This window comes from Heterodontus francisci, unplaced genomic scaffold, assembly GCF_036365525.1.
Source record: "Heterodontus francisci isolate sHetFra1 unplaced genomic scaffold, sHetFra1.hap1 HAP1_SCAFFOLD_61, whole genome shotgun sequence".
In the NCBI taxonomy this organism is placed as follows: Eukaryota; Metazoa; Chordata; class Chondrichthyes; order Heterodontiformes; family Heterodontidae; genus Heterodontus; species Heterodontus francisci.
In genome coordinates this window covers 325,960-398,048 of record NW_027141441.1, presented here as the reverse complement: position 1 = coordinate 398,048, position 72,089 = coordinate 325,960, and the positions used below count along the sequence as shown (strand labels likewise).

The 72,089-nt window shown below is 45.3% G+C and overlaps 3 non-coding genes across 3 annotated transcripts; 1 reads left to right on the top strand and 2 right to left on the bottom strand.

Moving 5' to 3' along the window:
* Nucleotides 1-16,778: 16,778 nt before the first annotated feature.
* On the bottom strand, nt 16,779-16,867 carry trnar-ucg (transfer RNA arginine (anticodon UCG)). Its single transcript is given in 2 exon segments — nt 16,779-16,814; nt 16,831-16,867. It is a non-coding gene; the product is annotated as a tRNA-Arg (tRNA).
* A 5,970-nt stretch (nt 16,868-22,837) lies between these two features.
* Nucleotides 22,838-22,911, bottom strand: trnat-agu (transfer RNA threonine (anticodon AGU)). Its single transcript has one exon. It is a non-coding gene; the product is annotated as a tRNA-Thr (tRNA).
* Nucleotides 22,912-50,942: 28,031 nt separating this feature from the next.
* trnat-ugu (transfer RNA threonine (anticodon UGU)) lies at nt 50,943-51,016 on the top strand. The gene has a single exon. It is a non-coding gene; the product is annotated as a tRNA-Thr (tRNA).
* Nucleotides 51,017-72,089: the final 21,073 nt, after the last annotated feature.

Here is a 72,089-nt window from a genome sequence, read left to right as displayed (position 1 = left end):
TTACACTCTGTCCAAACAGCACTTTCTAATTAGTAATTATTCATAAATTACACTTACTAAAACATGAGTAACCTGACCAATTACAAGGTAGCTATTTGAGGGTTTTTAAACAAAGAGCTTTTTTCCCTCTCCTGATTTCAGGTCCCACTCTGGACACTTGCTTTTGATTCCAGGACACTGAGGACAGGGTGCTGCCGAATATCCAGGCCGTGTTGCTGCCCAAGAAAACCAGCGCTCCGGGCACCAACACCAAGTCAATCTGCCAGGATTTTATCAAATACCCAAAGGCTCTTTTCAGATCCACCCACAGTATCTGAAAGGGCTGATTACTGTCTGAAGTCTGCTGTACCCACACCTCTGTCTATCCCTCTTCATCTAGAACAACCAGCGTCATCTTCCATTCCTTTCACCATCGTGTGTTTAACTCGCTTCTCCTTATAGACAGTCAGATATCAATGTAATAATGAAATGATCTGTGTCAGTGCTGGCCATTTCCCTGTCCTGATTTCAGACCCCACTCTGGACACTTGTTTCCCATTCCAGGACCTTCTTGTATTAATATTCAGCACCACCTGTCAGTCAGAAACTTGTCTCAATGAACCGATCCTTTTACTGAACTTCCAACTGCTGCTGTCTATTTCTCGAGGGAAAGAGCTGCTCACTGTATAAGGATGTGAGGGGAATGTAACCCGGCTGCTGGTGAGAAGGTCCCGTCTTCTCAATCAAAAGCCTTTTATTTTACTGTCGTGATTCCCAGATTCCCAGCTGGTCTGTTGAGGATTTTGTTTTCACAGAAATATCTTGTTAAATACAAATCTGATTCCAACATGTCAATAACAGGAAAGAATGGGAATCTTTTAAAAGGATGAAGCAACTATTTCAGTGGCTTCTCACTGTCCCCCTGAAGCCTGTGTGAAGGGGAATTACCAATAGTCTGTAATTTATTACTTCCACACCGAGTTTGAGTTATTTGTCGCGTGAAAATTGCTGAACGGAATCTTTTACTGTCAGTTACGGATGAGAAGTTGCCAAAAATTGGCAAAATAAAGCTGTTCATAAAATAGCACCAGAAATTTGAGTCGGTAAAAGCAAAATTGTGTTTTAAAAGTTTATTTAAACCGCTACGGGAAAATAGATTTTTATTTACTTTTCCAGTCGAACACTTATTTTCCATGGTGAAATTGGCGGCTTTCACAAATTCAAATATTCTGCCAGGTTGACAGGTTCAACCAATGATTTTTTGTATTTTGTGCTTCGAGGTTCTCTAATTGAATCGCTCATACGAGCTCATGGCTGTGTGCCCTAATGGATGAGGCGTCTGACTTTGGTATATTCTATGATGTTAGGATAAGATTGCAGGCTCGAGTCCTGCCACAGTCATTTTGACCCAAAGGGATTGTGCAGGGCTTTGGGGATCGAGTCGGGGACTGAACAGATTGGAAACCCGACATGGACTTAATGGGGCGAATGGCCTCCTCATGTGCTGTCACTGACTTTATGAGAAGAGGGTGACCAATCAGAAGTGGGCTGGGGTTACAGCGGGCTCAAACTGCAGGAATTCCAGGTCCCTGAATGACTGAGCTGAAACTGATCAGTTTCACTGCAGGAAACACCGTCTCGGGGGAAATAACATCAAAAATAATTCCATTTGACTAATAATTCAATTATAAAACAATGGGCAGATGTGAAGGTGTGATGTTACTTTTCACTGTGAGGGGAGAATCCGCCATCTGGGTAAATCAGCAACTTTATAACATCGTCTGTACGTTTGGAAAAGAAACGATGAAAACTCTCCCCATAACCCTGGTGCGGTGGAAAGGCTCAATTCAGAGATTGGAATATAACGAGAGCACAACATAAATCATTAACTGTTATTTCCGGCATAAAACACACCCCAGCTCCCGTTCCCAGGTCACTGCTGTCCCGATGAGGCGGTGGGTGACTCTGAGAAGAGACTTTGTTTTGTGTTTCTGCAGGAAAACCACAAAGGTCCTCCCAGGCATTGAAACTCATCTGCCCAGAATCTCCATACCAGATTGAAACAGAAAACACAAAGACTGTGAGAAAGTTCCAGAGAGTTACTGAGCATTAAAACCAATGAAATAAACCAATTCTAGAGAGATGTTGGTGCAGCTTTTTCAGAGAGATTGTGGGTGGCTCTTAAAAGAGCCGTTGTGTTTCGAGTGTTTTCACTACATGGTGGAGTTTTATTTGGAGTTGATGTACTTGGTCACACACTTTGTCCCTTCTCACATTCCGAGCGCTTTGTTGGGTGGAAATATTTATTCAGGCAGTTTCAACAGCTCAGAGCCGACATTGAGTCAGAAACCAGAAATGGGAGTACGGAACACAGACAAGGAATTTACGCTGGACCTTTAGAAATCTCACTGGTTATAGGCCTCAGTTAGAGCGTTGTGTCTAATTCCATGCTCCACACTTTAGCAGGAATGTCAAGGCCTTAGAGAGGGTGCAGAGGAGATTTACTGGAATGGTATCAGAAATGCAGGAATTCAGCTAATGTGGAAAGAATAGGGGTCTGGGGTGTGTGAAGCTGGGGTCCTTCCTCTTAGAGCAGAATGGCAGTTAATAGTTGTGTTCAACATTGTGAAGAGTTTTTATAAGAATAAAGAAGTTTGACTGCAATTAGACAGAGCCTTGGTGAGATCACACATTATGGGCAGCACAGTGGTGCAGTGGTTAGCACCGCAGCCTCACAGCTCCAGCAACCCGGGTTCAATTCTGGGTACTGCTTGTGTGGAGTTTGCAAGTTCTCCCTGTGTCTGTGTGGGTTTTCTCCAGGTGCTCTGGTTTCCTCCCACAAGCCAAAAGACTTGTTGATAGGTAAATTGGCCATGATAAATTGTCCCCAGTATAGGTAGGTGGGAGGGAAATATAGGGTCGGTGGGGATGTGGTAGGAATATGGGATTAGTGTAGGATTAGTATAAATGGGTGGTTGTTGGTTGGCATAGACTCGGTGGGCCGAAGGGCCTTTTTCAGTGCTGTATCTCTCTGTGACTCTAGAGATGTGGATGCCCAATCATTGGGTATATCCAAGAGAGAGATTGATAGGTTTTTGGATACTAAGGGAATCAAGGGATCTGTGCCAGTGTGGTAAGATGGAGTTGATGTAGGAGATCAGCTGTGATCTTATTGAATGGCAGTGCTATTTCGATGGGCCGAATGACCTACTCCTATTTTTTATGTAAAGTTCCATTCCTCTCAGGGAATATTTTATTTTCAAAAAGAGAAATACTGCACACACTGGAAATCTGAATAATAACAGAAGATTCTGGAAACACTCAGCAGTTCCAGCAGTATCTGTGGAGAGAGGAAGGGAGGAGCAATGTTTCAGGTCTATAGAAGGGTCACAGAACTGGACCATTAACCCGAGCTTCTCTTTTCCACAGTTGTTTCCGGACTGGCTGAGTGTTTTCAGTATTTTAGGCTTTTTCTTTCTGTATTTCATCCATTTCCCATTTGACTATTTGCTGTGAAACTTTCAGCGTTGTGCTCAATTCTTTGTGTCGTTGTGTTATCTTTATTTGAAGTAATGTAAATAGTAACCTGAAATGAATTTGCCAAATGGTTGGGCAAATTGTTAAAACCAGTTTTTGAGCAAGTTCTCCACATGCACAGTAAAGGATTTCTTCACATTTGCGAAGACCATACAGGACTTGCATATCGATAGCAATGCCGTGCCCATGTGTCATTTGACATTGCTAGCCTATTCACCAATGTACCACTTCAGGAAGCCATAGATATTTGCACTGCAGTGCTATATCATGGCGATATAGACCCGTCACCATTGTGTGAATCAGTATTCATTGAACTTATGAACTCGGCAACTTGCACAGTTGAGTTCAGTTTTACTGACACCATGTATCACTGGTGTTGCCATGGGATCCCCTTTAGGACCAGCTCTCACAAACATCTTTGTTGGATTCCATGACAAACCTGTTTTTAAGGGAATGACGCCTAACCTCCTACCTCTTGCATATTTCCAATATGTAGATGATACGTTTGCGATATTTGAATCCGCAGCTGCATGAAATAATTTCCTTGCACGTCTTCATGGGCTCCATCCTGCACTCAAATTCACCTTTGGAATGGAGCAGTCAAATGAGTTCCCTTTCCTTGATGTACTAGTTGAGAAATCTGCTAAGGGGTTTTCTACCACGGTCTACCGCAAACCTACCTTCACTGGTCAATACACGCGTTGGGATTATTACAGTTCCACGCGCTATAAGATTGGTCTTATCGACAACCTCATAAATAGGGCTGAGCCATTTGCTCACCATGCAAGCTTGATGCTGAAATAGGGCGAATCAAAGACATCCTGCATTACAATGGCTACACTGATCAGATCATTTCTCACTGTATATCACACAAACTTATAAACGGGCTGAAGGACGTCATTTTGAGCCCTGAAAAGTGTCCAGTCTCCCTCAAATTACCCTGGAAGGGTAATATATCCCCAGTATTTGAGTAACAGGTGAAGCGAGCTGTTTCCTGCTGTTACTATGCAGGAGCAACAAGTGTGGTGTTCACCACTAACAGGATGCTGCTGTCAAGCAAAAGAGACGTCCTGCCTATCACACAAATAAGTAACGTGATATATGAATTTCAATACCAGTGTGATGCTAGGTTTCTAGACCGTACATCCCAAAACTGGCGGATTGTATCAAATAACATGTCCCTTCCGCTGTTCGCAATGGGCCCTACCCAACCAACCCGTGCTTGCAAAACTCAAAACACAGTATCCAACATGAGATGTGATTCCACAATAGGAGAACATTTGCTAAATAATTCTCAGTGTGCTAAGAATTACACTGACAACCGATTTAAGACTGTCAGTCGGGCTCGCAGTGTGGTGCATTGGTGTGTACTGTAAGCTACATATATTAATACACAGGGCCCTGTTCTTTGCAGACAGAAAGAACATGCACACATATTGTGCCTGTTTCAGCTAAACAAAATAAGTGACAGCCATTCACTGGCTCATTCCACAGGGCAATGCCTTGACCAATCAGAGTCAAGCTGCCTGGTTTAAATTTCAAACAAAGCTGGGCAGTTATCTGTCAGTCACCATAAACTGATGCATTCTGAATGGCAATGCCTCGACCAATCAGAGTTCACTTGCCAACCAATCAGCACTCTCTTCTCATACAGAAGAAAGTTGTTGTTTTCCCTTAAATTGGTATTCTTGCGGATTGCCCTGCTGAGTGCAAGACGAAAACAACTGGCTACCAAAGTTTGGACAGCATGTCACTATTTTCACGAAATGATTACTTTTATTTTCAATATAAAAATATAAAGCAATATGAGTGTAACATTTACAGACAAATTCTATTACCTCACATTGCCTGATTCTTTCACACTGACAGACTATGTGAACTACTGTCCCGATTTTGCAGTTCTCACTTCCAGTTAGCAAATGTCAGCAATCTGTGATACAGTGCAGTTTACAGACCAGACCGTCAATCACAACATGCAATAATTGTTCAGCTTCTGTTGGACTGGTGGGATTTAGAAATACTAGGAACTGAGATGAGCTGTTATTGCATTTAATTATTTGTTTCATGGGATGTGGACGTCGCCAGCCAGGCCAGCATTTATTGTCCATCCCTAATTGCCCATGAGAAGGTGGTGGTTTTCTTCCTTCTTGAACCACTGCAGTCCATGTGGGGTAGGTACACCCACAGTGCTATTAGGAAGGGAGTTCCAGGATTTTTACCCACGACAGTGAAGGAATAGCGATATAGTTCCATGTCAGGATGATGTGTAGCTTGGAGGAGAACTTTCAGGTGGTGGTATTCCCATGCATCTGCTGCCCTTGTCCTTCTAGGCAGTAGAGGATGCAGGTTTGGAAGGTGCTGCCTGAGTAGCCTTGGTGCATTGTTGCAGTGCATCTTGTAGATGGTGCACACTGCTGCCACGGTACGTCAGTGGTGGAGGGTGTGAATGTTGTGGACGGGGTGCCAATCAAGCGTGTTGCTTTGTCCTGGATGGTGTCGAGCTTCTTGAATGTTGTTGGAGCTGCACCCATCCGGGCAAGTGGATAGTATTCCATCACACTCCAGACTTGTGCCTTGTAAATGGTGGACAGGCTTGGGGAGTCAGGAGGTGAGTTACTCACCGCATGCTTCCTACCCTCTGACCAGCTCATGTAGTCACAATATTTATAAGGCTACTCCAGTTCAGTTTCTGGTCAATGGGAACTCCCAGGAAGTTGATAGTGGGGGATTCAGCGATCGTAATGCCATTGAATGTCAATGGGAGATCGTTGGATTCTCTCTTGTTCGAGATGGTCATTGCCTGGCACTTGTGTGGCGCGAATGTTACTCGCCACTTATCAGCCCAAGCCTGGATATTGTCCAGGTCTTGCTGCATTTCTACATGGACCTCTTCAGTATCTGAGGAGTCGCGAATGGTGCTAAATTTTGCAATCATCAGTGAACATCCCCACTTCTGACCTTATGATTGAAGGAAGGTCACTGATGAAGTAGTGAAGAAGGTTGGGCCGAGGATACTACCCTGAGGAACTCCAGCAGTAATGTCCTGGAGCTGAGATGATTGACCTTCAACAATCACAACCATTTTCCTTTGTGCCAGGTACGATTCCAACCAGTGGAGAGTTTTCCTCTTGATTCACCCATTGACTCCAGTTTTGCTCTGGCTCCTTGATGCCATACTCAGTCAAATGCTACCTTGATGTCAAGGGCAGACACTCTCACCTCACCTCTTGAGTTCAGCTCTTTTGTCCTTGTTTGAACCAAGACTGTAATGAGGTCAGGAGCTGAATGGCCCTGGCAGAACCAAACTGAGCGTCACTGAACAGGTTATTGCAAAGCAAGTGCCCCGTCGATGACATCTTCCATCACTATACTGATGATTGAGAGGAGACTGATGAGGCAGCAATTGGCTGGTTTGGAATTGTCCTGCTATTTGTGTACAGGACATACCTGGGCAATTTTCCACATTGCCGGGTAGATGCCAGTATTGTAGCTGTACTGGAACAGCTTGGCTCGGGGCGCGCCAAGTTCTGGAGCACAGGTCTTCAGTACTATTGCCGGAATATTGTCAGGGCCTGTAGCCTTTGCTGTATCCAGAGCCTTCAGTCGTTTCTTGATATCACGTTGAGTGAATCGAATTGGCTGAAGACTGGCATCTGTGATGCTGGGGACTTCAGGAGGAGGCCGAGATGGATCATCAACCCGGCACTTCTGGCTGAAGATTGTTTCAAATTCTTCATCCTTGTCTTTTGCACTGATGTGCTGGGCTCCCCCATCATTGAGGTTGGGGATATTTGTGGAGCCACCTCCTCCTGTTGGTTGTTTAATTGTCCACCACCATTCATCACTGGATGTGGCAGGGTGTAGATCTGATCCGTTGGTTGTGGGATCACTTAGCCCTGTCTATTACATGCTGCTTCTGCTGTTTGGCATGAAAGTAGTCCTGGGCTGTAGCTTCATCAGGCTGACGCCTCATTTCAAGGTATGCCTGGTGCTGCTCCTGGCATGCCCTCCTGCACTCTTCATTGAATTAGGGTTGATCCCCCAGCTTGTTGGTAATGTTAGAGTGGGGGAATATGCTGGGCCATGAGGTTATAGAATGTGGTTGACTGCAATTCTGCTGCTGCTAATGGTCCACAGCACCTCATGGATGCCCAGTTATACATTGCTAGATCTGTTCAAAATCTATCCTATTTAGCACAGTGGTAGTGGCACACAACACGATAGAGGGTATCCTCAATGTGAAGACGGGACATCATCTCCACAAGGACTGTGCAGTGGTCACTCCTACCAATACTGTCATGGACAGATGCATCTGCGGCAGGCAGATTGGTGACGATGAGGTCAAGTATATTTTTCCCTCTTGTTAGTTCCCTCACCACCTACCGCAGACCCAATCGAGCAGCGATGTCCGTTAGGACTCGGCCAGCATGGTCAGTAGTGGTGCTACCGAGCCACTCATGGTGATAGACATTGAAATCCCCCAGCCAGACTACATTCTGTCCCTTGCCACCCTCAGTGCTCCCTCCAAGTGGTGTTCATCAGTCTCTCGCTGTCTCTTATAATAAAAACAAGAAATGCTGGAACCACTCAGCAGGTCTGGCAGCATCTGTGGAAAGAGAAACAGAGTTAACGTTTCGGGTTTACGATGAAGGGTCACCGACCCGAAACGTTAACTCTTCGTTCCGATGAAGGGTCACAGACCCGAAACGTTAACTCTGCTTCTCTTTCCACAGATGCTGCCAGACCTGCTGAGTGGTTCCAGCATTTATTGTTTTTATTTCAGATTTCCAGCATCCGCAGTATTTTGCTTTTATCTCGCTTTTTCTTGCTCGTTTGCTCAGTACCATTCTCTGTCTGTTCATTTCTGGATCCTGATAATCTCTTCCTGGTTTTCTGTGTGTCTTTCTCTGTCTGTTCCTTTCTGAGTCCTGATAATCTCTTCCTGGTTTTCTGTGTGTCTTTCTCTCTCTGTTCCTTTCTGAGTCCTGATAATATTTTCCTGGTTTTCTGTGTGTCTTTCTTTGTCTGTTCCTTTCTGGGTCCTGATAAACTCTTCCTGGTTTTCTGTGTGTCTTTCTCTGCCTGCCTCATTGTCGGTGCTGTTACTCAGTGTCCTTGTGTTGTTGTGCAGTGAGGGTGAGTCCGTCAGCACGTGTGTTGCTGAGTCCGGGATTCTTAAGAAATCCGACAACAATCCTATTTTTATAAAAACATTGGGGAAATGAACATATTTCACTAACGGGCAGCTAAAATTTAAAAGAGTAGTTAGCAGAGTGGCACAGCGGAAGCGTGGTGGGCCCATAACCCAGAGATTGATAGATCGAACCCATTCTCTCCTATTTATGTTCGATTGCAACACAAACAGTTCACTTTCAAAACATCAAGTGTTTCCCCATAATAACAAGATGCGCTGGATTGCAATCAGCTTTTTCCTTCGAGTGAACGCATCAATCAGTAACAAATCACTTTTGCTCACACGAACACAAGCTGCAAACACGGACCAGCCGAGTCTTTCCCACTTTGTCAACCCCCTTCCTGCAGAGCCTCCTCTCCACCACCAGATGGTGATGTTGGCCACAATAAAACCAGGACAAATGGTCACAGTGAGGAGACGGTCAGTAACAGAAAATAAAACAATAACAGGGAAAACCTTTACACAACAACAGGGTACATCTTTACACAACAGAAAACATATTTACACAACAGGAAATACAGTTACACAACAGGGAGAACACAATCATACAAATGCCTTGTTTCTCCTCCTCAGTTTCGTTGTCTGTCTCTTTCTCTCCGTTCCTCACTTTTGCTTCCTCACAGTCTATTAGTTTTCTGTGTGTTTTTCTCTCTGTCCCGTTGTCGATGGTGTCACTCAACGTCATTGTAACATTGTGTACCAGACTGAGCCTCCCAACACCTGTGTTATAGAACATAGAACATAGGACAGTACAGCACAGTACAGGCCCTTCGGCCCACAATGTTGTGCCGAACCATTAACCTACTCTGAGATCAAAACTACCTACATACCCTTCATTCTACTATCATCCATGTACCTATCCAAGAGACGCTTAAATGTCCCTAATGTATCTGCTTCTACTACCACCACTGGCAGTGCATTCCACGCACCCACCACTCTCTGTGTAAAGAACCGACCTCTGACATCTCCCCGAAACCTTCCTCCATCACCTTAAAATTATGCCCCCTGGTGATAGCCCTTTCCACCCTGGGGAAAAGTCTCTGGCTATCCACTCTATCTATGCCTCTCATCATCTTGTACCCCTCTATCAAGTCACCTCTCATCCTTCTTCGTTCCAATGGGAAAAGCCCCAGCTCCCTCAATCTTTCTTCGTAGGACATGCCCTCCAGTCCAGGCAGCATCCTGATAAATCTCCTCTGCACCCTCTCTAAAGCTTCCACATCCTTCCTATAATGAGACGACCAGAACTGAACACAATATTCCAAGTGTGGTCTAACCAGGGCTTTATAGAGCTGCAGCATAACCTCGCGGCTCTTAAACTCAATCCCCCTGTTAATGAAAGCTAACACACCATACGCCTTCTTAACAACCCTATCAACTTGGGTGGCAACTTTGAGCGATCTTTGGACATGGACCCCAAGATCCCTCTGTTCCTCCACTCTACCAAGAATCCTGTCTTTTAGCCTGTATTCTGCATTCAAATTCGACCTTCCAAAATGAATCACTTCACACTTTTCCAGTTTGAACTCCATCTGCCACTTCTCAGCCCAGCTCTGCATCCTGTCAATGTCCCGTTGCAACCTACAACAGCCTTCCACACTATCCACAACTCCAGCAACCTTCGTGTCATCGGCAAACTTGCTAACCCAGACTTCCACTTCCTCATCCAAGTCATTTAGAAAAATCACAAAGAGCAGATGTCCCAGAACAGATCCCTGCGGAACACCACTGGTCACCGAGCTCCAGGCTGAATACTTTCCATCTACTACCACCCTCTGTCCTCTATGGGCCAGCCAATTCTGTATCCAGACAGCCAACTTTCCCTGTCTCCCATGCCTCCTTACTTTCTGAATGAGCCTACCATGGGGAACCTTATCAAACGCCTTGCTGAAATCCATATACACCACATCCACTGCTCTTCCTTCATCAATGTGTTTTGTCACATCTTCAAAGAATTCAATAAGGCTTGTGAGGCATGACCTGCCCCTCACAAAGCCATGCTGACTGTCTCTAATCAAACTATGCTTTTCCAACTAATCATAAATCCTGTCTCTCAGAATCCTCTCCAATAATTTGCCCACTACCTACGTAAGACTGACTGGTCTGTAATTCCCAGGGTTATCCTTATTCCCTTTCTTGAACAAGGGAATAACATTTGCCACCCTCCAATCATCTGGTACTACTCCAGTGGACAGTGAGGACGCAAAGATCATCGCCAAAGGCGCGGCAATCTCTTCCCTCGCTTCCCGTAATATCCTTGGGTATATCCCGTCTGGCCCCAGGGACTTATCTGTCCTCATGTCTTTCAAAATTTCCAGCACATCCTCCCTCTTAACATCAACCTGTTCGAGCATATCAGCCTGTTTCACGCTGTCCTCACAAACGACCAGGTCCCTCTCACTAGTGAATACTGAAGCAAAGTATTCATTTAGGACCTCCCCTACCTCCTCCGACTCCAGGCACAAGTTCCCTCCACTGTCCTTGATCGGCCCTACCCTCACTCTGGCCATCCTCTTGTTCCTCACATAAGTGTAGAACGCATTGGGATTTTCCTTAATCCTACCCGCCAATACTTTTTCATGTCCCCTTCTAGCTCTCCTAAGTCCATTCTTCAGTTCCTTCCTGGCTACCTTGTAACCCTCTAGAGCCCTGTCTGGTCCTTGCTTCCTCAACCTTAAGTAAGCTTCCTTCTTCCTCTTTACTAGCTGTTCCACATTTCTTGTCATCCAAGGTTCCTTCACCCTACCATCCCTTCCTTGCCTCATCGGGCAAACCTATCCAGCAGTCGCAGCAAGTGCTCCCAAAACAACCTCCACATTTCTGTCGTGCATTTCCCTGAGAACAACTGTTCCCAATTTATGTACCCCAGTTCCTGCCTAATAGCATTGTAATTCCCCCTCCCCCAATTAAATATTTTCCCATCCCATCCGCTCCTGTCCCTCTCCATGACTATAGTAAAGGTCAGGGAGTTGTGATCACTATCACCGAAATGTTCTCCCACCGAGAGATCTGCCACCTGGCCTGGTTCGTTGCCAAGCACCAAATCCAACATCGCCTCCCCTCCAGTCAGCCTATCTACAATGTTCAAATCTCTGGACAAGGGCGGGAAAAATGTACCCAACGTGGCCCTCATCCTGATGACCTCCTTCGTGTGCGGCTGCATCAAGCTGTGTGTAGATCCCCAGTACGCAATCTCCAAGTGTCACTACGTGCTGAGGTTCTATCTGTCCCCGGTGTTGCGAAGGATGTGCCTGGTCACATTGCCGCGGAACGCTCCATGCAGTTGGGCGGTGCCGTACCACCTATCCTTCGTGGAGCAGTTTCTGCTGGAAAACACCTTTGACCACCGGTCCATCAGGCAGTGGTCTGCACGGAATGTCCTCAAGGCCCTACGGGAAAAGGAAACGGTGGATCCTGTCGGATGGTTCCCCGAGCAGACCGTCAAAGTCATTTGGCGGAATGCCTCATCACCAGAGCTTTCAAACAAGCACCAAGACGTAGCTTGGCTGGTGGTGAGAAGGGCCCTCCCCGTCAGATCCTTCATGCACACCCGAAGTCTCGCCCCCTCCGCACAGTGCCCCCGCGTTGGCTGTGGTGGGGAAGAGACGATCGCACACCTCCTCCTGGAATGTGCCTTTGCAAAGCAGGTGTGGAAAGAGATGCAGTGGTTTTTGTCAAGGTTCATCCCAATCAGCTCTGTAACACAGGAGTCTGTGCTCTACGGGCTGTTCCCAGGGACGCACACCGAGACAAACATCAACTGCTGCTGGAGGACTATCAATTCGATGAAAGATGCCCTTTGGTCTGCCCGAAACTTGCTGGTCTTCCAGCGCAAAGAGATGTCCACCACCGAATGTTGCAGACTGGCACATTCCAAGGTCCAGGACTACGTGCTGAGGGACGCACTAAAGCTTGGGGCAGCCGCAGCAAAGGCTCAATGGGGAAAGACCACAGTGTAAGGTTCCCCCACCAAGCTGGACTGAGGGGCTGGATCCATGGGAAACCCCTCGAACTGTATCGTTAATATTCTCAATTGCTGTAAATGTAAAACTGTAATTGACATGACAATTGTGAAACGGAAGGGTTGGGAAGAAATTCATGACAGTATTGAAGGAAACTGATCCCCCTTGCAATGTTTGTATTTTTTGGTACTGTTTGGCAATGTAATTTTTACAGATTTTTATGAATAAAGTATATTTTGGAAATAAATAAAAAAAATCTACATATTGAGTCAGGAAACCTTCCTGGACACACCTGACAAAAACTGCTCCATCCAAACTATTTGCACTAAGGAGGTTCCAATCAATATTAGGGAAGTTGAAGTCACCCATGACAACAACCCTGTTACTTCTGCACCTTTCCAAAATCTGCCTCCCAATCTGTTCCTCCGTGTCTCTGTTGCTATTGGGGGGTCTATAGAAAACTCCCAATAAAGTGACTGCTCCTTTCCTGTTTCTGGCTTCCACCCATAATGACTCAGTAGACAAACCCTCCTCGATGACCTCCCTTTCTGCAGCTGTGATACTATCCCTGATTAATAATGCAAGTCCCCCACTTCTTTGACCTCCCTCCCTATTCCTTTTGAAACATCTAAACCCCGGAACATCCAACATCCATTCCTGCCCTTGTGATCCCCAAGTGTCCGTAATGGTCACAACATCGTAGCTCGAAGTACTGATCCATGCTCTAAGTTCATCACCCTTATTCCTGACACTTCTTGCATTAAAATGGACACACTTCAACCCATCATACTGGCTGAAACTTTGCCCTGTCAACTGTCTAACCTTCCTCACAGACTCTCTGCACTCGGTATCTGCCTGTTCAACAGCGACCCCATCCACTGATCCATAGCTCCGGTTCCCATCCCCCTGCCAAACTAGTTTAAACCCTCCCGAAGAGCTCTAGCAAACCTCCCGCCCAGGATATTGGTGCCCCTCCAGTTCAGATGCAACCCGTCCTTCTTGTACAGGTCCCACCTTCCCCAGAAGGTATCCCAATGATCCACATAACTGAAGCCCTCCCTCCTACACCAGCTCTGCAGCCACGTGTTCAGCTGCACTCGCTCTCTGTTTCTAGCCTCACTAGCACGTGGCACCGGTATCAATCCTGAGAATACTACTCTGCTCGTCCTGTCTTTTAGCTTCCAACCTAACTCCTATATTCGCTTTTCAGGTCCTCATCCCTTTACCTAGCTATGTCATTGGTACCGATATGTACCACGACTTCTGGCTGCTCCCCGTCCCCCTTAAGAATCCTGTACACTCGATCTGAGACATCCCTGACCCTGGCACCCAGGAGGCAACATACCATCCGGGAGTCTCATTCGCGACCACAGAATCTCCTGTCTGTTCCTCTAACCATTGAATCTCCTATCACTATCGCTCTCCTATTCTCCACCCTTCCCTTCTGAGCCGCAGAGCCAGGCTCAGTGACAGAGACCTGGCCGCTGTGGCTTTCCCCTGGTAGGTCCCCCCCCCCAACCGTATCCAAAACGGTATACTTATTATTGAGGGGAACGGCCACAGGGGATCCCTGCACTGTGTGCCTATTCCCTTTCCCTCCCCTGACGGTCACCCAGCTACCTTTATCCTGTGACAGAGGTGTCAGTACTTCCCTATAACTGCTCTCTATCATCCCCTCTGCCTCCAGCTCCGGTTCCCTAACGCGGTCTGTGAGGAGCTGGAGTTGGGTGCACTTCTCACAGGTGAAGTCAGCAGGGACACAAGTGGTGACCCTTACCTCCCACATCCTGCAAGAGGAGCATGCAACTGTCCTAGCTTCCATCCCCTCTGCTCGAAATTGACAACAGAGAATAAAAAAATATAAAGGAAAACCTTACCTTACCAAACCCTCCACATAAGAGTCCTTTTATTTGGTTGGAGGAGGAGGATGGGTGGGAGACACTACACATGCAGTGTTTCGGGTTTAGCCACTGCCCGAATATATAAGTTCACTTACCCAGCAGTCCCCGTGTCCGCGTCCGCCGATTCGTCAGTTAAGTACTTTATAGTGAAACGTACCTTCCCGGCTGCCCCCTGGCTCGCACTATCACCACTACTGCTGATCAAAGGTGTTGCTGTAATAAAAACAGAAAATGCTGGAAATGCTCAGTAGGTCTGGCAGCATCTGTGCAGAGAGAAACAGTTAACAGTTCAGGTCTGTTTCCTTAGCTCACATTAACTTTGTTTCTCTCTCCACAGATGCTGCCAGACCTGCCGACTATTTCAAGCATTTTCTGTTTATGTTTCATATTTCCAGCATCCGCAGTATTTTGCTTTTGTACGTGTGTTGCTATGTCTGGGACTGTTTGAGTGCAATGCTATTGCTTTATAAACAGCGTTGAAACAAACATTTATCTAGTTAACACACAGCACTAATACACAGCTGGATATAAACAGCAGCCTGCAACAGAGGGTGCAGTGGAAGTTTATTAACACAAATAATTCACCAACACTATATTTACTGCGATCCTCAATCACACCACCCTTCATCTTAACACGTTTTATTCTTCATTGACATCAACTTCTTGCTTCCAATAAACACTTCAATTTGGAACACAGCTTCCAAATCACCTTTATTCACAAACCCGAACACAAACTGCAAATGCTGCAAACACACACCAGCCCAGACTTTCCCCTTTCTGTCAACTCATTCCTGCATCACTGCCTCTCCACCAACAGTTGCTGCTAGAATCATACAATCATAGAATGGCTAAAGCACTGAAGGAGGCCATTCGGCCTGACGAACCCATGTTGGCTCTCTGCTAAAGCAACTCACCTCGTCTCACTCCCCAGTCAGTTCAATTTCGGTGGTGGGAAAACTTCTCGAAAGAATAATTCGGGACAAAATTAATAGTCCCATGGACAAATGTGGGTTAATTCAGGAAAGACAGCATGGATTTCTTCAGGGAAAATCATGTTTAACTGTCCTGCTGGAGTTTTTTGATGAGGTAACAGAGAGGGATGATGAGGGCAATGCTGTTGATGTGGTGCACATGGACTTTCAAAAGGTCTGGCAGCCTCTGAATGTTCACTGACCTGAAACATTAACTCTGTTTCTCTCTCCACAGATGCTGCCAGACCTGCTGAGTATTTCCAGCACTTTTTGTTTACATTTCAGATTTCTAGCATCTGCAGTATTTTGCTTTTATTGACTTTCAAAAGGAGTTTGATACAATGCAACACAACAGACTTGTGAACAAAGTTATAACTCATGGAATAAAAGGGACAGCAGTAACATGGACATGGAATTGGCTGAGTGACAGGAAACAAAGAGTAGTGATCAATGGATGTTCTTCGGGCGAGAGGAAGGTTTGTTGTGGAGTTCCCCAGGAGTCAGTGTTGGGACCCTTGCCTTTCCTGATATATATTAATGACCTAGACCTTGGTGTACAGGGCAGAATTTCAAAGTTTATGGATGATACGAAAATTGGAAGCATTGTGAATTTGTAGTAACAATTCTGTGATTCTGTGATTCCAATATTCAAGTCATTTATATATATGGTGGTCCTGACACTGACACTTGTGGACATCACTGTTCACCATCTTCCATTCTGAAAAACAACTAAATACCACAAGTCGCTTTTCTTGATATTTCATACATTTTTTAATCTAAGCAGATACTGACCCTCCTATTCCAGGAGCCTGAGTTTTGTTACCCAGCCTTTTATGTGGTAGTTTGTCAAACGCTTTCTTAAAATCCAAATGGACAACATCCATTGCTTTCCCTTCATCAACCATTCTGTTACTTCATCAAAAAAATCAGTTATTTATTAATAGATGCAGTACTGAAACAGGCCCTTCGGCCCATCAAGTCTGTGCCGACCAACAACCACCCATTTATACGAATCTGACATTAATCCCATATTCCCGATCACAGCCCCACCATTCTTCTCCCACCTCCCTGCACGGGGGGCAATTTACAATGGCCAATTTACCAATCAATCTGCAAGTCTTTGGCTGTGCGAAGAAACCCACGCAGTCACAGGGAGAACTCAAACTGCGCACAGGGACTGAACACGGGTCGCTGGAGCTGTGAGGCTGCGGTGCTGAACACTGATCGCCCAAAATGACCGTGGCAGGACTCGAACCTACAATCTTCTGATAACCTTGTAAAATACACCGAAGTCAGACGCCTTACCCATTAGGCCACACGGCCAATAGTGAAGAAGTAGAAAGGTGCTGAACCTCTCAGTTTTCGGTCTACCCAAACCAAGTTCAAGGCCTGAATAATGAACCGATTGCCTCATTCGTTCTGTGAATAATACAATGATTTAATAGACAAAGTTTTGGAACATTCCTGCCCATAAATCTTGATAACAGAGAGTGTGTGGATCTCCTGACTCAGAATGTTTAATGGATACAGTCCTCAGATCCGACAAGGAACCCCTGAACATCCACAGTAAAGACAGTGTGGATGAGGAAATGTAAGAGCTGGGAGCTGAAACTCAGGGACGGCCGAGCTCTCCTGTCATTGAGCTTGTGTGTCTGCTCTGCTCGCCGCGCTTCCGGCTCTACTTTGTTTCCAATGAAAAGATGAAAAGGGCCGTTCAGTTTTCCTCTCACTGACAGCGTGTTTCACTCGGGTTAATATAACCCGGGACTTTTGCTGCTGAAATGAATTCTGCAAGGTCCCAGCAAACACACCGGCTCCCTCCTTTCTCCCCTCTTTCTATCGGATTGTTTTACCAGGAGGGGCTCAATAATAACAAACCCCCTGCAGGGAATGACCGCAAATTGAGCATCTAAATGGGGCAAGTGGGCAGCTTTCTGGGTTCTCGGTTCCCCCTACCCCGCCCCTCCCTCCCTCCAGTCCAAGCCCCTCTTCACTTTCTTTGGGACTTTGATGAGGGTGAAATGGGGAAAGTTCCCATTGATGCTTGAATGCTGAATTGCTGCAAAGATCTGCGCACGCGCGACATAGCCCCGCCCCCAGTGGGACGTCACAATGAGGAGTGGAGCGCATGCGCATCCTTTCCCCAACTCAGTCTGTGAGGCCATTCACTTAATCAGGGGAAGATGCTTTAAATCAGCTGCTAATGGAGACTTCCCGGGCCCGGGGGAAGGGAACAAACAGCATCTGCTTCCAGCAGCCACTGCTTTGGGAGCGTGTCCGCAGATGTGCTCAGAGATTAGCATTGAGTGGTGGGAAGTTGAGGGGGAGTCGGGGAGTGTTTGTAACAGACACTGTGGAGCAGGAGCTGCTCCCGGAACATGGAGTGAGCCGGGGACACGGGGAAGGGAGAGTTCATTCTCGGACAGTGTCTGTACAGGCTCAGGGAGACACAATGGGAAGAAATCACTATTGAAAATCACTGACAATTTCACCACCCAAAGGAGAGGGAATTTTCCTGCTTTAGTTCCAGTCTCTCACTGTTTGGTGGATCGTGAACAGTGGCGGAAAAATAGCCGCAAAATAACAATCTGGACAGTGAGACAAAGAGCATTTATTGCAGACACCAGGTGAGAAGTGTGAAAGGCACATTTTAAATAGTGTAAAGGTCACTGCTCTGTCGGACAGTCCCAGTCATTGAGCAGTGCAGGGCTTGTGTTGTTTCTGAATGTCACAAACTTGTTGTAAATCCACTGCAAACACCTGGTAAACAGAAGCTGAATACTGCAGTACTGCAGTGCAGTCAGACACTGACACTGTTTGTGTTCCTGGTTTTCATTTTGTGATTGTTCATAATGATTATTATTGGGACGATTACATTGATCGCATTTGTATCTTCTACCTCACCAGTTCTTTCATTCCTGCAGGAAAATACATGAAGGAACCTGAATGGATGTGCTGATTCTCGGACACAAGGAAAAGTGCAGTGATCTCGTTCCAACACACAGTCGGTACAGGATCACTCCCAAAGCACAGAGATACTGCCAGCTCATCAGTTCCACTGGAACAAACAAAAGAAGTAGTCAGACAGACACTGATCCCAAAGTCGAGAGACACATTTTCAATCCAACAGTCAAACAACAGCAGGAGAGACAGAAGTTGTTTCCATTTCACTCCAATTCAGTACAGCTGACAGGTTGATACATCACTCACAGTCCAAAAACAAACTCACCATCAGATCTAAATAAACTCTGTCACCATGGTGACATTTTAAATATAAAATCTAAAATAGAACAGCGGCACAGTGGCGCAGTGGTTAGCACCGCAGCCTCACAGCTCCAGGGACCCGGGTTCAATTCTGGGTACTGCCTGTGGGGAGTTTGCAAGTTTTCCCTGTGTCTGCGTGGGTTTCTTCCCACATGCCGAAGACCTGCAGGTTGATAGTTTAATTGGCCATTATAAATTGCCTCTCGTGTAGGTAGGTGGTAGGGAAATATAGAGACAGGTGGGGATGTGGTAGGAATATGGAATTAGTGTAGGATTAGTATAAATGGGTGGTTGATGGTCGGCACCGACTTGGTGGGCCGAAGGGCCTGTTTCAGTTCTGTATCACTAAAATTTACAGAATTGAAAGGTACAGAATGAATGCAAGGAGGCTTCAAGGGGATTTGGACAGGTTAAATGAATGGGCAAGAACATGGCAGATGGAATATAATGTGAATAAGTGTGAAGTTCTCCACTTTGGTAGAATAAACAGAAAGACAGAGTATTTCTTAAACGGTGAGAGGCTGGGAAGTGTCGATGTTCAAAGGCACCTGGGTGTCCTTGTTCCTGAGACACTAAAAGCAAGTATGCAGGTGCAGCAAGCAATTAGGAAGGCAAGTGGTATGTTGGCTTCATTGAAAGCGTATTTGAGTACATGAGTAAAGATGTATGAAGTCTAGATGAGACTGCACCTGGAGTATTCTGTACAATTTTGGTTTCCTTATCTAAGGAAGGATAGACTTGTCACAGAGGGAGTGCAACAGAGATTCACCGGTCTCATCCCCGAGGATGGTGGGATTGTCTTATGATGAGAGACTGCAGAAACTGGGCCGAAATTCTCTGGAGTTTTGAAGAATGAGAGGTGATCTCATTGAAACAGACAACGTTCTTACAGGGTGTCACAGGGTAGATATGGATAGGATGTTTCCTCTGTCTAGTGAGTGTAGAACAAGGGGACACAGTCTCAGAATAAGGGCAGGCCATTTGAGACTGAGATGAGCAGGAATTTCTTTACTCAGAGGGTGAGAAATCTGTGGAATTCTTTATCCCCGAGGGCTGTGGAAGATCAATCATTGAACATATTCAAGACATAAATCGATAGATTTCTAAATACTAACAAGATCAAGGGATATGGAGATAGCAGGGAAAAATGGCGTAGAGGTAGATGATCAGTCACGATCTGTTTGAATGTTGGAGCAGGCTCGATGGGCTGAATGGCCTCATGCCCCTATTTCCTATGATCCTATGAATCCCAATAATGTACATCAGAACGTTAGACCAAGTTATGCATAACATACCAGTTCAAAAATCCCACAGAGATTAAGACTGAAAGATACAGTATCAATTCCATTACTACAAAATGAAGGACTTGGAGCTTGCAGACCAGCCCATGTATAAGATTGAAAGTTATATTTACATTCGCAATCGTTTTCACAGAGCTGAATATTGAATACCAATCCACAACTTGTACAGGACTACCAAATAAAACCTACAACTGTAAAATACAGTTCATCCATATTTTAAATTAAACACAAGGCAAATAAGTATTGATACATTAAGAGAGCGGGAAACAGTGAGAGCAGAGTGGAGCATAAAGAGCCCAGGAGAGGGAGCAAGAGTTCACTCGGGGAGCAGGGAACAGCGAGAGCAGGCGTCAAAAAAGGCAAAGGAATACACAATTAATGGGAGAACACTGAATGGTGTAGAGGAAGTGAGGGACGTTGGAGTGAATGTCCACAGATCCCTGAAGTAGCAGTACAGGTCAATAAGGTGGTTCAGCAGGTATATGGAATCCTTTCCTTTATTAACTGAGTTATAGAATATAAGGGTGACCTGGTATCCATGTCAATAAGTCACTGACAGCTAACATGCAGGTGCAGCAAGCAATTAGGAAGGCTAATAGTATGTTAGCCTTTATCGCAAGAGGATTTGAGTACAGGAGTAGTGAATTCTTGCTTCAATTGTATAGAACCCTGGTTAGACTGCACTTGGAGTACTGTGTGCAGCTTTGGTCCCCTTACCTTAGGAAGGATATCTTTGCCATAGATGGAGTGCAAAGAAGGTTCATCAGACTTGTTCCTGGGATGGTGGGACTGTCCTATGAAGAGAGATTGGGGAAACTGGGGCTGTATTCTCTAGAGTTTTGAAGAATGAGAGGTGATCTCATTGAAACCTACAAAATATTTAAAGGACAGTCAGGGTAGATGCAGCTAAGATGTTTCTCCTGGTTGGGGAGTCGAGAACCAGGGGACGCAATTTCAAAATAAGGGGCAAGCCACTTAGGACAGAGATGAGGAGAAATGTTGTTCCTCAGAGGGTTGTGAATCTTTGGAATTCTTTACCCCAGAGGGCTGTGGAAGCTCAGTCATTGAGTATGTTTAAAGCAGAGATTGATAGATTTCTAAATACAAATGACATAAGGGAATATGAGGAAAGTGTGGGGAAAAGGGCATTGAAGTGGATGATCAGCAATGATCATATTGAATGGTGGGGTAGGCTCGATGGGCTGAATGGCCGACTCCTGCTCCAATGTTCCTGACTCCACATGATCGATGAGACACAGCCTCAGGCCGACTTGTCGGGTGTTGCAAACAGATAAGACTGCTTCTGATCTTCACCAGAACAGAGAGTGAGATGTAAAATTGATCATCAAACAGACTGTGAGAGAATACAACAGAATAAAACACATGGAGAGACACTGTGGAATAACAAATAGATTTGATTGGAATGTTGAATTTTGATTGGAATGAATAAAACACCAGAAACAACAGATTAAATTGGGACAGAAAAGAGAAACTGATGGGAAGAAGGAAGAAAAGAAAGGATGGATCTGTTCACTTTTTTCAGTTTTTTCACTGGTCCATCAAAGCTGGATTAAAAAACGATGCAAAAAACAGAGAATTTCACCAAAAAGGGAGATTAAATGCTGCCGAAACCTTGGATCGAAGGATGCCCCAACAGATCACCTGTTTAACTGTCTCCTCACTGGGGGATTTCAATCAATGAGCAATATTATTCTCTTCTTTTGTTAAATGAAACCCCTACTGTCACTTGGAGTTAATATCCCTGTCTTCCAACTCCTGAATAATAAAATTGTGAGTTTCGCGATATTTTCTGGACACATTTCCTGCTGAAAGAACTAAGAACTCTTTTCTAATTTACACAATACTATATACACACTCATCAAGCCTCCGAAACTAGCATCCTTGGTGCTGCTCTCTCTTCTCCCAAACCTCATCTCATGTGACTGTTACATCATCACTCTGATTGTGGGAGGGGTTAATCCCACTTCTCTTCAGCATTAACCCTTTACATCCTCATACTGCACTGTCTGTCCAAAAAAATCGGTGGAGGGAACTTGAATTATCAAAACAGCAACAGCTGCCAGTTGAAAATCAACTCAACCCATCAGAGAGAGACTGTCAGAGAACTTCCTGCATCCAGTCCTGACCCTGTCACATTAAGCAGTTGCTCAACCAGAACCCACTCTCATCAACACTGAACATTTTTACTGAGACCCTTCAAATACTGTTTATACTGCCGCAAAGATCAAAGTTCACACTGTTGTATTAAATACAACAAAGTTTTATATCTTCTCACCGTTTCTCGGTAACCACATGAGACATAGGTTTTCTTATTTGGTTCCTTTGATTTTTCTTGTTCCTGACAGACAAATATTCCAAACCTCAGATAAACCCTCCCACTTGCGTCATGTCCCAGTCTCGGTTAAAAGCAACACATAATGACACAAACACTCTGAAACACTTTCACACTTTCCTTCAGTGAGATTAATATCAAGCTGTTTTCCAGGTTGAATGTAACTGTGAACAAATTTATGTCAAAGAAGTTACCTTTGATGTATCAGCACTGAAGTTCTGTACAAGGAGGAACAGCCATTTCAAACTCAGATCCTTCACAAAGGCTGTTTTTTTGTGTGATTGAAATTCATCATGTATTTTGAATTAAAGTTCACAAGACACAGATGTCAATGTTGATGAAGAAACTTTTCAAGTATGTTGCTACTGTGAAATAAGGCTCTGCCGGGAGTTGAACCCAGGATCTTTTATTTACTAGACAAGTGCTTTAACCAACTAAGCGACAGAGCCAGATCACGAATGTGCGTGTAATTGAAATCAGAGGAAGGCCTTGTAGATGGTGGGAAGGCTTTGGCGAGTCAAGAGATGAGTTCGTCACGGCAGTGATCCCAGCCTCTGACTCGCTCTTGTAGTTGTAGCTGTAGTTGTAATTATAATAGGCAACCGTCCGTCTCGGAAGACGATGGGCTACACCCGGGGTGTACGTCACTTCTGTATTAAACATCGTTTGTTGTGGCTGCAGAGGATGACTCGTGAGTGACGATACCTTCCGCAGATGGTACAGATGAATATCATTGGCCCGAGGTCGACTGATAATTTTTCCTTCCTCTGAGCTCTCTTTCCCACCATCTGGTCATTTCTTTTGTCCTCTGCTTTTCCCATGGTCTTCCTGAATGCCTTTCTCCAGGAATTCCTGTCAGCAGGAAGGACTTCCCATGCATTGACTCCAATCCCAGTCAGCTTGAGATCTCGCGTTGCAGATGTCCTTGTATCACAGACGTGGGTGGCCTGTTGGTCTCGTGCTGATAGCAAGCTCACCATCGAGCGTGTCTTTGGCAATGCGACCGTCATCCATTCAGCACACATGACCCAGTCAACAGAGTCACTGCTGACTCAAGAGGGCAAACATGCTGCAGATCCCTGCACGCTGGTGTACTTCCGCATTCGGCACTCTGTCCTGCCAGGAGATGCCCAATATCCATCTGAGACAGCGGAGGTGGAAGCTGTTCAGCTGCTTTTCTTGGCTTGTATAAGTTGTTGATGCTTCTCTACTATAAAGGAGGGTGCTGAGAACACAAGCCTGGTACATGTGGAGCTTTGTATTTTCGATCAGTTTGCTGTCGGTTCACACTCGTCTTCTCAACTTTGACATGACAGCTGCAGCATTGACAATCCTGGTGCTGATTTCAGTATCAAGGGACAGATTGCTGGTGATTGTTGATCGAAGGTCTGTGAAGCTGTTGATAACCTCCAAATTGAGGCTGTCGATGTTGATGGAAGGTGGAGTCTCTACGTCCTGGCCCATAACTTTGATCTTCCTGATGCTGATCGTCAGTCCAAACCCCTTGCAGGCCAGGGAGATCCGATATACAAGCTGCTGTTAATGAACTTCATTATGGGATGTCAGCACAGCGTCATCAGCAAACAGCAACTCACAGACCAAGAACTGACTCATTTTGGTCTTGGTGCGCAGTCTTGCCAAGATGAACAGCTTGTCATCAGCTCTGGTATGCAGGTGGACACCCCCATATGAGTCACTGAAAGTTTAAAATAGCAGCATGGAGAAGAATATGCCAATTGTAAAGGATGTGAGCTGTGAGGAGGTTACAAGGAGGTTTCCAGGGGACTTGGACAGGATAAGTGAATGAAATGACAGATGGAATATAATGTGAATAAGTGTGAAGTTATTCACTTTGGTAGAATAAACAGAAAGACAGAATATTTTTTAAATGGTGAGAGGTTAGGAAGTGTTGATGTCCAAAGGGACCTGTGTGTCCTTGTTCATGAGACACTAAAAGCTCGCATGCAGGTGCAGCAATCAATTAGGAAGGCAAATGGTATGTTGGCCTTAACATGAGGGGTCATGAGTGCAGGAATAAAGATGTCTTGCTGAAATTGTATAGAGCCTTGGTGAGACCGTGCTGGAGTATTGTGTACAGTTTTGGTTTCCTTATCTCAGGAAGAATATACTTGCCACAGAGGGAGTGCAACGGAGAGTCACCAAACTAATCCCTGGGATGGTGGGATTGTCTTCTGAGGAAACTGGGCTTGTATTCCTTAAAGTTTCATTTAAAAGGCCATTTAAAACTGAGATAGGGTGGATTTTCTTCACTCAGGTTGGTGAATCTTTGGAATTCTCTACCTCAGGGGTTTGTGAAAGTTCAATCATTGAGTATGTTCAGGACAGAAATTGATAGAAATCTTGATACTCATGACATCAAGGGATATGGGGAGAGCGCGGGAAAGTGGTGTTGAGGTAGATGATCAGCAAGGATGTAATTGAATGACAGATCAGGCTCGACAGGTTAAACTGCCTCCTCCTACGTTCCGAAGAGAGTTTGCACCAGGACACAGCCCTGTTTTACCCCACTGCTGATCGTGAAAGTGTCTGATGTTGCTCCATTGTAACTGACGGAACTGTGCATGTTCTCGTGGAAAGAAGAGATGACGCCCAAGAGTTCAGGAGGGCAGCCTAGTTTCCACAGCAGTTTGAAGAGTCTGTCTCTGCTAACAAGATCGAAGGCCTTGGTGATGTCTATGAAGACAATGTAGAGTGGTCTGTACTGTTCACAGTACTTCTCCTGTAACTGCCGAAGTGAGAAAACCATGTCAGCTGTCAATCTACCAGCTCTGAAGCTGCACTGAGACTCAGGATAGATGTCTGATGTCAGGGTCTGCAATCTGGTCAGAGCAATGCGAGCAAAGACCTTCCCCACAATACTTAGCAAGGAGATGCCTCGGTAATTGCTGCAGTCACTGCGATTCCCCCTTATTTTTGTACAAGGTGACAATGTTTGCATCACGCATGTTTAGAGGCGCAGATCTCCCCTTCCAACAGAGACACAGGAGTTCATGGAGATGCTGCAGCAGAGCCGCTTTTCCACTTTAGATGATTCCAGGTGGAATACCATCATTTCCCAGGGCTTTACCACTGGCAAGACGGTCAATGGCGTTGTTGAGCTCTCTGGTGGTGTCACTGTCCAGCTCCTCCATGACATTGAAGTCTGGAATGGTGCTGAGAGCTACTTCAATGACAATTTTCTCCGTTATGTAGAGTTCAAGGTAATGCTCCACTCACCTTTCCATCTGCTTGTTAGGTTTAGTGATGATTGTCCCTGTCTTTGTCTTCAAAGGTGCTGATTTAGTTCCTGCTGGGCCCATTGCTTTCATAATTTTTTTTTATTCATTCATGTGATGTGGTCATCACTGGCTAAGCCAGCATTTATTGCCCATCCCTCATTTCCCATGAGAAGGTGGTGGTGAGCTGCCTTCTTGAACCGCTGCAGTCTGTGTGAGGTAGGTACACCCATAGTGCTGTTAGGGAGGGAGTTCCAGGATTTTGGCCCAGCAACAGTGAAGGAAAGGCGATATAGTTCCAAGTCACGATAGTGTGTGGCTTGGAGGGGAACTTGCAGGTGGTGGTGTTCCCATGAATTTGCTGCCCTTGTCCTTCTAGTTGGTAGAGGTTGCGGGTATGGAAGGTGCTGTCTAAGGAACCTTGGTGTGTTGAATTCCTTCATATGTCCCTCTAGCATCCCCCAGATTCAGTGGCAGATTGTATGCTGTTGCAGATTTTTAACCAGTATTGATTGGTGCAGTGCCGAGCAGTCTGCAGAGACTTGTTTCTGGCAGCTCTGAGAGCATCTAGAGTTTGTTTGCTGGGGACTTGTTTGTAGTTCATGAGGGCTCTCTTCTTAGTTGCAGTAACTGACTCCATTTCAGTCCAATAAGCCTCAAACCAGTCAGCATTCCTCCCATCTCTTTTCCCATACACAGCGAGTGCAGAGTAAAAGATGGTGGTGTGCAGATGATTCCACTTTGATACCACACTGAGGCCTTGGGTGTTCTCTGAAAGAGCCTGATCGAGGATGTTGAGGAACTCCTGGGTCTTTTCTGGATCAGTGGTTCGGCAAGTGTTGATCCGAGAACGACCTTTCTTCTTGGATGGGTGAAGCTTCCTTGTTGCACACCAGGGAGTGATCAGTGTCACAGTCAGCACTGTGATAGCTGTGTGTGATGAGGATACTGCTGAGGGTGGTATGTCTGGTGATGATAAGGTCTAGCTGGTGCCAGTGGCATGATCTCGGACGTCTCCAGGACACCTTGTGGCACAGATTGACCTGGAAATAGCTGTTCATCACACAGAATCCATGGTGACAGCATAGCTCCAGAAACCTCTGTCCATTTTTGTTCATCTTGCTAATCCCCTGGTGCCCTATGCTCATTGGCCAGGCTGTAGTCAGTACCCAAGCTTGCGTTGAAATCCCCGAGAAGTTACAGTCCCTCGGTGCTGGGAATTCTACTGATGGCAGTGTCAAGTGTCTCATAGAATTGATCCTTGACATCTGGGGTGGAGGTGAGTGTCGGGACATGGATGCATATGAGATTAACTGGGCCCGCGCTAGTTGACAAGTGAAGGGTAAGAAGTCTCTCTGAGCCAACTGTGGGGGGTTCACTCATTGCAAGTAGCGTGTTTTTTACTGTGAAACCCACTCCATGCTCACGAGTTGCCTCTTGGGCTTTCCCCTGCCAGAAGAAGGTGTAGTGTTTCTCTTTGAGGGATCCACTTTGAATGAGTCTAGTTCCTTGCAGCACAGCAATGTCCACATTGAGCCTTGTGAGTTCCTTGTCAATCACAGCTGTCTTGTGTGTGCTATCAACCTGCAGAAGGTTGTCAGTAAGGCCAGGACACATGGTCCTTACATTCCAGCTCCTGGTGCATAGATTATCAATCCGCCAGTTGAGAGATATATCTCTAAGCTGCAAGCACCCATTAAAGCAAGTAGGTCGTGGCAGGACAGCACCTAACTGACTGGGGGCTGCACAGCTGGGAGTAGGTGGTAGTTATCCATTGAGACGCGATGATCTCTCCCACTGTCAAAAGTAACCCCTGGTGCTCATACTCTACACCAATTGAGTGAGAGCTTATAATCGGTAACTGTTTCTTCCCATGTTGTGCTAATGTTTAACCATGAAGCTGGAGTGTCCTCTCCAGGACACAGGCCTGGGCAAATAGTATGGAGACCCTGAGCATCAGGACCCCCTCTCAGCATTGCTAGTATTGTCCAAAGGAAAGGAAAAAAACAATACTGTTTGGTACCAGCTCTGCTGTAGGAGTTGCTGGAATACTGCCTGATAAGTAACAGGTAACCGCCTACGGGACTCCACTCCGGATTTACTGTCCAGGTTTACTCCCTCAGCCTTCTTCTCTCTCAAGACACCCACAGGGAAGTGAGACTTTTTGCCCATAGATGGGGCTCTGTTTCTTGGCATCAGGATGGAACCACACGCCAGTGGGCCTGCATGACGTGCACAAGGATATCACACACTGTCCCATCCCTGGGACAGCTCAGAGAGATACCCTGATGATAATGCACCCCACAGGAAAATCACAAACAGCCCCCTCCCTAGGACAGCTCAGGGTCAGACACTGCACACACTGCAACAACAGTGACATTACTGGATTAGTCCCTCCATTCTGAAAAACAAGCATTCACCCTACTTTATGCTTTCCGTCTCTCAGCCAATTTTGTATCCACGCTGCCACTGCCTCTTTAATCCCATCTGCTCAAATTTTGTTAACAAGTCTATTTTATGGTACTTTTTCAAACACAATTTTGAAGTGCAGACACACACCATCAACCTCACCACCCTGGTCAACTCTCTGTGAAACTTCATCAAAGAAATTAATTCATTAATTTATTCATACACAATCTTCTGTTAACCAATCTGTACTGGCTGTCATTTATTAGCCCATGTTCTACCAAGTGCCAGTTAATTTTCTCCTGGATAATTGTCTCTAAAAGTTTCCCCACCACTGACATTTGACTAACTGGTCTGTAGTTCCTGGGTTTATCTCTCTTTTTAAACAGGGCTGTAAAATTAGCAATCCTTGCAGACTTATCTTTCAGTTCTGGAAAGTCTATTGTGGACAATCTCTTTGGGCATGACTTTAACCAATTAAATCAACAGGATACTTGATTAATAAGTCCAGAACTTTTATTGAGAGTAAAATAGTACTTAATAATTGGAAGTAAAATTATCTTGAACAAACTTGGGGAATATAGCTTGACAGCTCTAGCAGGTGTGTGGACCGGTCGAGCTTGGTCTCAGAGTGTCACGGTCCCCTTTGTCCAGTCTAGATCCCTCATCAGGTGGAGAACTTGGTTGATGATCTGAGCCTTTACCCCTGAGATCTTCTAGTGGTCCTGCACACTGAAACCTTACAAGATCCCTACTTTTAACCCCTGGATGGCCATCACACCACCATGTAAAATAATAATTGGTCTGAGCTGTTGCTAGGTACATTTAATTAATGTCTTCCACGAACAGCCAACTGTCCTCAGAATCTCAGACATGAGTACAATGGAGTGGTTACACACTGTCTCCCAATCTGATCTGAAACAAGTTTCCTGTTCATTAAATCGAGACTCTTGAAAATGCTGGAAATACTCAACAGGTCTGACAGCATCTGTGGAGAGAGAAACAGAGTTAACGTTTCAGATCTGTGATCTTTCATCAGAACTGGGCTGAAATTGTTTGAAGGACTGAGATTGTGGAATCAATTTCAGGGTCAAAAACATTGTACTCTGTCAGGATGGGAAGATGGTGATTATTAAGTACAGTGCAAGAATATAGATGCTTTTGCATTATTTGAATCAACATTGACTTAAACCTTGTGCTCACAAAACCTATCTTTTGATCAAAATGACACTGATAACAATGGAAAAAGCAACACATACATTTCACGACCACAGAAATTTATAAAGCCTTTTACAGCCAATGAAGGACTTTCCAAGTGTAGTCACTGTACAGTACAATACAATACCCTACAATAAGGATATTTCACATTCGAGTCACGCAAGTGCCAGGCAATGACCATCTCAAACAAGAGAGAATCTAACCCTCTCCCCTTGACATTCAACAGCATTACGATTGCTGAATCCCCCACTATCAACATCCTGCGGGTTACCATTGACCAGAAACTGAACTGCAGTAGCCATATAAATATCATGGCTACAAGAGCATGTCAGACACTAGGGATCCTGCGGCAGGTAACTCACCTCCTGACTCCCCAAAGTCTTTCCCCTATCTACAAGGCACAAGTCAGGGGTGTGATGCAATGCTCTCCATTGCCTGGATAGGTGCAGCTCCAACAACACTTAAGAAGCTCAACGTCATCCAGGACAAAGCAGCCCACTTGATTGGCGCCTCATTCACTATATTCACTCTCTCTATCACCAACGCACAGCGTGCACCATCCACAAGATGCACTGCAGCAACGCAGCAAGCCTCCTTACACAGCACCTTCCAAACCCATAACTTCTATCACCTAGAAGGACAAGGGCAGCAGATGCATGGGAACACCACCACCTGCAAGTTCCCCTCTGAGCCACACACCATCCTGGAATTGGAACTATATCACCGTTCCTTCACTGTGGCTGGGTCAAAATCCTGGATCTCCCTTCCGAACAGCACCACATCGACTGCAGCGGTTCAAGAAGGCAGCTCACCACCACCTTCTCCAGGGAATTAGGGATGGGCAATAAATGCAATAAATAAAAATAAAATCAATAAAAAAGACAATAATCCCCAAAAATAGAAAATACATATGAAAATGAAAATATAATAAAGTACAGTCAGCATGGATTTCACAAAGACAGACTTGATTAACCTTATCTTTGAAGAATCAACAGCAAGGGTAATACAGCAGATGTAGAAGAGTTTAAGTGAATAAAGCCTGATCCTTTTATGTGCTTGAACCAACAAATTGTGGGTTAACAAACAAGCAAATTAACTGGCAGAGCTGGGTGTTGTTCTTTTTAGATTACCCTAAAGCAGGGTGTCAATGAGTTAAATCTTCAGGTTGCTGACTCCGGATATTATTGTGATTAAATGTGAAAAGATGCACTGTGTCTCAGCCCCGGTATATTGGCTCTTTCTCTGTACAGTGCTGTATACACTCAGATACTGACAGTGTCTCTCCCTCCCTCACTTTTCCAGCCCTGACATTGCAGAAAGTGCTGCTCAAAGTTACACATTCTGACTGTTTGCAGTTGATTAGTGAGAGATTATTAACGTATCCTTCTGCAGCGCTGCCTCGGTTAATAACAGCAGATCGAAGTCACATTTCAGATACAGAAACAGACGTATCAATTATTCACTCTTTCCCAGAGTGAGTGAGGCCGAGACAAGCAGCAACATTCCAGCCCCACACTCTGCAATTAAACAGCACCAGCGGAAAGCAGTGAATACAGATTCAATCAGTGGGTTAATGTCCATTACCGGGATGCAAGATTCGACAGCCCAGGACAAACATCCCCATACACCGAGAACAAGCTCAGGAAAACCCGGGGGAGTTAATAACCCAATCACTGAGCATTCCAGCAACATTGAAAAAGTTCCTGAACTGAGTGAACCTTTCAAAGTGCAGAAGTGATGACGAGGTCAAAAAGGTCTGAACAGTTGAGGTGACTGAGCGGTTTCAGCTTCTCTGTTCAGGTTGCAGCTTTCACTGGAGGCATGTGTTTAAATCCCCCTTCTGACAACTTGATTTTCAGTTACTTTGCAGAGCTTCCTTGAAGGTTTGAGGTGGAGTAAATACTGAGGAACTGTTTCTAACTGCTGAACGGTCAATAACCGAAGGTTACAGATTTAAAGAGACTCACAAAACCAGAAGGAACTTGAGGAAAAATTGCTTTCTGCAATGTGTGGTTAGGATTTCAGTTATGTGGTTAGTTTGGAGAAGCTGGGGTTGTTCTCCTTCGAGAGGAGATTTGATAGAGGTGTTCACAATCATGAGGGGCCGTGACAGACCCGATAGAGAGAAACTGTTGTTAGAAGGATTGAGACTCAGGTAAAAGCTGTGGCTCAGTTGGTCACACTCACCTCGAAATCACAAGCTTCTGGGTTCAGATTTCACAGCTGACACTCCAGTGCAGCACTGAGGGTGTTGAAGGTGCTGCCTTTCAGGTGTGATGTTAAACCAAGACCTGGTCTGCATGTTTGGGTGAATGTAAAAGATCCCATGCTGCAATTTCAAACAAGTGAAGAGCAATTCTCCCTGGTGTTGTGATCAATATTTGCCTCTCAATCAGATCAGTTGGTCATTATCACATTGCTGTTTGTGGGTATTAGCTGCTGCATTTCTGACATTACAACAGTGATTACACTTCAAAAGTATTTCATTGTCTACAAAGTGCTTTGATATGTCCAGTGGTCTTGAAAGGTGCTATATAAATGCAAGTCTTTTCTTTCTTTATCACAACACATTGCTGTGTAAAAAATGGTTCTTCATGTCACCTCTGGTTCTTCTGCCAATCACCAGATACCTGTGTACTCTGCTTACTGACCCTTTTACCACTGGAAACAGTTTCTCCTTATTTAAACTATTGAAACCCTCCATGATTTTGAACAAATGTGTCAAATCTCTTCTGAATTTTCTCTGCTGCAAGGAGAACAACCCCAGCTTCTCCAATCTCTCCACATAACTGAAATCCCTCACCCTGCTACCATTGTGGTAAATCTCTTTTTTATTCTTTCATGGGATGTGGGCACTGCTGACACAATGTGATTCCTGTCAATGGAGCGGCCCGCTGACATCATCGGACTGTGCCAAGCTGTGCATAGGCACAGCTACATCTTGCCAGGATTAAGTGGCACATGCGCAGGATGATGTCATTGTGCAGCGCCAACGTCATCGCATATCCGCGCCTGGTCCATCTTCGCTCATGTGCGCGAAAGCATCATCGGGTATCCAGCCCCTCACTCAGCTGGAGGAAGCGGCTGAATAGGAGACTTTGAGGCTGGAGCTCTCACCCCTCGGCAACTCGCTCCAGGCCTCGACGCTTCCTCCCCTCAGCCGCTCGCTCCACACCTCGATGCTCCCCTGGCCGATCGTTCCCCGCTCGTGTCACCGAGCTCTCTGGCTGCTCGCTCTCAACCTCCCAATCTCCGCTCCAGCTGCTAGCTCTAGGCTGTGCCACTTCCCTCCTCTAGGCCACTCACTACTCGCTCCTATGTCACACTTTGCAGCCCACCTTACTTCTTCGGGCGGCGCGTGGAGACTGGACAAACGTGGGAGCAAGTGGCCGAGAGAAGGGAAGCAGCGCAGCATAGAGCTAGCGGCTGGAGGGGAGGGGGGTGGGGAGTGAGCAAGCGACCAGAGAATGGGGTGACGCGATCGGGGGACAATCGTCCAGGGAAGTGGGGGGAGCAGTGAGGTCTGGAGTGAGCGACTGTGGAGGGTGGAAGCGGCCGGTGCGAAGGAGGGGGAGAAAGCGAGTTGTGCCACCTAGTGGTTGTGTTGTCAGCAAACGCAGCCTTTATTGTCGATGCTTAATTGCCCTTGAGAAGGTGGTGGTGAGCAGCTTATTTGAGCCACTGCAGTCCATGTGTTTTATAAACAACAGTGCTGTTGGGAAGGGAGTTCCAGGATTTTGATCAAGTGACAGTGAAGGAACGGTGATATAGTTCCATGTCAAGATGGTGTGCAGCTTGGAGGGTAGCTTGCAGATGGTGGTGTTCCCATTCATTCAATGTCCATCCAGGTTCTCAAGGTCGGGCGTTTGGAAGGTGTTGTTGAAGGAGGCTTGGTGAGTTGCTGCAGTGCATCTTGTAGATGGTACACACTGCTGCCACTGTTCACTGGTGGTGCAGGGAATGAATATTTAAAGTCGTAGATGAGGTGCTGATCAAACGAGCTGCTTTGTCCTGGACGGTGTTGAGTTTCTTTGGTGTTGTTGGAGCTCCACTCATCCAGGCAAGTGGGGAGTATTGCATCACACTCCTGACTTGTGCCTTGTAGATGGTGGACAGGAGGTGAGTCAGTCACAGCAGAATTTCCAGCCTCTGACCTGCTCTTGTAGCTATGCTATTTATATGGCTGATCCAATTCAGTTTCTGCTCAATGGTAACCCCCAGAATGTTGATAGTGAAGGATTCAGAAATGGTAATGTCATTGAATGTCAAGGGGATATGGTTAGATTCTCTCTTGTTGGAAATGGTCATTGCCTGGCATTTTTGTGGCGTGAATGTTACTTGCCACTTGTTAGCCCAAGCCCAACGTTGTCCAGGTCTTTCTACATGTGGACTTGGACTGCTTCAGTATCTGAGGAGATGTTAATGCGACAGAACATTTTGCAATCATCAGCGAACATCCCCACTTCTGACCTTATTACAGAGGGAAGGTCATTGATGAAGCAGCTGAAGATGGTTGGGGCCCAGGTCACTACCCTGAGAAAGTCCTGAGTGATGTTCTGGGACCGAGATGATTGGCCACCAACAAGCATCACCATGTTCCTTTGCGCGATGTATGACTCCAACTAGTGGAGAGTTTTCCCCTGATTAAAATTGACTTCAATTTTGCAAGGGCTCCTTGATGCCCTTGGCAAGAGTAGTCACTGTCACCTCACCTCACCTCCTGAATTCAACTCGTCTGCCCATATTTGGGCCAATGCCATAATGAGGTCAGGAACTGAGTGGCCCTGGCGGAACCCAAAATGAGCAATGAAGAGCAGGTTATTGCTGTGTAGGTGCTGCTTGATAGCACTGTCAACGACACCTTCCATCACTTTACTGATGATCAAGAGGAGGCTGACGGGGCAGTAATTGACCGGGTTGGATTTGTCCTGCTTTTTGTGTACAGAACATACCTGGGCAATATTCCACATTGCCGGGTAGATGCCAGTGCTGCAGCTGTACTGGAACAGCTTGGCTGGTGGCACGGCTAGTTCTGGAGCATAAGTCTTCAGCACTACAGCCGGGATGTTGTCAGTATCCAGAGCCTTCAGCCATTTCTTGATTTTCTTTTTATTCATTCATGGGATATGGGCGACGCTGGCCAGGCCAGCATTTATTGCCCATCCCTAATTGCCCTTGAGAAGGTGGTGGTGAGCTGCCTTCTTGAACCGCTCCAAATATCATGTGGAGTGAATTGGGTTAGCTGAAGATTGGCATCTGTGATGCTGGGAACCTCAGGAGGAGGCCGAGATGGATCATCAACTTGGCACTTCAGGCTGAAGGTGGTTGCAAATGATTCAACCTTGTATTTTGCACTGATATGCTGGTCTCCCCTATCATTAAGGATGGGAATATTTGTGGAGCCTTGACCTCCTGTTAATTGTTTAATTATCCACCACCATTCAGGTCTGGATGTGGCAGGACTGCACTGCTTTGATCTGATCTGTTGGTTGTGAGATCACTCAGCTCTGTCTATTGCATGCTGCTTCCACTGTTTGACATGCAAGTAATCCTGTGTTATAGCTTCACCAGGTTGACACCTCATTTTTAGGTCTGCTTGGTGCTGTTCCTGACATGCCCTCCTGCACACTTCATTGAACCACTATTGCTCCCTTGGCTTGATGGTAATGGTAGAGTGAGGGATATGTCAGGCTATGAGGTAACATATTGTGTTTAAATACAATTCTGCTGCTGCTGATGGCCCACAGTGCCTCATGGATGCCCAGTTTTGAGCTGCCAGATCTGTTCATTTCTTCCCTCAGAAATAATTGGAAAACAAATCCCTAAGGAATGCATGAACTAAATAAAAAGGAGAGAGAAATAAATACTGACAAAATAGATGGCAGCATTTGGAAGGTAAAAAGATTTCAGTTTTATTATTGATGAGTGAAAGGAATATATCACACTTTGGGGCTTCTGGAAGTGGATTTCCTGATAATCTGGGGAATTGAAGGGAAGCTGCTTCATGGTTGGTGGAACAAACTCCCGCCCTTGGGGTGGAGCCAACAGCTGCATCCGTCCAATAACAGACAGAGTAGAAGTACTGTATCAGGTCTTGTTTGCTCAGTTGGTCGAGCATGAGACTTTTAATCTCAGGGTCTTGGATTTGAGACCCTTGTTGTGTGGTTGTTCTTCCCTTTTTCAGACTTCATCGGCAGAGAGTTCAAGGAGTGTTTGAAATTAAATTCAACAACATCATCAGATTTCAACTCCCCCCCCCCCACCGCCCCCTCCCAGTGTAGTTGACAGGACCCTCAACCTCTGCCCTCCGCCTTCTCCTCCCTCCCAGAACTGCGACAGGGTTCCCCTTGTCCTCACTTTCCACCCCACCTGCCTCCACATCCAAAGGATCATCCTCCACCATTTCCGCCACCTCCAGCGTGATGCCACCACCAAACGCATCCTCCCCTCCCCTGTCAGCATTCTGCTGGGATTGTTCCCTCCACGACACCCTGGTCCACTCCTCCATTACCCCAACACCTCGTCCCCTTCCCAAGGCACCTTCCCATGCAATCGCAGGAGATATAATACCTGCCCTTTTCCCTCCTCTCTGCTCATTATCCAAAGCCCGATACACTCTTTTCAGGTGAAGCAGCGATTTACTTGTACTTCTTTCAATTATGTATACTGTATTCACTGCTCACAATGCGGTCTCCTCTAAACCGGGGAGACCAAACGCAGATTAGCTGGAACACCTCTGCTCAGTGCGAAAGCATGACCCTGAGCTTCTGGTTGCTTGCCATTTCAACACTGCACTCTGTTCTCATGTCAACATTTCTGTGTTTGGCCTGTTCCAGTGTTCCAGTGAACATCAACGCAAGCTCGAGGAGCAGCACCTGACCTTTCGATTCAGCACTCTGCAGCCTTGTGGACTGAACATTGAGTTCAATAACTTCAGAGCATGACTGGTGTCAGGCAACCACAAGCATTAACACACTCTTTGCCTTTGTCCCAGGACAGCTTTGTTATTTAATCTCTCCTGCCCTCTGCCCTATCAAACAACTTCCCCTTTGTTCACTCCCACACACCCCTCCCCTTCACTTGTTTAAAACCTAATTCTTTTTTAACCTTTGTCTGTTCTGATGAAAGGTCACAGACCTGAAATGTTTTCTCTGTTTCTCTCTCCACAGATGCTGCCAGACCTACTGAATATTTCGAGCACTTTTTGTTTTTATTTCAGATTTCCAGCATCTGCAGTATTTGGCTTTTATTATATCAGAAAGTCTCTCCTTGATTCAGGACTCTTACCTCTCTCCAGAATCTCTCTGCTAAAGATTGAACTTAATCTCATTTCACTCACAGCTCAGGGTCAGTGCTGCTCAGTGGGACTTCTGGCTGTCTCCCGCTTCACAATCCATCAGTACTGAGAAAACAATGGGGAATATTACTCACATGTTGTGTTCTGTAACTTTTTACAAACACTTTAATGTATATATTGTCTTCCAAAGCAGTGACAGAATGGTGGCTTTAGTGTGTTGTTGAAATAGCTTTGTTGAGTTCGTGCTGTACTAACAGTTAAACAGTTCTTGGTTCAATACCAGGTTTTGGCACTTTCAACCTCTCCTGTGTCTTTTTCTTTGGCTCCAATGGTCAAGCTGCATGATTTACTCTGAAATTAGCACCAGAGAACCAAGGCACCAGCGAGCATGAGGAGCTGAAATTAGCACAGATCAAATCCACTTAATATTTCTGACTGAAGATGGTTGCAAATGCTTCAGCTTCATCTTTTGCACTGACGTGCTCAGCACCACCATCATTGAGGATGTGAATGTTTTTGGAGCCTCCTCATCTGGTTAGTTATTTAATTATCCACCACCATTCACGACTGGATGTGGCAGGACTGTGGAACTGTGATCTGATCCTGAGGGAGATATCCGTGCGTGGAGTGGCGGGATGTATGGAGAGTGATCCTGACAAGGGTGTCCGAGACTGGAGTGGAAGCTTTCTGTGGAGGGACAGGAAGAGGCCATTCAGCCCCAGTGTTTTATAAAGGTTTAGCATAACTTATTTGCTTTTACTCTATGCCTCTATTAATAAAGCCAAGTGTCCTGTTTGCTCTTAGCAACCTTTTCAAACCTTGATCAAAAAAGATTGGTGTACATTGTCTCATTCTTCCTCCCAAACTGTATCACTTCACACTTCTCTGTGTAAAATGTTATCTGTTGTGTGAAAGCCCATTTTACCAGTGTGTTTAAGTTCCTCTGAAGTGTATTACTGTCACTAGCATAGGACGAAATTCCCGAGCATTCTTTGATGCTATCTCCATGTCAAGAGCAATCTTACACGCTAGCTCAAATGTGGGATTTTGTGCGTTTAGTATCTTTTCTCATCCGCCAATATAAGCACAAATCTGTCTCATAATGTACGATCGAAAAATGTGTCAAAGTTGCAATGTAGTGATAAATTCTTCAGTGCCACAATGTACTCACCAACTGTTTCACTACTTTATGCTTTCTCATTCCAAATTTGTAGATTTCCGTAATCTCGCGTGTCTTCGGGTTGAGCCTCACTTCAGCGAAGAAACAGAAAATTATGATTCAAAGATTACACTGTCAATTATTCACTTCTCTGTCTTCTCCTGAACTTCGAGTTCAGATTTGTCTGTGAAGTTGAGTCACACGTTAAGACAGCACAGTTTTTGTCTTTGTGAAGGAAGTGATTTGGGAATGGCTGTTTGAAACTGTCGCTTCTTGCACAGAAATTCAGTGCAAATACTCAATCACCCACAATTTCCTCGAAATAAATTTGTTCACAATCGCATTCGACATGGAAACTGCTTCAGCATTAATCTCACTGAAGCAGAGTGTGACCATGTTGTATGTTTCAGAGTGTTGGTGCCGTTATGTGTCACTTTTAACCGAGACTGGGACACAACACAAGGTTGATCCAAGGTTGAAATATCTTATCATTCAGGAGCAAGAAAAATCGAAAGGAACTATTTAAGAAAACCCAGTCTCCAGATTTGCTCTTACCTTCCAAGAGTGGAGAGGCGAGGAGCAGAGCGGACCTGTGGGGGGAACACCGGGAGCGGAGCCTGTAAATTGACCCCGAGGATCAAGGTCCAGTCTCTTACCTTCCGGGAGCGGAGAGCAGTCGAACCTCTTCCAATGCGCCGGAATATTGAACAAAAAAGGCAAACAGTGACATCAGAGGAGAGCTGCAAGCCGATTGGTTGGTATGTAGCAGCTGTTTGAATATCTTAAAAAATAAAGGGAAAGTTGTTTTTTTTTTGTTGGAAAAAAAACCTCTGGTGATAAGGTGAGTACTACTAAAGTGTTCTTTTTTTCAGGACTTTAGATTGTAGTGGGTGGAACAATTACCCTAGTATAATTAGTATTTTTTAATGAAGGTAGTAACTAATTAACCTAAGGGTAAGTCATGACAGGAGAGCTCAGCCCCGTGATATGCTCCTCCTGCGCTTTGAGGGAAATCAGGGACGCTTCCAGTGTCCCTGGTGACCATGTCTGCAGGAAGTGTATCCAGCTGCAGCTAGTGGCTACCCGCATTACGGAACTGGAGCTGCAGGTGGATTTACTGTGGAGCATCCGTGATGCTGAGGACGTTGTGGATAGCATGTTTAGTGAGGTGGTCACAATGCAGGTAATGGCTGCACAGGCAGAAAAGAGATGGGTGACCAACAGACGGAGTAGCAGATGGTGCAGGAGTCCCCTGTGGCCATCCCCCTCTCAAACAGATATACCGCTTTGGATACTGTTGCGGGGGGATGACCTCCCAGGGGAAAGCAGCAACAGCCAAGTTTGTGGCACCACGGAGGAAAAGTGTTGCAAGAGCTATACTGATGGGGATTCTATAGTAATGGGTGCAGATTGGCGTTTCTGTGGCCACAAACGAGACTCCAGGATGGTATGTTGCCACCCTGGTGCTAAGGTCAAGGATGTCTCGGAGCGGCTGCAGGACATTCTGAAAGGGAAAGGTGAGCAGCCAGAGTTCGTGGTCCATATTGGTACTAACGACATAGGCAGGAAGAGAGATGAGGTCCTGCAAAGTGAATATAGGGAGTTAGGCAGAAGGTTAAAAAGCAGGACCTCTAGGGTTGTAATCTCAGGATTATTCCACGTGATAGTGAGGGTAGGAATAGGAGGATAAGGCAAATGAATGCGTTGCTGAAGACTGGCGAAGGCGGGAGGGCTTCAGCTACTTGGATCATTGGGATCTATTCTGGTGCAGAGGTGACCTGGACAAGAAGGATGGGTTGCATCTGAACTGGAGGGGGACCAATATCCTTGCAGAGAGGTTTGCTAGTACTAATCAGGAGGGTTTAAACTAGTCTTGCAGGGGGTGGGATCTGAAGTAGTAATCTCTCAGATGAGATGGTTGAGGCAAATGTAGAGGTTAAAGCAAGCAAGACCAGTAGGCAGGCAGGGCAGGGGCAGGACAGGGAGCGTGGAAGGTCTGGTAGGCTAAACTGCATTTACTTTAATGCAAGAAGCCTTACAGGTAAGGCAGATGAACTCAGAGCATGGATTGGTACATGGGATTGTGATATTGTAGCTATTACGGAAACGTGGTTGAGGGATGGGCAGGACTGGCAGCTCAATGTTCCGGGGTACCGAAGCTTTCGGCGTGACAGAGGTGGAGGTAAGAGAGAAGGGAGAGTTGCACTATTGATTAGGGAGGACATCACAGCAGTACTTAGAGAGGATATCTGGGGGGGAATGTCCAGCGAGGACCTGTGGGTAGAAGTTAGAAATAAGAAAAGGGTGATCACTTTGATGGGATTATACGATAGGCCCCCCCAATATTCAGAGGGAAGTGGAGGAGCATATATGTAGGGAAATCACAGATAGGTGTAGGAATTATAGGGTTGTAATAGTAGGTGATTTTAGCTTCCCTAACATTGACTGGGACTGCCTTAGTGCTCAGGGATGAGATGGGGAAGAATTTGTTAAATGTGTCCAGGATAGTTGTCTGAAGCAGTATATGGATGGTCCTACTAGAGAAGGGGCTACACTCGACCTCCCCTTAGGAAATGAGGATGGGCAGGTGGTTGATGTGCCAGTGGGGGAGCACTTTGGGACCAGTGACCATAACTCTATTAGCTTCAAGATAGTTCTGGAAAAGGATAGGACTGGTCCTCAGGTTGAAGTCCTAAATTGGGGGAAGGCTAATTTCGATGGCATCAGACAGGAACTCTCAAAAGTTGAATGGGAGAGGCTGTTTGCAGGTAAGTGGGAGGCTTTTAAAAATGAGATAGGAAGAGTTCAGGGCAGGCATGTTCCTGTTAGATGGAAGGGCAAGCTGACAAGTTTAGGGAACCTTGGTTGACGAGGGATATTGAGGTCTGGTCAGGACAAAGAAGGAGGCATATGTCAGGGATAGGCAGCTGGGATCGAGCGAGTATAGGGGATGTAGGACTACACTTAAGAAGGAAATTCGGAGGGCGAAAAGGGGCCATGGGATTTCCCTGGCACATAAGATAAAGGAGAATCCTAAAAGATTCTATAAGTATATTAAGAGTAAAAGGGTAGCTAGGGAGAGAGGAGGTCCCCTTAAGGATCAGTGTGGCAATCTATGTGTGGAGCCACGGGAAATGGGCGAGGTCTTAAATGAATATTTCTTATCCGTATTTACCGTGGAGAAGGTCATGGAAGCTAGTGAGTTCAAGGGAAGGAACACTGATATCCTGGAGCATATCAACATTACAAAGGATGAGGTGTTGGAGGTTTTGAAGTGCCTTAAGGTGGATAAATCCCCAGGGCCTGACCAGGTGTATCCTAGGATGCTATGGGAAGAAAGGGAGGAGATTGCTGGGGCCCTGGCAGAGATTTTTGTGTCATCATTAGCTACGGGTGAGGTACCGGAAGACTGGAGGATAGCTAATGTTGTGCCTTTATTAAGAAGGGCAGAAGGGATAAGCTAGGAAACTACAGGCCGGTGAGTCTTACATCAGGGGTGGGAAGGTTATTGGAAGGGATTCTGAGAGACAGAATTTATATGCTTCTGGAAAGGCATGGTCTGATTAGCGATAGTCAGCATGGCTTTGTGCGTGGGAAATCATGTCTCACGAATTTGATTGAGTTTTTCAAGGAAGTCACCAAGAGGATTGACGAGGGCAGGGCGATGGATGTTGTCTACATGGACTTTAGCAAGGCCTTTGACAAGGTCCCACTTGGTAGGCTGGTCCAGAAGGTTCGAACAAATGGGATCCAGGATGAGCTCGCAAATTGGATGCAAAATTGGCTTGGTGATAGGAGGCAGAGGGTGGTAGTGGACGGTTGTTTTTCAGATTGGAGGCCGGTGACCAGTGGTGTGCCGCAGGGATCGGTGCTGGACCCCCTGTTGTTTTTCATATATATTAATGACTTGGATGTGAATGCAAGGGGCATGATTAGTAAGTTTGCAGAAGACACCAAAATTGGTGGTATAGTGGACAGTGAACAAGGTTGTCTAAGGTTACAACAGGATATAGATCAACTGGGAAAGTGGACAAGGGCTTGGCAAATGGAATTTAATGCAGACAAGTGTGAAGTGATGCATTTTGTGAAGTTAAGCCAGGGCAGGACATATACAGTGAATGGCAGGGCTCTGGGGAGTGTTGTTGAGCAGAGAGACCTTGGTGTGCAAGTACATAGTTCCCTGAAAGTGGCAACACAGGTAGACAGGGTGGTGAAGGGGGCGTATGGCATGCTTGCCTTCATCAGCCGAGGCATTGAGTACAAGTGTTAGGACGTCATGTTACAGTTATACATAACGTTGGTTAGGCCATATTTGGAGTACTGTGTGCAGTTCTGGTTGCCGCATTACAGGAAAAATGTGATTAAGCTAGAAAGGGTGCAGAAAAGATTCACAAGGATGTTGCCTGGTTTGGAGGGCATGAGTTATCAAGAGAGATTGGACAGGCTGGGTCTGTTTTCCCTGGAGCGAAGGAGGCTGAGAGGAGACATGATAGAGGTATATAAAATTATGAGAGGCATAGATAGCATAGATAGCCAGAGTCTGTTTCCCATGGGAGGGGTGACTAAAATTAGAGGGCATAGATTTAAGGTGAGAGGGAGGAGGTTTAAAGGGGATCAAAGGGGTAAATTTTTCACATAAAGAATCGTGGGTATCTGGAATGAGCTGCCTGAGGAGGTAGTGGAGGCAGGAACAGTAGTGACAATTAAGAGGCATCTGGACAGGTACTTGAATGAGCAAGGCAGAGAGGGATATGGAATTAATGCAGGCAGGTGGGATTAGTATAGATAGGCATTATGGTCGACATGGATGCGGTGGGCCGAAGGACCTGTTTCTATGCTGTACGATTCTGTGACTATTTGAGAATCTGAAGATCCGCTTGGGGAAAGCGAATCAGAGCATAATGAAGGGTGAACTGTGCGACTGACCAGAAGAGATGAAGACACAGCTCAGTCAGCACGTTCCCCTGGTTTATGATGCTGGAATATTTCTCACACAGAAATTATTCAACCCAATGACAAACATTCTTACAGCTGATAATTTATGCTACTGATTTAAGGACTGTCTCTCATGTGGTCACTGAGTGACGGTGAAAAGATATTAAACTTTGTTCTATTCAGTCCAGCTGCGATGAACTTTGAATGTTTCCGCCTTTTATAAACATTATTTGAAGGGTCTCGGTAACAGTATTCAGTGTTGATGAGGGTGGGGTCTGGGTGAGCAGCTGCTGAGTGTGACAGGGTCCGGACTGGATGCAGGAAGTTCTCTGACAGTCTCTCTCTCTCTCTCTCTGATGGGTTTGAGTTGATTTACAACTGGCAGCTGTTGGTGTTTCGATAAATGAAGGAAGTTCTCTAACCATTTTTTGGACAGACAGTGTAGCATAAGAATGTAAAGGGTTAATGCTGAAGACAGTGGGATCAACCTCTCCCACTGTCAGAGTGATGATGTAACAGTCACATGAGATGAGGTTTGGGAGAAGAGAGAGCAGCACCAAGGATGCTAGCTTAGGAGGCTTGATGAGTGTGTATATAGTATTGTGTAAATTAGAAAAGAGTTCTTAGTTCTTTCAGCAGGAAATGTGTCCAGAAAATATCGAGAAACTCACAATTTTATTATTCAGGAGTCGGAACACAGATATTAATTCCAAGTGACAGTTCTGGGTTTATTTCACAAAAAAAGTAGTGAATAATATTGCTCACTGATTGAAATCCCCCAGTGAGGAGACAGTTAAACAGGTGATCTGTTGGGGCACCCTTCAATCCAAGGTTTCGGTAGCATTTAATCTCCCTTTTTGGTGAAATTCTCTGTTATTTGCAACTTTTTTATCCAGCTTTGATGGGCAAGTGAAAAAACTGAAAAAAGTAAACAGTTCCATCCTTTCTTTTCTTCCTTCTTCCCTTCTTTCCATCAGTTTCTCTTTTCTGTCCCAGATCAATATAATGATGAGAATCCCAATTTAATCTGCTGTTTCTGGTGTTTTATCCATTCCAATTAAAATTCAACATTCCAGTCAAATCTATTTGTTTTTCCACAGTGTCTCTCCATGTGTTTTATTCTGTTGTATTCTCTCACAGTCTGTTTGATGATCAATGTTACATCTCACTCTCTGTTCTGGTGAAGATCAGAAGCAGTAATATCTGTTTACGCCACCTGACAAGTCGTCTGAGGCTGTGTCTCTCTGATCATGTGGAGTTAAAGCAATTCTTCCAGTCAGTTAGTTTAGTTGTCATTTCATGAGAAATTAGAAGTCACCATGACTTCGTCAGTGACCTAATGGTTCAGGTGTCTGAGTGATGTTAATCATGGTGTGATCAAATGTTTGTATGTTCCAGTCTTTCCGTGGTGAGTTTTCACACTGAGTAGAAACGTGTTGGACATGGTCTGGAATGTTTCACACCGCTCCATTCCCAACAGGCCATGACCTGATGTGATGGAAATTTCATTTACTAACAGAAGCAACATTTCCATCATTGCACATCTGTCTGCACAGTCAGGATCTGAGCTGAAGGTGACCATCACATCAAAACAGTTGACAAGGTGGCGGAGAGGTTAACATGATGGATTGTTAATCTATTGTGCTTTGCGTGTGTGGGTTCAAATCCCATCCTTGTTAGTTTATGAACTGTCGAGTGCATTGTTGTTTCCAGGGGGGGAAATGTTGTGTTAAGTCGGCCTGGAAACCTCTTCTTGTCAATATCTTGGCGGCGCCATGGTTAGCACCGCAGCCTCACAGCTCCAGCGACCTGGGTTCAATTCCGGGTACTGCCTGTGTGGAGTTTGCAAGTTCTCCCTGTGTCTGCGTGGGTTTTCTCCGGGTGCTCTGGTTTCCTCCCACATGCCAAAGACTTGCAGGTTGATAGGTTAATTGGCCATTATAAATTGCCCCTAGTCTTGGTAGGTGGCAGGGACAGGTGGGGATGTGGTAGGAATATGGGATTGGTGTAGGATTAGTATAAATGGGTGGTTGATGGTCGGCACAGACTCGGTGGGCGAAAGGGCCTGTTTCAGTGCTGTATCTCTAAACTAAATATCTAGAAGGTGATTCCAGAATTGTTTATACTTTATTAAAATTGAGACAGACAATTGGAATTCTTCACCAAATTGGACTGGAATGAAGATCAAATTGGGATCACGAAAAGGAGGAAGATTTTTCCCTCCCTCCCTTCCTTCCATCTTTACTTTCTCTGGATTTACACCAAGTGAAAGACTAACTGGAAAAGCAAACGGCGAGGGAGCAGAAGCAGAACATTATCCTTTGGCAAGAAATTTATTTTCAAATCTTCTTGATAGATTAAGTGAGTGAGCAATGCTTTGGCAGATGGAGTTTAAAATGAGGGGTCATCTAGGACCTACGAAAGATAGATCAGAGTGTTTTTATAAGTGGTGAGATGTTAGAAACTGGGGAAGCAGAGACCCGAGTGCTGAATCACTAAAAGCTAGTGGACTGGTAGAAAATAATGTGAAAGGCGAATGGAATCTGAAGATTGGAACTCATGTTGTAGTTATATAAAGCTCTGTGCTCCTGAAGTAAATGTCCAAGCCTGAATTGTGGGGAATCTTTGGAGAGTGATTTGGTTTTTATTCATTCTTGGGTGCGAGTATCGCTGATAAGTCTAGCATTTATTACCCATCCCTAATTGCCTTTGAGAATGTAGTGGTGAGCTGCCTTCTGGAACCACTGCAGTCCATATGGTGTAGGAACACCCACAGTGCTATTGGGGAGGGAGTTCCAGGATTGTGACCCAACAATAGCGAAGAAATGGGGATATAGTTCCATGTCAGGATGGTGAGTGACTTGGAGGGGAAACTGCAGATAGTGAGTTACCATGCATCTGCTGCCCTTGTCCTTCGAGGTGGTAGTGGTCACGGGCTTGGAAGGTGCTGTTGAAGGATACTTGGCAAGTTACTGCAGTTCATATGGAGATGGTACACACTGCAGCCACTGTGTCCTGGGGTGGAGGAAGTGAATGTTTAAGGTGGTGGGTTAGGTTCTGATCAAGTGGGATGCTTTGTCCTGGATGGTGTTGAGCTTCTTGAGTGTTGTTGAGTGAGGTGTATTCCATCACACTCCTGACTTGTGCCTTGTAGATAGTGGACAGGTTTTGGTGTATCAGGAGGTGAGATACTTGCTGCAGAATTCCCAATCTCTGACCTACGCTTATGGCCGCAGCATAGATGTGACTGGTCTAGTTTAGTTTCTGGTCAATGGTAACCCCCAAGATGTTTATGGTGAGGGATTCAGCGATGGTAATGCTGCTGAATATCAAAAGGTGGATGGTTTGATTTTCTCTCATTGGAGATGTTCACTGCTTGGCACTTGTGTGGCCAGAAGGTTGCTTGTCACTTATCAGCTGAAGCCTCAACGTTGTATCTGTCTTGCTGCTTGTGGGCACAGACTGCTTCAGTATCTGAGGAATTGTGAATCAGCAGGGAACATTCCCGCTTCTGACTCTTCTGAGTCAACAATGAAACAGCTGAGGATGTCTGGACCTAGGACACTACCCTGAGAAACTCCTGAGGCAATGTCCTGGGCTGAGATGATTGGCCTCCACTAACCACAACCATCTTGCTTTGTGCGAGGTACGACTCCACCAAGTGGAGAGTTTTCCCCCGATTCCAATTGACTTCAATTTTGCTGGGATCCTTGATGCCACACTCACTCAAGGGCAATCACTCTCACCTCTCCTCTGGAATTCCACTCATTCTGGGGCGGCACAGTGGCGCAGTGGTTAGCACCGCAGCCTCACAGCTCCAGAGACCCGGGTTCGATTCCGTATACTGCCTGTGTGGAGTTTGCAAGTTCTCCCTGTGTCTGCGTGGGTTTTCTCCGGGTGCTCCGGTTTCCTGCCAAAAGACTTGCAGGTTGATAGGTAAATTGGCCATTATAAATTGTCACTAGTGTAGGTCGGTGGTAGGGAAATATAGGGACAGGTGGGGATGTTTGGTAGAAATATGGGATTAGTGTAGGATTAGTACAAATGGGTGGTTGATGTTCGGCACAGACTCGGTGGGCCGAAGGGCCTGTTTCAGTGCTGTATCACTAATCTAAAAAAAAAAAAATCTAATCTAAAATTCGTCTCTGTTTGAACCAATCTGCAATGAGGTTATAAGAACAGAAGAAATAGTAGCAGGAGTGGGCCATTTTGCCCCTCGAGCCTGCTCCGCCATTCAATAGGATCATGGCTGACCTGATCATGGCCTCACTCCCACGTTCTTCCTGCTCCCCATAACCCTTGACTTCCTGGTTGATAAAAGTCTGTCGAACTCAGTCTTGAAGACATTCAATGATCCAGCCTCCATTGCTCTCTGCGCTAGATAATTCCAAAGATTAATGAATCTCTGAGAGAAGAAATTCCACCTCATTTCCTTCTTAAATGGAAAACCCCTAATTCTGAAACCGTGTCCCTGAGTTCTAGATTCCACCATGAGGGGAAACATCCTCTCAGCATCTACCCCGTCAAGCGCCCTCAGAATCTTATATGTTTCAATACGATCACCTATCATTTTTTCTCAGTTCCAATGAGTACAGGTCCAGCCTGCTCAACTCTCCTCATAAGACAACCCCTTCATCACAGGAATCAATCCAGTGAACCTTCTCTGAACTGCCTCCACTGCAAGGATATCCCTCCTTAAATAAGGAAACCAAAACTGTACACGGTACTCTCGGTGTGTTTTCACCAACACCCCTGTACATTTGCAGCAAGACTTCTCTACTTTTGTCCTCCATTCCCCTTGAAATAAAAGGTAACATTCCATTTGCCTTCCTAATTATTTGCTCTACCTGCATGCCAACTTTTAGTGATTCATGTACAAGGACACCCAGATCCTTCTACACCGTAGCATTCTGTAGTCTCTTGCAATTTAAGTAATATTTTGCTTTTCCATTCTTCCTACCAAAGTGGATAACCTCACATTTTCCCATATTATACTCTACCTGCTAGTATTTGCTTGGAGCCGAGAGACCCTGGCAGAACCTAAACTGAGCATCGATGAGCAGATTATTGCCAAGTGTGTGGTGCTTGATCGCACTGTTGATGACATCTTCCATCACTTTGCTGCTGATTGATAATAGACTGATGGGGTGGTAATTGGTCAGATTGCATTTGTCCTGATTTTTTTTATGGAGAGGGCACACTTGGGCAATTTTCCACATTGTCGAGTAGATGCCTGTGTTGTAGCTCTACTGGAACAGCTTGGCTGAGAGTGCAGCTAGTTCTGGAGCACAAGTCTTCAGTACTAGAGCCGGAATGTTGTTAGGGCCCATAGTCTTTGCTGTATCGAGTGCCTTCATCTGTTTCTTACTATCATGTGGAATGAATCGAATTGGCTGAAGACTGGAAACTGTGATGCTGGGGACCTCAGGAGGCCGAGATGAATCATCCACTGAGCAATTTCTGACAGAAGATTGTTAGAAATGCTTCAGCTTTGGCTCCAACATCATTGAGGATGGGGATGTTTTTGGAGCCTCCTCATCTAATCTGTCCACCATCATTCATGACTGGATGTGGTAGGACTAAGGACCTGTGATCTGATCGTGAGGGAGATATCCTTGCATGGAGTGGTGGGATCTATGGAGAATGATCCTGACAAGTGTGTGTAAACCTGGAATGGAAGCTTTCTGTGGAGGTACAGGAGTAGGCCATTCAGACCCAGTATTTTATAAAGGTTTATCATAACTTATTTACTTTTACTCTATGCCTCTATTAATAAAGCCAAGTGTCCTGTTTTCTCTTAGCAGCCTTTTCAAACCTTCTAAGATTGGTGTACATTGTCTCTTTGTTCTTGCACCCACTTTAGAATTGTAACATTTCATTTATATGGCCTCTCCTTATTCTTCCTCCCAAATTGTATCACTTCACAATTCTCTGTGTAAATTTTATCTGCCATTTGAAAGCCCATTTTCCAGTTTTTTTTAAGCTCCCCTGATGTGTGTTACTATCACTGGCACAGGATGAAATTCCCGAGCATTCTTTGATGCTATCTCCATGGAAAGAGCAATCTGACACGCTAGCTCAAATGTCGGATTCTGTGTGTTTCGTATCTTTTCTCATTCACCAATATAAGCACAAATCTGTCTCATAATGTACCGTCTAAGAATGTGCCAAAGCTGCAATGCAGTGATAAATTCTTCAGTGCCACAATGTACTCACCAACTGTTTCACTACTTTTCTGCTTTCTGGTTCCAAATGTTTAGCTTGCCGTGATCTCTAGTGGCTTAGGGTTGAAATGTTCCTCTAACTTGGTGATGATTGTTTTGAATGGCACATCTTTTGCCTTGATAGGAGCAGGAAGCTTTGTTAGCTGGTCGTACACTTCCAGGCTAATTTCCATTAGGAAAATTGCTTTCTTGCCCTCAAGAATTGCTTTATTCTGAGTCTTGACCTCTATATTTTCATCTTCACATTCCAATATGTTATTAGCTCTGAAAAACATTTCAATTCTTTCAATATATGAACTGAATGGTTCTCGAGCCCTCTCATATGTTCCGAGCCATGTATCCCTTGGGTGTACCCATATTTTCCCAAAATATCACTTTGAATCAGATGCACACTAAGACCCTGCGGCATCTCATTCAACTGAGGAGACAGTCTGTGGCCCAGGCTTCACACAATCCACCCAAAACCTCCACCATCCGAGCAGGTAGCTCACCAGGAGCTGGCTGATCTGGTTCACTGCAGTCCCTGCTGCTGTTTGCTGCCAATATTTTCGGACTTTTATCTCATCCTCATCACCATTTTCTCTGATATATTCAGGGGGCATCAGCAGAGAAAATGTACACCAAGTGTGGGAAGTGCAAGGACGTGTTTATTTACATCATTACCTCATGAACATAATATACAAATACATTACATGTGTGAATCACATCTTGATCACTATTACCTTTATACCAGATGTGTCTGAATAAATGGAACCCCGTCACAATAAACACTGTCACCTTTCAATGTTTAGCGGAGAGGTTTGACGGCCTGGTGTGTGTGATTCCCACATTAATGTGTTTGTACAAAGTTCGGAGAAAGACGGAGATATGAATAATTGGTTGGGAAATCTTTAAGCATATCACCATGTCTCTCACGCACAAAGAACTGCAAACACATGGATTCAGAAAGAACCTGAGTGCAAAATCAACTGAAAAAAACACAGCCAGAGAGACTTGCAATAACCTGTAGCTCATGGAAAGTACATGATGTTATGGAAGGGACTTTGAATTTTTTTTTTGTGAATTTTATTTTGTTGAGGAAATTATAATCAAACTGAATAAATGTAAGACCAGTTCTTTTTCAAGAGGGCACTGAAAGTATTAATTTGACAACTATGTTGACAAGTTGTCACGACTCAAGTTAAATGTAGAACAGAAGCCCTGGTAACGGGGAAATGTGGACAGAGAAGTCGGTCGTGCCTCTTAATTGGACAAGCCCGGCAGCAGCAGCGCGCACCAAAGAGGGCAGAAAAATCGCAAGCTTTTGTTTGTAGCAGTCATTGTGTTTTAGCTTCTGGAGTGAGCAGCTGATAAAGTTAGCCAGAAGAAGTGTCAAGGAATGAGAGAAGACCGCAACCCGCCTTGTTTTGCAGCAAATCTTGAAAAGACTCTGAGGAGTTCACTGTGTCAATTCGTCTCATATTCTGTCTTTGAAGAAAGCCTGCTAAAATTAATTCTCAACCCCGCCTCTAAATAAACTCTTCTAAAAGAACCGAGTGACCTGTGTACATGTACTCGGAAATTAGACTGTATGTCAATTTTGGAACAACATATCTCATCTGCTGTTTTCTTCAGAAATGAGCAAGTAATCAGTCCAAGTGTTTTTATTGTCTTTAACAGAGCCCTGAATTGTATAGAAAAATCCCTTTTTTTTCAGTATGTGTGTGTGCGTGTGTTCAGCTGAGGTAAGAAAGGGACTTTAAATGTTGGTTAAGGTAAAAAGGGAACTTTTAAAATTTCCACCTATGTGTTTATGCTTTACTTCATGATTAGTTAAAACTTGTTCTATAAGAAACTGATAATTTTGTTGTTCATTAAGTGTCTTCTATTCTGGGAAAAATAGAGCAGATGATTGACGGTATCAGTAAGTGGGAAAAGTTAAAATTTTTGTTGTGACCTGTGGAGAAGTGGGATGAGAATAAATAGTAACCACCTCAGATTTCAATTGCAACAGCACTTGTGATCTGGCTCTGTAGCTTAGTTGGTTAAAGCACCTGTCTTGTAAACAGGAGATCCTGGGTTCGATTCCCAGCGGAGCTTTATTTCATATTTGCAATATGCTTGAGAAGTTTCCGTATCAACATTTATGTCTGTGTCTTGTGAACTTTAACTGAGAATTCAAATTTCATGATGAATTTCATTCACAGGAGAAAACAGCCTTTGTGAAGGATGTGAGTTTGGAATGGCTCTTCCTCCTCGAACGAAAATTCAGTGCTGATATTTCAAAGGCAACTTCTTTGATACAAATTTGTTCACAGTTGCATTCAACCTGGAAAAAAAGCTCGACCTTAATCTCACTGAAGGAAAGTGTGACCGTGTTGTATGTTTCAAAGTGTGTGTGTCATTATGTGTTGCTTGTAACTGAGACTGGGACACGACACAAGTGGAAGGGTTGATCTGAGGTTTGGAATATTTCTCAGTCAGGAACAAGAAAAATCAAAGGAACCAAATAAGAAAACCATTGTCTCATGTGGTTACCGAGAAACGGTGAGGAGATATCAAACTTTGTTCTATTCAAAACAGCTGTGAACTTTGACCTTTCCTGCCTTTTCTCAACAGTATTTGAAGTGTCTCGGTAACAATGTTCAGTGTTGATGAGAGTGGGGTCTGGGTGAGCATCTGCTGAGTGTGACAGGGTCAGGACTGGATGCAGGAAGTTCTCTGACAGTCTCTCTCTCTCGCTGATGGGTTTGAGTTGATTTTCAACTGGGAGCAGCTGGTTTTTCGATAAATGAAGGAAGTTTCCTCTCTCCATTTTTTTCTGACAGACAGTGTAGTATAAGGATGTAAAGGGTTAATGCTGAAGACAGTGGGATCAACCCCTCCCACTGTCTGAGTGATGATGTAACAGTCAAATGAGATGAGGTTTGGGAGAAGAGAGAGCAGCACCAAGGATGCCAGCTTAGGAGGCTTGAAGAGTGTGTATATAGTATTGTGTAAATTAGAAAAGAGTTCTTAGCTCTTTCAGCTGGAAATGTGTCCAGAAAATATTGATAAAGTCACAATTTTATAATTCAGGAGTCGGAACACAGATATTAACTCCAAGTGACAGTTCTGGGTTCATTTAACAAAAGTAGAGAATAATATTACTCACTGCTTGAAATCCCCCAGTGAGGAGACAGTTAAACAAATGATCTGTTGGGGCATCCTTCGATCCAAGGTTTCGACAGCACTTAATCTCCCTTTCTGGTGAAATTCTCTGTTATTTGCAACTTTTTTTATCCAGCTTTGATGGGTGAGTGAAAAAACTGAAAAAAGTGAACAGTTCCATCCTTTCTTTTCTTTCTTCTTCATTTCTTTCCATCAGTTTCTCTTTTCTGTCCCAGATCAATGAGAATCCCAATTTAATCTGCTGTTTTATCCATTCCAATCAGAATTCAACATTCCAATCAAATCTATTTGTTATTCCACAGTGTCTCTCCATGTGTTTTATTCTGTTGTATTCTCTCACAGTCTGATTGATGATCAATGTTACATCTCACTCTCTGTTCTGGTGAAGATCAGAAGCAGTAATATCTGTTTGCACCACCCACCAAGTCGGCCTGAGGCTGTGCCTCGCTGATCATGTGGAGTTAGGAACATAGGAACATAGGAGCAGGAGTCGGCCATTCAGCCCATCGAGCCTGCCCCACCATTCAATATGATCATGGCTGATCGTCCACTTCAATGCCCTTTTCCCACACTTTCCTCATATTCCCTTATGTCATTTGTATTTAGAAATCTGTCAATCTCTGCTTTAAACATACTCAATGACTGAGCTTCCACAGCCCTCTGGGGTAGAGAATTCCAAAGATTCACAAACCACTGAGTAAAGAAATTTCTCCTCATCTCTGTCCGAAGCGGCTACTCCCTTATTTTGAAATTCCTTCCCTTGGTTCTCGGCTCCCCAACCAGGGATCTTAGCTGCATCTACCCTGACTGTCGTTTAAGTATTTTGTAGGTTTCAATGAGATCACCTCCCATTCTTTGAAACTCTAGAGAATACAGCCCCAGTTTCTCCAACCTTTCTTCATACAACAGTCCCACCATCCCTGGAAGAAGTCTGATGAACCTTCGTTGAACTCCCTCCATGGCAATAATATCCTTCCTAAGGTAAGGAGACCAAAACTGTATTCCAAGTGCGGTCTAACCAAGTTTCTGTACAATTGAAGCAAGAATTCACGACTCCCGTACTCAAATCCACTTGCGATAAAGGCTAACATACTATTAGTTTTCCTAATTGCTTGCTGCACCTGCATGTTAGCTTTCAGTGACTTATTGACAAGGACACCCAGATCACCCTTATATTCTATACCTCAGCTAATAAAGGAAAGGATTCCATATACCTGCTGAACCACCTTTTTGACCTGTCCTGCTACCTTCAGGGATCTGTGGACATTCGCTCCAACGTCCCTCACTTCCTCTACACCGTTCAGTGTTCTCCCATTAATTGTGTATTCCTTTGCCTTTTTTGACCTCCCAAATGCATCACCTCACACTTGTCCAATTTGAATACCATTTGCCACTATTCTCCCCACCTGACCAGTCTATTGATTTCTTCCTGCAGTGTACAGCTATCCTCCTCGCTATCAACAACACGGACAATTTTCATGTCATCTGCAATCGTCTTGATTATGCCCTCTACATTCATGTCCAAATCATTAATTTATATCACAAAAAGCAGGGAACCGAGTTCTGAGCCCTGTGGAACACCACTTGAAACAGACCTCGAGTTGCACAAACACCCGTACCCAATTCCTTTTTGCTTCCTGCCACCGAGTCTATTTTATGTCCAGCTTGCTACATTCCCCTGGATCCCATGTGCTTTTATTTTTTTTAACCGGTTTGTCATGTGGGACCTTGTCAAAAGTCTTGCTAAAATCCATGTAGGCCACATCAACTGCACTACCCTCACAATCCTCATTGTTACTTCTTCAAAAAATTCACTCAAGATAGTCAGACAGGAGCTTCCCTTAACAAATCCATGCTGATGATACTTGATTAATCTGAGCCTTTCTAAGTGACAGTTTATCCTGTCTCTCAGTATTAATTCCAATAATTCACCCACTATTGAGGTTAGGCTGACTGGCCTTTAATTATTCGGTCCTGCTTCCTTTTTCAACAATGGTGCAATGTTAGCAATAAAAACAAAATGTACTGCAAATACACAGCAGATCTGGCAGCATCTGTGGAGAGAGAAGCAAAGTTAACATTTCAGGTCAGTGACTTTTCATCAGAACAGATATGTTAACTTTGTTTCTCTCTCCACAGATGCTGCCAGACCTGCTGTGTATTTCCAGCACTAATAGTTTTTATTTCAGATTTGCAGCATCTGCAGAATTTTGCTTTTATTGTAGAGACCTCCAATCCTCTGACATCATACCTGTATCCAGTGAGGGATTGGAAACTGATGGTCAGACCTTCCACTATTTCCTCACTGGCTTCTTTTAACAGCCTGGGGTACATTTCATCCGGCCCTGATGATTTATCCACTTTCAAGGATGCTCATCCCATTTATACTTCTTCTCCCCCTCAGTTTATCATGTCCAATGCTTCACACTCCTTCTCCTTAATTATAATGTCTGCATCACCCCCTCATTTGTGAAGACAGTAAAGTATTCATTAACAAACATACCAACATCTTCAACCCTGACACATAGGTTACTTTTTAGTTCTTTGATGGGCCCTACTTTTTCCTCTGTTGCCTCTTACTCCCATGTATTGAAGAAATATCTTTGAATTCGTTTTGATTTTGCTTGTCAAAATTCTTTCATGCTCTGTGTTTTTCACCACTGCTCCCGAATGCCTGTAGTCATGTCAAAGCACAACTTGTCAGAAGTGGGATTTAAACCCACCCCTCCAGAGAGCGTTGTGATCTGAATGCACCATTTCAGACTGCTTGACCATCCTGTCTACCCCATGTGGATGCTTAATGCTGAGGTAGTTATCCATTCTTTGTGAAAGTATTTGTGAGATTGTGGAAATGTCTGGAAGAGGAAAGACCAGCGGGAACTCTCGGTCCAAGGCCAAGTCTCGCTCTCCCGGGCTGGACTGCAGTTCCCGGTGGGCCGTGTTCACAGGCTCCTGAGAAAGGGTAACTATGCTGAGCGTGTGGGTGCGGGAGCCCCGGTCTATCTGGCTGCTGTGCTCGAGTATCTGACCGCTGAAATCCTCGAGCTGGCCGGTAACGCGGCCCGGGACAACAAGAAGACCCGCATCATCCCCAGACACCTGCAGCTGGCCGTCCGCAACGACGAGGAGCTCAACAAGCTGCTGGGAGGAGTGATCATCGCACAGGGCGGGGTGCTGCCTAATATCTAGGCCGTGCTGCTGCCCAAGAAAACCAGCGCTCAGAGCTTCCAGAAAAAGGAAAGCGGCCAAAATGTCATCTAATAACCCAAAGGCTCTTTTCAGAGCCACCCACAGTCTCTGTGAAAGGTCTGATTACTGTCTAATTCCAGCATGTCAGTAACAGGACAGAATAGGATCTATTTAAAATGTTTAAGCAACTATTTCAGTGGCTTCTCACTGTCCCCCTGATCCCTGTGTGAAGGGAATTACCAATAGTCTAATTTATTCCTTTCCACACCAAGTTCGAGTTATTGGTCCCTTAAGGATTGCTGAATGGAGTCTTTTACCGCCAGTTACAGATAAGAAATGGGAAAAAAATGACAGGTTAAAACTGTGCGTAAAATAGCGCCAGGAATTTGTGGCGAAAATAGCGGAATAAACAAAGGTTTTTAAAGGTTGGTGGAAAATATTTTACGAACAACTTTAAACAGATTTTCCAGTAATCACTTCTTTCCGACACTGAAGTTGGCGCCTTTTGCGAATTCAAACTTTCTGCCAGGTCGACAATTTAAACCAATGTAATAAAAACAAGAAATGCTGGAACCACTCAGCAGGTCTGGCAGCATCTGTGGAACGAGAAGCAGAGTTAACGTTTTGGATCCGGAACTGTTCGCACCCACACTGTTTGGGATCATCTTTTCCCTGCTGCTCTCATATGCATTCAAGTCTTCAGAAGAAGGAATTTTCCTCCACACATGATCAGGTGGCAGGTTGTTCAACCTTGCCTGTCTAAGAGCGAAGACCAAAGTACGGAAAGTCCTCATCAGGGAACTCCTCCTTGCTGACAATGCTGCATTAACATCTCACACTGAAGAGTGTCTGCAGAGTCTCATCGACAGGCTGGCGACTGCCTGCAACGAATGTGGCCTAACCATCAGCCTCAAGAAAACGAACATCATGGGACAGGATGTCAGAAATGCTCCATCCATTAATATCAGCAACCACACTCTGGAAGTGGTTCAAGACTTCACCTACCTAGGCTCAACTATCACCAGTAACCTGTCTCTCGATGCAGAAATCAACAAGTGCATGGGAAAGACTTCCACTGCTATGTCCAGACTGGCCAAGTGAGTGTAGGAAAATGGCACACTGACACAGAACACAAAAGTCCGAGTGTATCAAGCCTGTGTCCTCAGTATCTTGCTCTACAGCAGCGAGGCCTGGACAACATATGTCAGCCAAGAGCGACGCCTCAATTCATTCCATTTTCGCTGCTTCCGGAGAATCCTTGGCATCAGGTGGCAGGACCGTATCTCTAACACAGAAGTCCTCGAGGTGACCAACATCCCCAGCTTATAGGCCCGACTGAGCCAGCGGCGCCTGAGATGGCTTGGCCATGTGAGCCGCATGGAAGATGGCAGGATCCCCAAGGACACATTGTCCAGCGAGCTCGCCACTGGTATCAGACCCACCGGCCATCCATGTCTCCACTTTAAAGACGTCTGCAAATGCGACATGAAGTTCTGTGACATTGATCACAAGTCATGGGAGTCAGTTGCCAGTGATCGCCAGAGCTGGCGGGCAGCCATAAAGGCGGGGCTATAGTGCGGCGAGTTGAAGAGACTTAGCAGTTGGCAGGAAAAAAGACAGAAGCGCAAGGGGAGAGCCAACTGCGTAACAGCCCTGACAACCAATTTTATCTGCAGCACCTGTGGAAGAGTCTGTCACTCTCGAATTGGTCTTTATAGCCACTCCAGGCGCAGCTCCACAAACCACTGACCACCTCCAGGCGCTTACCCATTGTCTCTCGAGACAAGGAGGCCAAAGAAGAAGGTGTGGCATTTCACTGAGGGCATGTGTCGACTGGGGAAATAACTAACTGTGGAACCTCAGGCACTGTTTACACAGCCCGTTTAGAAAATCAAATCCACTGCACATCCTTGCTGCAAGTGAAATGTCAAATTCGGGGATTCCAGTTTTATTCCCGAATGCAGCACAGATTTATTCCAGTCAGTTCTGAACAGCCTATCCCAGCTCCCGTTTCCAGGTCACTGCTCTCTCTGTGTGAGGCGGTGGGTGGCTCTTAGAAGAGCCTTTGTTGTGTGTTTGCTGGAAAGGATCGAGTTGTTCAGCCGCCGAATCCGTGGAGTGCGGCCCTACTGTTTCAGAACGTACACCACATCCATGGCAGTGACCGTCTTGCGCTTGGCGTGCTCAGTGTAGGTGACCGCATCCCTGATCACATTCTCCAGGAAAATCTTCAACACCCCGCGAGTCTCCTCATAGATCAAACCTGAGATCCGCTTGACCCCGCCGCGGCGAGCCAGGCGGCGGATTGCTGGTTTGGTGATGCCCAGGATATTATCACGAAGCACTTTGTGGTGCCGCTTTGCTCCGCCTTTTTAGTACCTCCCTCTCTCAATTTGTACCCTCTCCATTGCCTCTACTCTCTTCACTTCCACTGATATTTTGTCCAATTCCACTTCCTTAGTGATCACTGATACAAAGTACTCATTAAGTAGATTAACATTGCCCTGCACTTCCAAGCATATATTACCCTCTTTGTCCCTAATCGGCCGCACTCTACCTCTTACTACCCACTTATCATTTACATGCTGCTCAAAGATTTTTGGGTTCCTTTTCATGTTGACTGCCAGTCTATTCTCATAGAAATAGAGAATAAGCTAAATATAGAAGATATAAATATTTCGCATCCTTGATGAGGTGGAACTTTTTTCTGTTGTGGGTGGTAATGACTTGGCCCACGAGTGTGGTGGAAGCAGAGACAATCAATGATTTGAAAAGGAAATTGGATGGATACTTGAAGGAAAGAAACTTGCAGGAGGAAAGGGATCGAGCTGGTGAGTGGAACTGACTAGATTGCTCCAGGGAGAGCCAGCATGGACATGATGGGCCAAAGGACCACCTTCTGTGCTGTAAATAACTCTGTGTTGTTTCTCAAATTCAATCCACTGGTGCTTGGTAAATAATTTCAAAGTAAATTGTGCAACTGGAAAATCAGAACCAAGGCAAGGGACGCATAAGGAAGCAGAATTGCTGAAACCCGGGATTGAACCTGGGTTCCCATGGATCAGATACTCCTCCACTAGGGATCCACTAGGGATCATCCAAGTTACTTTTAAATCCTCCCATGGGTCCACATGTCAGACTGAGTTCCATGTTGTAGAATCAAGCAAAGGAAATCTGCTCAGTTCCAAAACTATCAGCAAATTGAAGCTGATTGCGATCAACATCATCAGAGGTCAGAACGACCTGGTGAAAGAAGACACCCTGAAGAAGGATCCACAATTATTCAAAGACATCAGCAAAGTAAAAAAGAAGAAAATCGATGATAAAAACAGAAAGTGCTGGAAAAACTGAGCAGGTCTGGCAGCATCTGTGGAGAGAGAAGCAGAGTTAACATTTCAGGTCAGTGACCCTTCTTCAGAACTGGCAGATATAAGAAATGTAAAGGATTTTAAGCAAGTAAAGTGGGGGTGGGGCAAGAGATAACAAAGGAGAAGGTATTGATAGGACAAGGTCACGGAATAGCTTAACAGAAGGAGAGGGCGGGGGAAGTGGGGGTTGGAGAGGGTGGGGGGACATCGCGGGGGAAGTGAGGGGAGAGGGCGGGGAGAGGGGTGGGAAGCAAGTAGAGAGCGTGGGGGAAGCGGGGAGAGAGTGTGGGGGAAGCAGGTAGAGAGCGTGGGGGAAGTGGGGAGGGAGCGGCCGAAGACCTTGGTGGCCGTGGGTGTGCTCTCCTCCTCCTCCCCGCTCTCTCCGGACATTCTCCCCCGCCTGATCTCTCTGGCCATTCCCTGCTGCCATGTAAACACATGGCCTTTGTTTTGCTTTACATTGCCTTTGTGTGATTATTTGAGCAGCGCCATCTTCGGTCCTGGCAGCTGCCAGAACGTCGCTGACTGGGACGTTTTATTTGAACAGGCTGCTTTTGCACATGTGCTGATGCAGCGCCACTTAGTGGTGGCATTGTCAGCAAATGCAGCCTTTCATTTCCTGGAATGTTAGTGCGTGTTTTCTTTTGTACCTGTCAGTGCCTGGGAGGAGAGAGTCAGCTTCTCTTCGTAACCGTGAATTTCTGGTGTGACAATGTGGGTTTTTACTCTGTATGTTTCAATTTTTGATCTGTTATTGCGATGTGAGTTTCACCACCTATCTTTCAACAACTTGTATGTGAGCATCAGCTTTTGTCCAGATCTATCAGTTTCTGATATAGAGTCATAGAGTTATACAGCACAGAAACAGGCCCTTCGGCCCATCGTGTCTGTGCCAGCCATCAAGCACCTAACTATTCCATTTCCCATTATCCAGCACTTGGCCCGTAGCCTTGCATGCTATGGCATTTCAAGTGCTCATCTAAATACTTCTAAAATGTTGTGAGGGTTCCTGCCTCTACCACCCATTCAGGCAGTGTGTTCCAGATTCCAACCACCCTCTGGGTAAAATTTTTTCCTCAAATCCCCTCTAAGCCTCCTGCCCCTTACCTTAAATCTACGCACCCTGGTTATTAACCCCTTTGCTAATGGAAATACTTTCTTCCTATCTAAATTATCAATGCCCTTCATAATTCTGTATAGCTCTCCCCTCAGCCTTCTCTGCTCTAAGGAAAACAACCCTCGCCTTTTCAGTCTCTCTTCATAGCTGAAACTCCCCAGTCCAGGCAACATCCTGGTGAATCTCCTCTGCACCCTCTCCAGGGCAATCACATCCTTGCTATCATGTGGTGCCCAGAACAGTACACAGTACTCCATCTGTGGCCTAACTAGCATTTTATACAGCTCCATCATAACGCCCTGCTCTTATATTCTATGCCTCAGACGATCTATATCGTTCTGTAATCTAATATTTACGACACCACCAATTTTCGTGTCATGTGTGAGAAAGGGTTTGATTCTATCCCTATCAATTTCTGTTACATGCATGTGCTTTTAATCTGCACCTCCTCTAAGTGAGTGTGTTTTATTCTCTGTAATGGTCTGTCTCTTGTAGGTGAGTCTGTGTTTTGCTTTTTATCTCTCAATCTTCCATGTATGAGCCTGGTTGTGTACCTACTTTTCTTTGTACCTTGCAGTATGGATATGGAAGAGAGGTTTTTACACATTACCTGCCAAATCCTGCGAAATGATTTTTGGGTTTCACACAGTATCTGTCAGTTTCTTGTCTAGGCCTGTTGTTTTAATCTGTCCCTGGCATTTGCTGGTTTGTTAGTGTGGGGTTTACACTGTACCTGTCAGTTTCTCAGATGTGAGTGTTGGTTTCACTTTGTATAGAATCATAGATCACAGAATACTTACAGCACAAAAGGAGGTTTCAGCAGTCGTGCTTGTGCTGCCTCTCTGCACAAGCAACTCAGCTCATGCCACATCCTCATGTATTCCATGAAAACCTGATTTTTTTTTTCTCGTCAGATAATTATCATATATCCTTTTGAAAGCTATGGTTGAACCTTCCTCCGTCACACTCTCCGGCAGTACATATCAGATCTTAACCACTCGCTGCGTAAAAAAAGGTTTTTCCTCATGTTGCCTTTGGTTCTTTTCCCAATCACCTTAAATCGGTGTCCTCTGCTTACTCAGCCATGAATAATATTTCCCATTGCTTTCTCAGCACTGATGAATTGTGAGGTGGGAGACAGCCAGAAGTCCCACTGAGCTGCACTGACTCCCAGCTGAAAAAGAAATGAGATAAAGTTCAATCTTTCACAGCGAGATGCTGCAGAGAGTTAAGAGTCCCGAATGAAAGTGAGACTTTCTCATACTGTTGTTGAATTTCATTTCAAACACTCCTTGTACTCTCTGCTACTGAAGCCGAAAAATAGGGAAAATCTAAATAGCACTCAAACTCACAACCCTGAGATTAAACGTCCCATGATTGACAGACTGAACTGTCACTTCTACTCTACCTCTGTTTGGATGGATGCAACTGTATGCTCCAATGCAAGGGCAGCTTTCAAATCCTCCCATGGATCCACATGTCAGACTGAGTTCCATGTTGTAAACTCAAGCAAAGGAAATCTGCTCACTTCCAAAACTATCAGCAAATTGAAGCTGATTACGATCAACATCATCAGAGGTCAGAACTACCTGGTGAAAGAAGACACCCTGAAGAAGGATCCACAATTATTCAAAGTCATCGACAAAGTGAAAAACAAGAAAATCGATGAGTCAATCCAAGCCAAACAGAAACAATTGAAGAATTCCATTCCAGACCAGAACACAATTTTGTTGCTTTTGGAGCCAGGTCTCAGTTAATGCTAGAATATGGCTACCTGACTGACCCTAACCCGACGGGTCCTGATGACATGTGTCGGGTTTGGGTCGCTCCTCCTGGTTCGGCATTTGGGTTCGGCATTCGGGCTCAGGTCAGGCCGGGCTGGGTCAGACACACTCGAATACTCTAAATGCCTTGTGTTCGAATTGTGTTAGTGAAACACTGGAAACTGCAGATCTTTTGAAGTGTACTTCCTACTCTGCTTGGTATTTCAACTTACTGTGTACTAATCAATAAACAGTTTTTGTGTACATTGTAGCAGAACTCAGCCACAGGCACATAATTATCTGGTTAGCTCTTTCTTGCCCTTTCCTGATTCTAGGGGTGTTGAAGGTCTTTGCCATTTTAATCTTAATGAAATATTTACAATGTAATCAGTTGCTGCACTGTTGTGTAATAAGATGTTTTTAATGAGTTCTATTTTTCATTGACACAAATTTAACCTTTTTGTGTTTTGGTTTCTCTCTTGGTTTTCCTTCGTGCTTTGTATTCTTGGTGACAAAAGCAGTTGAACAGCTTCAATCTGCATTAATAGCAACTTCACCCTTTTCTTTAAGTGCACAGTTTGCAAATGAATTGCCTGCATCCCGTTAGGGGTTGGCAAGACGTCTCGTGCCTGCCTCAAAACATATTGTATTGAATAAAGATTGTAAAATAAAGGAGGCTTGTAATGCAAATTAAGAGATTTATAGGGGAAAGACAATGAATTATGCTCTGAATTTGGAATATATTTAATTAATTAAGTGTCAGACTTGATAAATCGCTGCTTTTAGTTTAATGTGGCCTCAGTGTTTATGGATAATTAATGAAATTAAGAGGCATTTTTTATATACAAAGCTGGGCATTAGTAATTAATAGTTGATAAATAATTCTGAATATATTTTAATTTCTTTATTCATTTGACACGGGTAAATACGAAGCAGTCTTAAATAAGTTATTTTTTTTTTTTGTAAAATCTGATTCCCAGATTAAAATATTAGATCAAGGGAGAAATTTCAAAGATTACTGGACCAGTAATCCAGAGTCCTAGACTCAAGATCCAGTGACAGCCAGGACGTTAAGGCGGGAAACACTCCGCACTAGTCTGCAGTGAGCGATTCCATCGAAGGTAGAGCACAATCTCTTTAATATAAGAATGTATATTTTATAATAATTAATCACTCAAGACCTTCCTGGTCTCTGCATCTCAGCTGCTCTCTGGATAAACTTGCAGAAAGTAGTTCAACCTGTAAAGCAGGAGTCCAGGGAATGTATAATGATATTTTCTAGCCTTCTGGCAATATTTAAATCAATACAGTGTGAGACAACCTGTCTGGGCACAACTCCATGACTTTCTCTTTAACCAGTGACCTAACAATCACTAACTTCTATGGTAACAATCTTCAGCTCATCACCTCCGGTACATAGCTCTAATCTTAATGTACATTTAAACAACCTTTCAAGTCCAGTTACAGTTTTTGTTGCCTTATCTGCACAAGCTTAAAAAGTGAAAAACGGAAGCAAGTTTAACTGAACATTCTGGTGGTCGGTTCGGGCACGGGAAAAATGAAAGGACTCGGACCAGGTCGGATGTGGTGCTGTCAGGCTTGGGTCGGGTTACATTTGCAGACCTGAGCAGGCCTTTAGTTACTGTTGCAACCTTATATTCCCACTTGACAATCTGTATATTTTGTTCATTTCAATTTTGTCGACAAGCTCTTTGAATCCAGTTCCCCGGTCCTCAAGCAGGCTCAGTTTGGAAATCGATTCCGCTTTCTGGAAGGCTGAAACCAATCGATGACCTTAAACTAAAAATGGCAACAGAGAAGGGCTCGTCTGGGATTTGAACGCAGGACCTCTCGCATGTTAATCATTTATACACCCAAAGTGAGAATCATGCCCCGAGACCAACGAGCCACGATTGGTGAACTTTTTATTTGCTCCTGTGGAATTTCACTGGCGCCCACAGCCGATCATCCATTTTTTTCTGATCAAAGCAACATCATGCAAAGCTGAAATAAAAACAGAAAGTGCAGGAAATGCTCAGCACCTCGGGCAGCATCTGTGGAGAGAGAATCAGAATTAACATTTCAGGGTTTTCACCTTTTGTTTGAGCCATCTTTTCAGACTGCTTCTGTCCATCCAATCTCACTTTTTATTCTATCCACATTCTAAAGGTGATACAGTGGTGAGCACTGCAATCTCACAACTCCAATGACCCAGGTTTAGTTCTGAGTACTGCTTGTGTGGAATTTGCAAGTGGTACTTTTTCAAATGCATTCGTAAAATCCAAATAAACAACATCCACTGCATTCCCTTCATCAACTTTCTCAGCAAGTTTATAAAAAAATGCAGTTAGAATTGTCAAGCATGAACTCCCATTTATAAATCCATGCCCACTCTCCTTAGTTAACTCAAACCTCTCCAAATTTGATTAGATTATGGATACAGCAGTGAAACAGGCCCTTCAACCCACCAAGTCTGTGCCGAACATCAACCACCCATTTACACTAATCCCATATTCCGACCAAACATCCCCACCTGTCCCTATATTTCCCTACAACCTACCTACACTAATGACAATTTATAATGGCCAATTTACCTATCAACCTGCAAGTCTTTTGGCTTGTGGGAGGAAACCGGAGCACCCGGAGAAAACCCACGCAGACACAGGGAGAACTTGCAAACTCCACACAGGCAGTACCCAGAATCGAACGCGGGTCCCTGGAACTGTGAGGCTGCGGTGAAAACCACTGTGCCACTGTGCCGCCCAAATGACTTCAATTTTTTTCCTAACCTGTTTGTTTCATGCTGATAGCAAGCTCACCATGGAGCATGTATTTGGCAATGTGACCGTCATTCATTTGGCCCAGTCAACAGAGTCACCGCTGACTCAAGAGGGCAAACATGCTGCGGATCACTGCACGCTGGTGTACTTCCGCATTCGGCACTCTGTCCTGCCAGGAGATGTCCAATATCCATCTGAGACAGCGGAGGTGGAAGCTGTTCAGCTGCTTTCCTTGGCTTATATAAGTTGTTGATGCTTCTCTACTATAAAGGAGGGTGCTGAGATCACAAGCCTGTTACACGTGGAGCTTTGTATCGTTCAGTTTGCTGTCGGTTCACACTCATCTTCTCAACTTTGACATGACAGCTGCAGCATTGACAATCCTGGTGCTGATTTCAGTATCAAGGGACAGATTGCTGGTGATTGTTGATCCAAGGAATGTGAAGCTGTTGAGAACCTCCAAAGTGAGATTGTCAATGTTGATGGAAGGTGGAGTCTCTACGTCCTGGCCCATAACTTTGACCTTCCTGAGACTGATCGTCAGTCCAAATTCCTTGCAGGCCAGGGAGAAGCTATCTACAAGCTGCTGTAAGTGAACTTCATTATGGGATGTCAGCGCAGCATCATCAGCAGACAGCAACTCACAGACTAGGAATTTACCCACTTTGGTATTGGCGCACAGTCTTGCCAAGTTGAACAGCTTGTCGTCAGCTCTGATGTGCAGGTGAACACCCCCATCTGAGTCACTGAAAGCGTACAATAGCACCATGGAGAAGAATACACCAATTATAAAGGATGTGATAACTAGACAGTTAGAAAATAATGATATGATTGGGCAGAGTCAACATAGATTTATGAAAAGGAAAACAGGTTTGAAAAACCTGTTGAGTTTTTTGAGGATTTTACCTGCAGAACAGATAAAGGACAACCAGTGGATGTGTGGTATTTGCATTTTCCTTTGGTAAGATCCCACACAGGAGGTGAGTAAACAATATTAGAGCACATAGGATTGGGGATAATATACTGGTATGGATTGAGAATTGGTTAACAGACCGAAAACAGAGAGCAGGAATAACGGGTCCTCCTCAGGATGGCAGGCTGTTACTATTGGGGTACTGCAAGGATCAGTGTTGGAGCCACAGCTGTTAACAACCGATATAAATGATTTGGATGTGGGGATTAAATGTAATATTTCCAAGTTTGCAGATGACACAAAGCTCGGTGAAGTGTGAGTTGTGAGGAGGATGCAGAGAGGCTTCCAGGGGACCTGGAGAGGCTAAGTGAATGGGCAAGAACATGGAATATAATGTGAGTCAGTGTGAAGTTATCCACTTTGGTAGAATAAACAGAAAGACAGAGTATTTCTTAAATGGTGAGAGGCTGGGAAGTGTTGATGTCCAAAGGGACCTGGGTGTCCTTGTTCCTGAGACACTAAAAGCTCTTGTGCAGGTGCAGCAATCAATTAGGAAGGCAAATGGTATGTTGGCCTTCACACGAGGGGTCTTGAGTACAGGAGTAAAGATGTCTTGCTGCAATTGTATAGAGCCTTGTTGAATCCGCACTGGAGTATTGTGTACAGTTTGGTCTCCTCATCTAAGGACGGATATACTTGCCATAGAGGGAGTGAAACAGAGGGTCACCAGACTAATCCCTGGGATGGTGGGATTGTCTGATGAGGAAACTGGGCCTGTATTCCTTAAAGTTTCGAAGAATGAGAGGTGATCTCATTGAAACTGACAAAATTCTTACAGGGCGTGATAGTGTGGATGTAGACAGGATGTTTGCCCTGGTTGGTGAGTCTAAAACCAGGGGACATCGTCTCAGAATAAGGAGTAGGCCGTTTGAAACTGAGAAAAGGTTGAATTTCTTCACTCAGATGGTGGTGAATCATTGGAATTCTGTATCCCAGAGGGCTGTGGCAGCTCAATCATTGAGCATGTTCAAGACAGAAATTGATAGAAATCTTGATAATTATGATATCAAGGGATATGGGGATAGCAGGGGAAAGGGGCATAGAGGTAGATAATCAGCCATGATCAAATTGAATGGTCGAGCAGGCTCGACGGGCTGAATGGCCTAGTCCTATGTTCCTCTGTTCCGAAGAGAGTTGGCGCCAGCGCGCAGCCCTGCTTTACCCCACTGCTGATCTTGAAAGTGTCTGATGTTGCTCCATTGTAACTGATGGAACTGTGCATGTTCTTGTGGAAAGAAGAAGAGACCATCTCTGCTGACAAGATCAAAGGCCCTGTTCTTAAAACATATGTGGCTCTGTGGTGCAATGGATAGTGTGTTGGACCTGATAAATAATGATAGAGGAAATGTTCAAAGGTGTGGGTTCGTTTCTCATCAAAGTCTAATTTTGGACCAGAGGCACAGGAGCACGATGGAACAGAGAGATGAGAAGTGCGTCAAAAGCACAGACTTGAAGACAGAGCAAGGCAGGAGTGACATCACAATGGAGAGTGAGAGCAGGGAAACAGAGAGCCGCTGGGGTGAGTTTCCAGGATTTGGTTCTTGCTTCGGTGCAGTGGAAGGAGCTGTTTGGTGAGGATCTGTTAAGCTGTGACATCACAGGCAAGCAGGTAGTTCATTGATTTGGAAGAAGCTGCATGCTTGATGACTATCTGGTAAGTGATTAATTTCCATTTTAGTCCTAACGTTTAAAATAGTAAACAAACTAGTGGTAAGCTTAATAAAATATACAATAAAATAAATAATTGAATAAAATAATTAAGTAGTTAATTAGAACACGTTAAGGATGACAGGACAGGTGATGTGTCACAGCTGCAGCATGTGGGAGTTCCTGGATGCCAGTGTGATCCAGGGCAAACACGTCTGCAGTAAGTTTGCGGCTCAAAGAGGGAGAAAAAAGGAATGTAGTGGTGGTAGGGGACAGTATAGTAAGGTGGATTGACTCTGTTCTCTGCAGCAAAGAGCAAGAGTCCAGACGGCTGTGTTGCCTGCTGGTGTTCGGATTAAGGACATCTGCTCAGGGCTTGAGTGAAACATACAATGGGAGGGGGAGGATCCAGTTGTCGTGGTAAATGTCGGTACCAACGACATAGGCAGGACAAGGATAGAGGTTCTGCATCGTCAGTATGAGGAACTAGGCAGCAAATTAAGAAGCAGAACCTCAAAGGTAATCATCTCTGGATTATTACCTGAGCCACGTGCAAATTGGCATAGGACAAATAAGATTGGAGAAACTTATGCACAGCTCAAAGTCTGGTGTGGTAGTAGTGGGTTCTGGTTCGTGGGGCATTGGCACCAGTACTGGGGAAAGAGGTGGCTGTACCGTTGGGACAGTCTGCACCTGAACCATGCTGGGGCCGGTGTTCTAGCGAGCCACATAACTCGGGAAGTAGAGACGGTTTTAAACTGAATAGTGGGGGCAAGGGATCAAATTTGGGAAGATATGGTGAATCAAGGAGGAGAGACAAGGCAAGAGAGAAAGGTATAAATAGGGGAAATGATAAAGAGACCGAGACAGGAAGAGACAAAGCATACAAATCAAAGAGTAAATCAACAGATAAGGCTAGAGGTGACAAAAATAATAAAAGGACAAAACTAAATGCTCTGTATCTGAATGCATGGAGCATTCGAAACAAAACAAATGAACTGAGAGCACAAATAGCATAAATAAGTACGATCTCGATCTGATAGTCATTGCAGAGACATGGCTGCAGGGCGACATAGATTGGGATGTGAATATTGGAGGTGACATGACATTTAGGAAGGACAGGAAGCTTGGAAAAGGTGATGGGGTAGCTCTGTTAATTAATGATGGTATCAGCACAATTAAGAGAGATGACCTAAGTTTAGGAGATCAGGATGTAGAAGCAGTTTGGGTAGAGATGAGAAATCATGAAGGCAAGAAGTCACTTGTGGGAGCAGTGTATAGGCCACCTAACATTAACCACACTGTAGGATGGGGTATAAAGGAAGAAATAATGGCAGCTTGTCAGAAAGGTACAGCGATAATTATGGGGGGTTTTAATCTACATGTAGACTGGAAAATTCAGATGGGCAGAGGTTGCCTAGATGAGGTATACATAGAATGTTTTTGGGATAACTTCTTGGAACAATACATTCTGGAGCCAACCAGAGAGCAGGCTATACTAGACCTGGCATTGTGCAACGAGATAGGATTAATTAATGACCTCATAGTTCAGGTGCCCCTAGGTAGTAGCAATCATAATATGATTGTATTTTACATTCAGTTTGAGGGAGAGAAGAGTGGGTCCCAGACTAGTATTTTAAACATAAATAAGGGCCTTTTGGCTAAGATCAAGTGTAGTATCTGTTCTTATCGGTGCTTATTTGGAAGAGAAGAAAGCATGATCATTGGCTTTTGATCCTGGGTAGGCTTTGAGTAAAATGGCTATAACCAATCTTCGCGCTTCAGGCCAGGGAGTGCGGAACACCGTTCGGGTGGTGGTGAAGGACAAGGAAGGAGATGCACTGGTCGATCGCACCTTCTTCATCAAGAAAATCCTCATCAATTGCTGTGGATTTCAAGCTTCGGACATCTTCTGCCTGCAGGATTTCCCCAGCAGTGGGTATTTCGACATGATGTTCAAGAATGTGGCAGGATGCATCAAGTTCCTGAAGGCGTTCAAGGAGAAAGGGGACCAGGCGCCGTTGTCGATCCTCACAGTGAAGGCACTCTTCACAACGTGACCAGGTGGTGACGATTCACATCTACAACACCCATGTTCCGGTGGTGGAAGGACTCACCTTTCTCGCCAAGTACGTCGAGGTGGCCGGCAGCAGCACTGATGTCAAGAACCCCTTTGAGATTTGGACCAGCAAGCGGCAGGTCAAGGTGACCTTGAAGGTCGATGCCAGTGGAACCATGATCCACCCTCCCTCCAGCTTCGCTATCGGGGGAAGTCGAGGCTTCTTGGTCTACGCTGGGCAGCCCAGATTTTGCTGCACCTGTGGCAAATCTGGTCACGCGGCAGCTAACTGCAGCACGGTTGTTTGCAAGAACTGCAAGCAGGAAGGCCATCAGACCAAGGACTGTAAGCAGACTAAGTGTTGCAACTTGTGCGGTGCGGCAGGCCATCTCTACAAAACCTGCCCCAAACGCTGCCTCACTTATGCTCAGGCGGCAAGGTCCAAGGAAAGGCCGGGAGAAGGTTCGACGAAGGCGTCCGGTGCTGGAAAGAAGACAAGCAACCTTCTCCGCAGTGAGGAACTTCTCCCTGAGAAGGAGAACAAAGGGGAGGCAGCTGAAACCAGCGACCCAGCACCTCCCCTGCATCCGGAAACCCCTCCTCCACAGACAGAATCAATGGACGAGGAGGCAGCAGGTGGACAAACCGGTCAGTGGAAAGTGGTACAAAGGAAAACCACAAAGAAAAGACCTCCAAAAGAAGAACAGGTCACCACCCAAACCAGTGGCAAGAGGAGACTAACTTCTGAGACAGACTACAACAGCTCCTCTTCACTGGATGAGGAAGTGCTGGAACGACGGCCCCTTCAAAAGAAGCGGCAGAACTCCAAGGAGCTGGAAGATAACGCCCCCCAGCCCCCGGACACAGGAAGATGTGATGGGCCTGGCGAGCCCCAACCCCAAAGCGCCACACCTAACAACATGGCCAGCGCATCCCAGCTCCGGGACACGAAGAGCAAAGACATGTCTGGCGCACCTCAGCTCCGGGAAGCAGGGAGCAGTGATGTTTTCGAGGAGGAACAGAGGGGAACAGCAGTGGGCAACCCTATCCTTACTGCCTACAAGACCCACCCCCCCCCCCCCCGATGTCAACCCAGCGGAACAAACCCTGCATGAAAAACCAGGAGGGGTTTCTGAGCCCAACGAATGTGAAACAGCTTGCGGACACTATGGGTATGCAGGAACATCCCGAAGGACTGGGACTAGCAAGGACAAATGGTATGGGAAGCAACAACCAACTTTTTAAAAATGGGTATAAGGATTGCATCCATAAATGTGAGTAGCATTAAATCCACTACGCGATATGTTTCAACCTTGGATTACCTTGCCAAGGTCAAAGCCGACCTCCTGTTTCTGCAGGAGTGTGGAATACCACATCTCAGCACCTACAGGCAGTGGTCACGATGGTGGTCCCATGGGCCATCGATCTGGTCGGGGGGTAATGACTGCCGTTCCTCCGGCCTGGGTATTCTGCTGCGGGGAGGTAACTTCGCCATCTCCGAAGTTAAGGAGGTGGTGGGCGGTCGCCTCCTCGTAGCAGACGTAAGGGACAACAACGCTCCGCTCCGGTTGATCAACGTGTACGCCCCGGTACAACGCAGCGAGCGGCTGACCGTCTTCCAGCAGCTCCCACTGCTGCTGGCGACGTCCAGGCCAGTCATCCTAGGCGGTGACTTCAACTGCATCATCAATGCGGCTGGACGATCCGGCAGTGACGACAGCAAACTGGACACTACGTCCAGATTCCTAATAGAAACAGTTAAAGATGCCAAACTGCACGACGTCTTCAGCAAACCTGCAGACGGAGCGCAGCGCAGATACACATGGTCAAGATCGAACGGGTCTGCCCGTTCCAGGATTGACTTCCTGTTTGTGTCCCGTGCTGTCACGGTCAGATCCACCGATGTCAAGCCGGTGTTCTTCTCCGACCACTGTCACTTACAGGACGTCCAGCGGGTTGGCAGAGGGAGGTAGAAGCTCAATGCTACACTGCTGACCCCAGAGAACGTTGAGGAACTCAAAAGGGATTACAAAGGTTGGAGGACCGTGAAACCTCTCTTTGAGTCTCCAGTTCAGTGGTGGGAAGCGATCAAGGAGAACATCAAGAGGTTCTTCATCCACAAAGGTGTTCAGAGGGCGAGAGAGAGACAGAGGGAAATGTCCCGACTCCAGAAAAGTATGCAAAATCTGCTCAGGCTGCAATCAATGGGGGTCGAGGTCAAGGAGGACCTCCAAGAGGTGAAGAGCCAGCAGGCCTCGTTCTTTGCCACGGAGGCCTCCAAGATCATCTTCCGGTCCAGATTTCGCTCCATTGAGCAGGATGAGATGTGCTCGCATTACTTCTTCCAAAAGGTACACACAGAGAGCTCTGTTATCAGCAGCCTGAAGGAAGAGGATGGCTCAGTCACGTCTTCACAGTCCGACATACTAAGGATTAGCAAATACTTTAATGCTGGGCTGTATGACGCGAAGCCCACAGACAGCAGAGCCTCCCAGTCCTTCCTGTCATCTATCACAGAGGTCTTAGATAACAGCAGGAGGGAGAGACTGGACAAGCCGCTAACTCTGGACGAGCTGACACAAGCCGTTGAGTCCTTCGAGACGAGTAAAACTCCCGGGAGCGACGGCTTACCGGTTGAGTTGTACTCGGCCCTGTGGGACTGGGTCGGCCCGGACCTGCTGGAAGTATACGAGAGTATGCTCCTGGCCGGCAGCATGTCAGAATCCATGAGGAAAGGCATCATCACCCTCATTTACAAGCGGAAGGGGGAGAGGGCAAAAATCAGAAATTGGCGGCCCATCTCACTGCTTAATGTTGATTACAAGATTCTGTCCAAAGTCATCACTAGTCGAGTCAAGTCTGCTCTGGAGTTGGTGATTCACCCTGATCAGACCTGTACTGTACCCGACAGGAAGATCTCTGATAGTCTCGCACTACCCAGGGATACGATCGCCTATGTATGGACAGGACGGTGGACACCTGCCTCATCAGCCTGGACCAGGAGAAGGCTTTTGACAGGATATCGCACACCGACATGATGGACGTGCTTTCCAAAATGGGGTTTGGGGAGGGAATCTGCAATTGGATCCAACTGCTCTACACAAAC